Below are 72,089 nucleotides of genomic sequence, written 5' to 3'. Positions count from 1 at the left end.
ATATAGGAAAACATAGTCCCGAATCTGAAGCCTACCTATCTCTGTTCCAAAATAATAGTTTTAACTCGCTTATAAATGATAACACTAGAATAACTACAGAACATGCTTCATGTCTGGATCACATTTTCGTCAGGCACAAAAATCTAACAAACTTCAAAACAGGAATTTTTCACATTAACATTACCGACCACAGTTTAACAGCATTAACTCTAAATAACTTTAATGTACACAATTTGCAGCGCAACAAAGAAGTGGCAATTAAAAAAATTAACTTTGAGGGTGTTAAACATTATTTATTAGCTTCCTCCTGGGATGCAATCTATCATACGACAGACGTTGACCTGTCACTAGATATGTTTTATGATACATTACATGAAAGAATAATTTCAAATACCAATGAAAAAGTATTTCTGCCGAAATTCAGCAAAGCTAAATTCAAAAGTCCGTGGATAATTGAATCACTGTTAAAAAAAATAAATAAGAGGAACAAATTAGTAAAAATTTTGAAAAATAGACCGTATGACAAATCTTTTTGCAATTACTTTAATAAATTTAAAGACAATCTTCAAACCGAGATAAGTTGTACAAAGAAAAACTACTACCACAATTTAATTCATCGCAATGCAGGTAATTCAGCATATCAATGGAAAACAATCAACAGTCTAATTGATAGAACTGATAAAAAACTAACTACTAAGATAAGACTGGAGGACGGCACCATAATCGATAAGCCAGAATCAATAGCCGACATATTCAATGAATACTTTGTATCAGTCTCTCAACAGCTGATAGCCGGCCCCTCCCCCCCTCGCGAGGCAGCCCTCGCACACTGTCGCCGTCAACCGCATTCCATGTTCCTGAGTCCTGTCACTCCGCTAGAAATAGCAAATACCATTAAATCCATAAATAATAAAAGATCTACTGGAATTGACAATATATCAGTCCAATTAATAAAACATATTGAAACTGCTATATCTGAAGTATTATCATATATTGTCAACTTAAGTTTTGAAACAGGCAAATTTCCTTCTAAATTAAAACAAACTATAATTGTACCTATTTTTAAGAAAGGCAGCCCCGAAATGATACAAAACCACAGACCGATTGCTCTATTGCCTATTATATCTAAAATTCTAGAGAGGTGCATTAAATCTAGGCTACTTTCATTTTTAAATAACAACAACTTTTTTTCATCTAACCAATTTGGCTTTACTAAAGGTAAAAGTACAGAATCGGCTATTGCAACTTTTATGGAGGGAATTTTAAACAGCATAAATAATAGTCATAAATTTACAGGATTATTTATAGATTTTTCAAAGGCCTTCGACCTTGTTGACATTGAAATACTTTTAGACAAATTTTAGAACTCGCTGGAATAAGAGGACCTTTGCTAAACTGGTTTAGTAGTTTTCTAAAAGAAAGAACCCAGCAAGTAAAAATTCAAAACTGTCTCAGTCACGCAAAATCTATTGTGAAAGGTGTACCCCAGGGGTCGGTACTGTCTGCAACACTATTTTTAATTTTCATAAATGATTTAATGAATGTTCCATTCAAGGGTAAAATAATAGCATTTGCCGATGACGTTGCCATCCATTACTCCAAGAAAAGTTGGGAAAACATATGGGTCAACATTAATGATGATTTGCAGTCCTTGGGAACCTGGTGTATTAACAACAGAATGAAAATAAATGCTGACCTAAAACAATACTCTTTCCCTAATACTTTAAAATATCACGATTATTTAAATTGCTCAATCAATGATAACTGTCCCTGCCCGATTATTAGTCAAGTAACTCATATAAAATATCTGGGCGTAATTCTAGACGAAAACGCTTCATGGAAGCAACACATCTATCATCTACAGACCCAATTAAGAAAAAATATAAGAACGTTCTATTATTTAAGAAATCTTTTAACCGATGACCTTTTACGTATGCTATATTTTGCCTTAATCCACTCAAGACTGACTTATGGTATAGAAGTGTGGGGTGCAGCAAACAATACCACACTAAATCCATTAGAAATCATACAAAAACACTTTATAAGGATCATAACATTTAAATCCAAACACGAACCGTCCTTTCCTCTATTTCGCCTCCTAAAAATTCTGCCTCTGAAATACCTTTTTATTTTTAAAGTATTAAAAATGTTTTACATACGTAGTGGAAATAAATGTTCAAAACAATTTCGCTTCTATACCAGGACAGCTTCTAAAGTAACATACATTAGACCAAAAGTGAATAAAACTATATTCAGTAAAACATTTATATTTTTAGGCCCAAAAATTTTTAATATTTTACCGATAGACATAAAAAACAGTCAAAACATAAGGCTATTTCAGATTAAATTAAAATCATGGCTGTTTGATAAAGACAACATTAATGACCTGGTAGAAATATTACATTAGCTATAATTATGAAAATTAAAAACGAATTCCTATTGTAGATATATGGAATGGAGTTTATATGCGTTTGTGTAAATATTTTTAAGTATTCAATTGTTTGGCTTTATTTAATGTATTGGATGTTTTTAGTTCACCTACTGACGAGGTTACTTAGTGAAGTGAATAGTTTACTTAGTTTATTTTACTTACTCGTATTAATGTAAAGTGTACTTTGGTTCAGTTAAATAAATAAGTGCTGACACTGCAGCGGACCGCTAGGTTATAAGTAATATTTAGACTGTTTGATGTAAGAAGTTCTTGTTTATTTTCATTGTGCTAGTCACCTTTACTTGATGCGGTGACTAGTCATTCCAAGTTTTTTTACATATGTTTACCTTTGTTATTTGATGGTGGAATAAATACATTCTTATTCTTATTCTTATATCACCCTAAGTTTCAAATAGACATTGGTCCAGATCTGTGTCGGCGGCATTGTGAGGTAAGTGTCACATTCTCTACTATATTTAAATTTCCCAATTCCACACCTATTTATTTTCCAAATATAACTGAAGTATTAATTTTGTATATTTACTTACGATACGTAGATTTAATATTCTTGGTTTTTCTTTAACGTTTACTTAGATTTGAAAAAATAATGTTATTTCCACCAATAATTTACACAACTGCGTCATCGCCAAATGGTATTTCTAACGTGTGCAGACTACAAGAGAAAAGGAGCTGCGCACCTTTAATAAGTCACGAAATACATTTATGAATATGTAATAAACAAGGTAGGAATACACCACATAACGTGTCGCGCTACAGGCTCCGCTGAGGTTAGATACAAGTATAAAGACCGATATGTTAACATGTTTGGCTATGACACATATTATCATATTATCAAATGATGTTATCATATTCTTCAAAAGTTTACTCATCGGTTCACTCGTTATCAGCGTGGATGCTCAATATCAACAATGTAAAAATTTTCGCAAACTCGATGTGAAATCGCATGGATTGAAATTTACATTCTATGAACTCGATTTTGCTTATACATGAATTAAAATTTAGCTACAGTTTTACATTTTTACGTCAGTTCATTCCTGACATAACGCTAGGACATACAGACTGACAGTTGTCTACTGACAGAGACATGAAATTATTCCAGCCGATTTAATGACAGCCTTTGCTAATGTTCAGCCAAAAACTATTTATTCGTTACTTATTTCAAGTTGGTTATTGTCGAAGTAAATAGTGTGATGGAAACAGGGTTTTTGGCACATTTGACAATGTTCAATAATACAAGATATTACCGCGCGCGCGCGCGTGTGTTGTTGACTGTGGTTGTTATGGTGGGAATTAAAATGTTTTAACATAGCTGTGATTTATGTGTTTAGTAATTCACAAACACATACATCCAAAGAAACTAAAAATATATACAAACAAATAGGAAAGAGATGTGCAAGTCCCGCAAAATTTGAATTATGTAGAAGGAATATAAAATCTATTCTATTCTGAGATATCTTACAGATGTTTATATTACATGTGAAAATGCTACACGTTAAATTGTCATATAACATTTGTATACGATTCATTCGTTGCCCATTACATGATGCTCTTATAAAACTGTAAGAGTATTCAATGTCCTCACTAGGAAAAACCAATAATATACACTTTTAAATATACATACCACTGAATTCATAAAAGTTATAATGTTTACTTAATGAAAATGCAGTATCTTGTCATGATTAGCTGTATTTTCTTAAGCTGTAAGTAGATTCTGAAATTTCTCTAAAACATATCTAGAAAGCATTTGTTTTTTTTTTTTTTTGCAGTACCTAACAGTATTACAGTAAGCTACTTTAGAATAGATACATTTACATTACAGTATTTGTGAGCTATGTTTATTGTTACATATGTGAGTACTGAATGTTGAAATTGTTGTAATATGAACATATGGAGATACATTCTTTTTATGTTTACATAAATTGGCTGCATACCGTCTATTCTACATATACTGTAGTTTTTATGAGTAAAATTTGTACAGATATATAAGAGATATTTAAAAAAAAATGCAGTGAATGCTTTATTGCTCTGTCAATAGAACAAAATTCCTTGAATAATTCACTTGCAGACAGTACTAAATGATCCAAAATACTTATAAGTAACATAATATATCTTCGTATATTTAATAACATTACATCTCTTCAGAGTAGACATTATTTTATCAAATTATAGTCTTATCAAATATAAAGGCAAGTAAAACAATCATATCCAACGTCGGTATTTATAAAGCTACCTCTGCTCCTGGTGTTAACCACCGGACTTATATGATGGGCGATAAGACCATAATTAAAAGGCTTGGTAACTCCATACAATCCTCCAGATTCTCCAGTTGCATCACTCATTTCAGGGAAAAATTACTCACCTTTTCACTTTGTAACAATGGAAATTTGCAGGTTTTAAACGCAATATCAGATTATAATAAAAATAATACTAAGCTAGAATACATCTTGTACAATAACTTTCGATAATAAAAAAAATTTTTGACATAGCAAACAGTACATTTATTTGTTTTCTGGCAACAAGATTATTGCTCTGGAATTGAATCAGAAAATCTTTAAAGTATAAATGTTTTACTCAAAACGTAGTTCATAAATTTAAAATGTATTCTCCGTGAGCCAACTAGCTGATGACAATGATAGACACCTCTCGATGTTCGATAATGGGTCATTCCACTCTATGGAATTTTAGTTAGCATTAACAAATACACCTATACATTGGTATTGTGGAGATAAATCATGTCAAATAGCCCCTCCTTAGCTCACCAGAACTAGATTTAGATTATTTATAATTAATAATACAGTAGTTCATGTAGAAATTTTTACTATAAATGTTTTCTTTGATTGAATGAAACAAATATACATATTTTTAAATATAGAAGATTAAATCCTTATTATAGTCATTAAGTCAATTAAAGACTAAGAGTTAATATAATCTGTTTTTTATGTGATTTTATGCCCTAAAATTATGTATAGGCCTACATTAGAATTATTATTTATCAGAACTATATAAAACATTTATATTATATATTTATGTAGGTAAACTTATTTAACAGTATCTACTGCTCTTACTAGGAGGCGTTGTGATACATTACATGTGCGTCACTTGATATGGTAAACAGGATACTGCTTGGTACAGTCCGGCCTCCTACTGCAGTCCAATACAGTCTGTATCAGCATATTCTGTGATACTGTATATTAACTGAGTATGCTGTATGCAAACCTCTCACGCATGCTACAATTTGTTGCTTGACTGAAATCAATATGCAGGACATTAAATAAGTTAGAAATATTAAATAGTGTTGGAATAATAATTAATTATAACTAGTTTTGTAATAAAAAAAATGCATTTTTGTTTACTACAAACAGAAGATACTAGTAGTAGGAGTAATAATGTTTTTATCAATTTTATGACAGTTGATGTAAAAGAAAATTTCGGCATACCAATAAATCGAAGTAACAGGGTTTATATTCATGTTTACAATATCGAGCAATAAGATACTATTTTTGTCATCTAAGTTTTAGGGTTGGAAAAGTATGACTTTGCGAGACGGAATTTTAGTGTTTACGCCACTGCATTACGTGGGGTTATTGTTCAACAAATATAACCGACTGCAGACAGTCAAAACTTGTGCTTGATTACAAAAGTGTTTACGAAAATTAACTTCCAAATGTTTTGAAACGTAAATAATATTATGGAGTGCTGTAAAGATATTTTGAATAGATTTGTTGCAAAGACGTTTAAGGAACAACTCTTTATATTTCAATACAAGTTCTCTGTAACAATATTTTACACAATAATATTAGTACATAATAATAGTAGCCTAACAGTGACTTTTCTCAAAGTCTAAAATTAGAAACCAATAAAAAATTCAATAAATTAGCTGGATTTATAAAAAAATAAAAAGTAATTTAAATGGAGATGGATAACCCTACCCAGTGCATGTTAATAAAACAATTGTACATTAAACAAAAAACCTATCTTAATTAATTTACAAACATCCTTTTCCAATTTGAGGTCAGGAATTATGTTTTAATTCTATATTATTTTTTGTAAATTTATATTTTAATGTTATAAACTATATAATGTTAAACCATCACATTAAAAAAATCACTTATGGTCCAAAGTTTGACCTTTGAACATATAAAACTAGTATAATATATTTTATAATTCAGGAAAAAGACAGACGTAATCATTATAGATCCGGTTTTCGTAAATATCGTTCAAAGCATTCCGTATGAAACTAAAAACAAAATCAACATACCATCAAACTCTCCGCTCATAATTCTTCCATAACAAGATCAAGCACTTCCCTTGGCTGTCCGGCTTTGATATAATTATTTGATAATTTCAGTATCCGTATTTCAGAATGTCTTGTGTTTTGTGACTGTGGAAAATATAAATACATAATAAAACATAGTTTATGCAATTCATATTAAAAGAGCTACAGTATTTCCAATTGAATTTCGTGAGAATAAATAAATTTGTGAGTTTAACAAACAGTTTCAACTTACAGTTATAGGCAACGCTCTGATAAGAAAAAATATAATACAATTCTACACGGTTCTTTTTATCTACCAAAGCCAGGTATTTTAACGAAAGAAAACATAATTTGAAATAAATGTTTGTCTGAAGAGAATGGAGTGGAGTAAATTTTTATTTTACGCAATAAAAAATAAACATGAATTAAAAAATTAAGGAATGCAATATCATACTAAATAATTTATTTATGCATTAATGAAAATTAAGCACAGGATTTACAAGATTTTTTAAATATTACAATGGTATACAAATCGTATGTATTCAATGTAAGGTCAGGACGATCGTTTCAAAATTAAGAATATTGTTAATATGGCACTAAAATGCTTAGGGTCATCGAGGGGGAGTACGATGATACACAGAATGTAGAAGAATAAAAATCTGTTATTATTATTATTTACTATTACTATTATTTAACACCTCTTCTCCTGGGTGTTAACCACCGTACTTTTATGACAGGTGATTGGTTCGATATCTCAATCCACCGTTCTCTCATATCGAAGAACAGTTCAGGTGTATTCAATTTGTAATACCTTACGTTGTTTTGATAACCATCTAAAGCATCAGAAACATCTTCAAATTGTATTCAGGAATGTAGCAGTGAAATCAGCCTGGCATTCCTATACAGCGCATAAACAAAGAGTTAGCTGTTTCTACTTACTTACTGTTAAGAGAAGCTTATATATATAAATAAATATTTTTATCAAAAACATAATAGTTTATGCAAATTTTAGATCAGGATTCCTTTAGGTGCCTTTAAAAATAACAATTTAATGCAATTTGGAAATATGTGCGATGAGTGAAAACATTATTTGGTAGACCTAACTAAAATTACTAAATTTCTAGGGTTACATGACATTATTTAGTTTATAGTATTTCATCAATAAAACCACTTTTCCGTAATTATTTTATATATTATCAGATGGTCTGAGAGAAAGATAAATTTAACACATCCTTTAGATTTAGCTCTATTATTAAATTTAGGCAAAACCCTTTCTTCTTACATTTTATAATTAACTCTTAAAAACGAACACAATGTTTTTAAACATGTCATTAATTAGCTTTGTAAACTTGAAATTTTTATTTGTATTTAATGCAATTTACATTTTTTAATATTAATAACTGAGCAGAAATATATACCTTTTCAGTACAGGATTTAGAAGGTTGAAATAACAAAAACTTTGAAGATAACTATTGAATTCATGTAAAAACTAACTTTCATTACCACGTGACGTGAAGCGAGTATGTATTGCTGGCAAAAATCAGCAAGTAACCAATGAATATTGTGCAACTGGTGCTGAACGGCATAAGGTCAGAAGGCATGTCAAAAGTAATAATTAACGGGCTGATATGGTTGTAGCCAATGTTCCAAGTTAGAATCAGAGAAGAGTATATACAGGTACACAAATATATATTTAACATGTATAAGTACAAGAAATACAGAAGCACAAAGGCACCAAGTAAAACTCTAAATCAGAGATGGAATTATATTTGGTGATGTTTTGGTAATCTGGTTTTTCAACATTTCTATTAATTTATAAATGCATATTGTTCACAATAACTTATAATTTTTTATCTATTTCATCAATTTAATATATTATAAGCTAGTTATTTTACTTTCCCTCTAATTTGAAATGAAATGAAATGTTAAGAGGCTTAGGTAGTACATATTTGAACGGTAGCAAAGCTACGAGGAAGGACGGTTACTAATACACGTACTATGTACTTTGGCTTGCACGTCATACGTTAATTACATGTACATAAACCAGTTACATTATATAGTAAACAGCTACTGCTTTGTATGGTTCAGTCAGGCCGTAAACCAATCGTTATAATCATAGGCATCACATTAATTCATAACGACTATTGTATTGTATTGTGTAATAAAGATTACAAAATTCTGTTATGTCTTACAAAAATCTGGGTATACATTTATCACAATATGTAATATATTTAATACATTTCACCTGTCTATTTATTCGTTAATTTTTCTGTGTATGTGATAATACAGGAGGATCATAGAGGCTTGAAATTTTGGACACAGGTTCCTCTTGATGTAAGACAACCCCTATTATCTTAAGGTCAAAATCTAAAAGGACAGTTCGCCGCTACGCTTATGTACTATTAACTCTATGGTTACGCTTTGTTGAGCCCTTTGATACCCTACATGATAAACAGAAATAGTCGTTTCAGCTGTTTATCGGGGATTGGTCCCTATAGTTAAATGTGTAATTTTTTATTGCAACACAATAATTATGGAATGTTTGCAGTTCTTTCCAAATTGAGATTATATTTGTATATTTCATAATAAACTTCCTGTAACATACATCAATTTGCGATAAAGTATTTATTTTTTACAACAAAAGCATTTACATCTAGTTTACATGCATTTCCTTACTTGTAATACAATATACTACATTAAACTGATTAATACTTTACAAAATAATACTTCGAAATTAATTCAAATTTTTATTGACACAACTTTTCAATTCAAAATTTCGCAGAATTAAAACTATTATTTAAAACACACGCTAAATACACTAAAAAGTAATATTTTATTTACGTATAGCTGTATTTACAAAAGTTAGCGAAAAACTTCGATTTGTTATATACTACAGAATAATATTTTAAAATACGTTATTTTAAATACATAATATTAAGAGATTGATTAAGTAAAGAAGTTTAAAAGTTTAGATAGAGAAAATGTCTCTGAGGCTCTATACATAGGGAAATCTCTTAAAATATTTACTTAACTAAACATCTTGGTGGTGACGCGAAATCGTATTCTTTGCAGGTTTAAGTATTCGCAATCTTGTACTAATAATCTGTGGCTACGTTATTTTAATTCTAAACACATTTTTTCCTTTTGTTCTATCTATCTTGGAAATAATTGTTAAAACAAATACTTATGACTCTAACACATAATTTAAAATATAGCCTACTAATAAACATTTCTATTTACAAAGACATAATTGGGTAATGGAATTTACCCAATTATAAATGTAATTATAAAATATAAAGCGTATGCTCGAAAGTAACAAATATGGTACAAAGAAAACTAATAATTTCGTTCAGAATATAATTAAAAGTTTAAGTTATATTTGCACTCTCATTCAAAAAGATTTGAGCAGGTATTTTAAAGATTGCAGTTACATAAAAAGAATTTTTAAAGTTCTGTTTTTTTATGTTGGGCTGTACCGTACGATGGCCACATCTGGTGCTTTTGATTTATTGCGCCATTCCCTCGGGGTTTCAACAATACTAATCATCGTTAAAATTCTTCGTCGTAACTTTGTAATAATTATCTGAAAGTGTTAAAAGGTTCTATTTAGCATAATACACATTATTTAAGTTATATTTTTTTAAGTAAAACATAATAGTTTATGAAAATAGTCTCTTCTCAATCTCACTAGCTAAGTATACGTCTTTTATTAGCTGGAGGTCTGATACATTTTTCACACAGTTATATAAATACATTTTTTTACGGTATTAATTACTAAATCACGATATCTCTTTAAATTTTATAAGTATATTATAATGATTTGACATTATACAGGTTAGATACATAATAATGCTACTTATACGGGTGTTGTCATTTTGATACAGTAATACATACAAAATGTTAAAATTAAATTCGAAAATGATAAAAATATGTAAAATTTTACTTTATTTTAACACGAATATAAATGGAATTATAGTAGGATTATTGAGTACTTGGATCTATGTTAGCATTTTAGTACATTTAAACAATTTTATTTTTTCGATCTATATATTAAATTTGCTATTAGTGCTTGAAAATCTTTGAAATATATTATTACAATGAAAAATCTTTTTAGTTCATATATTATAAACATATAAGTTTAGAAGCCATTTAGAACATTTTATTCCTTCTACTAAAGTAACTGTTCCATATTAACCAAGGTTTTATTACGTAAGCTATTTCAATGGCGTGTTCTACGTCACATAAATCAGATAATCCCCAAGGATTGCAAGAGTAACCCTAGCTCTGACGTCACTGGATCCGTCCTACACACATTCCTCGCCTCAACAAAGGCACTAGTAAATTGGCCTTTGCTTACAAAATTATAATATGTAAACAGTATTAGATTTCATGTTGTATAGATAATTTTAAAGCACTATATGGGATTTATACTAATGTATTGAAGGAGTTCATTGTTTAAAGAATTGATTTCTATATAAACATCTTATTATGTAAATATTTGTTCATTTTCTTTATTTGCAATACACTGTTTTAATATTCTACTATTAATATTTGGATTAATTTACGTATAATGAATTTCTGATTTAAGCTCTCTCATGGGTTTGAAAATATTGTGAATATTCTGCAAGGATTCTTAAAGAAGTATATCGGCAATCAAAAGATCTTTGTTCAGCACTATCACGTTAAATCTGTTTCAACCCAAGACCTGACGTATATACAGATTGAATTAGTACGAATTTCCTATACAAATAGGTCTTAATCTTATTCATTATATGGAATATCTCATTAGAAGTAATATATGTGGCTTTGCGGTCTCAACAATCGAAATATGAGCGATGTGTTTCTCACTAGTGTCAAATTATACACTTAAAATATCGATGTAAAGCAGTTAATTCTTTTCATTTATGACACATCGGGTATTATTAGTATTATTAAACTGTTCATAATAAATGTGGACAGTGCTACAACGATAAACAAATTATTTGCTGTAATAAGCAATGAAGGTTATAAGAAATATATATGACAAGAAACACATTTGTGCAGTATTTTGCTTTTTTAGCTTGTTAAACCAGCAGTGACACAGTGAGCCGTGTGACATGCAAACGTAGTAAACCGTAGTACAGTTTGAGAAGTAATTGTTAGACAAAGGCAACGTTGAAAGCTAGCATTATGTTAACATGTAACTGCAGCACGAGTATCGGGTATGCTCTAACACAATTATGAGTTTTCTCTCTGTACTGTTCACTGATACAATCATTCCCAGTTTCATTTTACATGAGTTGTTAAGTCCGTCTAATCTATGTAATCTTCACTAAATTTTGCCTATGTTGTACCGATTTTACATTTATATTCAACACGTATTTTAAGCATAATAATGCGTTTCCTTTAAGAGTATCATATAGATTGACCAATTAATATTATAAATTAATAACTAATCACTAGATATTGTTCACTTTCAGAAAAATAAATTGTGTATATTGAAGAAGGCATGCTTAAAATTACAAAAAATATAATTTCATTCCATAATTATAGGCGCTGGCTCATTGGCGTAGCGATGAGATCTTCAAAAATCAAAGTTAGTAACACACATTTACAAAACATAAGGTTTTTTAGGCTAATATTCTTTCATGAAACTGTATGAGAACACAACGTAATATAAAATCACAAAATTCATGCTCCCAGTCTTATTATAGGCTCTATAATGAGCATGAAATTTATTTGCTTAATAATACTACTTAGTACAGAGTCCAAAAAATGCTCAAAATTTTTAAAAATTATAGAGTGAAAATATGCTTGTAACAACTCCTTAAACCAAGATATTACCAACCACGACTAAAGTTACCTTCTTATTGAATCCACTCCTTGATCCGAGTTGGCACACACCGAGCCCTTTGGAAGCGTTCCAGATCATGTTGATACAAACATAAACTGAATACGACAAAATGTAGACCAACCTCTTGTTGAGTTTCAATGAACATTTTTGTCTATTGAAAGTAGAAGTAATGTTACGGCTAAATAAAATTAGCAGATTTTTATAGTTTAGTGAGTAATTAGTTACATTTTTGGGGTTAAAATGATCTTTTTTTATTGATAAAATACTGAAAACTTTCAACAAGAATCATTATTACATTATATATATATATATATATATATATATATATATATAAATGTACATATGAATGTATGTATGTTCGAAGAATTTTTATGGTATCCTAAATTTTATTTACTGATATTGTTTATATGGTCCTAAACACAATATTCTTAATTTAATATGAATTCGGATATATATGGAGAATACATATCTCACAATCTCTGCCTATATGAACCATTAAAATTGTTATGCTTCAAACCATAAGTTTCATTTCTATTTCTTTAAATAATTTACACTCAAATAACTAACGCATTTAAACAGGTAAATACTAGGAATTACGGTTTCCCATATATTCAAAACAACGGTATATCGTGTTGTAAATAATAAATCATTGTGCTATGCTTTCATGGAAAGTTATATTTACAAAACCCACAATTAACTGATTTGTGGCGTAGAGAACACACACTCTGGCGGATTCTCACTGAATTACACTCCCTTGGTTTACCCTCAATACGGTTTAATTACTTAACCACAATTTCCTCCCTTACGTGTAGACTCAAGCGATTTAATTAAATCGAGAACGCATCGCTTAATCAATAAGAAAAAATTGCTTTCCGGTTTTCATCCAAACCGCAAAACGTGGCGATCCTTATATTGACATAATGAATCATTTATATATTCTAACTTGACATAATAAGTAAGGTAAAGTATCTTTATAATTATAAAGAAATTCCACTTTAAATTTGTCAAATACCTTCCATAATTTATTTTGACTCTTATCAAATCAAATTCTTTATTGTTCATTGACATGAGACACGCATGGAACATGGTCAGATATTATAGAACCGATTAATACTAGACAGAAGAATACAACATCACGCATTTAAATAACAGTTTAAAATATAAAAATAGTACAACTTAAACTACAAACAATCTTATCTATATCGTCCACTAGGCTGGAGCACAGCTCACCAGTTCGTTAATGGAGTAGAATGCTTGTCTTATTAGGTTTTTTTAAGTTGTTTTTAAAAGACGTCTCAGTCTCGCACGCTGTGATACTAGAAGGCAAAGCATTAAAGATTCTAGGGCCCATATATGACATTGATTTTTTAAATGTGTTATCATAATAAGAAGTTGGTATCATAGTGTTGCGGAATGATTAGAGCATCTCTGTTTCTTGTAGAATACACGTGGTTAAATGATGGGAAGGATTGAAGGTTCTTAAATGTAAATGTGGCAACCGAATATATATAAAGTGATGGCATTGTCATTAGGCTTTCCCTAGGGAAAACCCCCCGACAGCTCTCACGATGACCCAGACCACACATCAGTCGAACAGCCTTCTTCTGCAGTTTAAAAACCCTACCGATCAACCTACCTGAAGCCGTCCCCCAGAAAATCAATCCATATGTTAAAATGGGCAAAAAGTAACCAAGGTACACCAGCCTAACGGTAAACAGTTTTTATGAGTCTTATGGAAATTCTCAAAATATCTCAGAAACATTTCACAATATTCCTATACCTGTTACAATTTCAATAAAAACGATATATTCGATATTCCTAAAAATGATTTAATTTTTATATTCAAATTGTGAAGCATGTGTGTATGAAATGTATCTTAGTAAGAAATAGATAAATTTTAAATATAAATTTATTTTCTATTATGAATCCAAATTTAACCCTTTAATGTGATTGATTTTTTTTACTCTTTAATAAACATTCATGAAAATTCCAACTATGAGTCAAATACGTGTGCAAAATTCAATCTTTCTAGGACAACGGGATGTTGAAAATGTATTTAGTTTTTCTCTGCGTTCAACCCCACTTCAACCCCTATATGTAGTAAAGTTTTTTGAAGTAATATTTAGCTGAGCATTTAGCGGAGCCTCTCCCAAAAGTTGTGATGAATGAAATACGATTTATATGCCTATATCCACAATTATTGTCAATCGAGTCTACATATATTATTGAAGTTTAATGTGAAACTCTACATCTTCTAGCGGTACGGTACTATTTAAATGCTAAACGTCGGCCCATAGTGAATATTGATTGATCTCTGATAGAAAGATGATTTTATTACATTGTGCGACTTCTAATTTAACTTCTTTAACAAATCAAAGTGTTTATGTAATAAGGTGTTATGTGATTTGTGGATTGATTTTATTTCAATTGATTAAATAAAGCAGCTGTATGCTTAGTTATAAAGCGAAGCAATATGGTCTGATATACAGCAGCACAAAATAGATCTTTCAAGACAATTATAACAATATGCAATTATGCAATTCAAATATTTATGACATTTCAGTTCCAGATGAACCACTACCAAGTTGCACCATTATGTTAGAAGATAACATTATTGTATGTGTAATGCTGTTCCATATTATGAAGATTTAATTTAATTTATGAAGAATCATAATTTAATTACTGCCGGCGTACTTCATTAAGAATTCCTACAGAATATTCTCAATATTTTATAGATACCATTGAGAGAGAACTAAAGAAAAGAAACAATTAACGTAATAAGATTTTTAGATATAAATAATTTCGTTAAACCATGAACTCTAACAGTGATTTATTATAGATCGCAAATACGGTTTTACGCTTATCCATACAAAAAATATAATATTATTAATATATTATAATTTATGTGCAAAGGCAAACTTACTATTGCCTTTGGTGAGGGGAGGAATGTGTGTAGCACGGATCCAATGACGTCAGAGCTAATAAACTATTCAGTCTAGGCTTCAAATTTATGTTATTTATAAAAATTCTATTATACGTTACCTTATTATTAAATAATTTCATAAAACATTAAACTACTAATTTTCTGTATCAACTGAAATATTCTAATTCCTTACAAATTATTACTTATATGCAAGCTTGTCCATTACACTATTACACTGATTTAGTAATTTGGCCTTGTAATTCAATCAATCTAATGTAATAATGATTCTTGTTGAAAATTTTCAGTATTTTATCAATAAAAAAAGATCATGTTAACCCCAAAAATGTAACTAATTACTCACTAAACTATAAAAATCTGCTAATTTTATTTAGCCGTAACATTACTTCTACTTTCAATAGACAAAAATGTTCATTGAAACTCAACAAGAGGTTGGTCTACATTTTGTCGTATTCAGTTTATGTTTGTATCAACATGATCTGGAACGCTTCCAAAGGGCTCGGTGTGCCAACTCGGATCAAGGAGTGGATTCAATAAGAAGGTAACTTTAGTCGTGGTTGGTAATATCTTGGTTTAAGGAGTTGTTAAAAGCATATTCTCACCCTATAATTTATATATATTATACATATATGTGTGTGTGTGTAAAGAATTGTTATGGTATCCTAAATGTGATTTACTCAACATTGTAGCTGTAGTGGATCATGTCAACTTGTACTTTAAGTGACTTATATCCAACTTTATTTTACTGGCATAGAGTTTTTAAATCTGTAAAGTTGTTTTGTATTTTAGTTTGGTTTGCTAGGCAATATTATTCGGACGAAGTAGAATATATGTTACGAAAAAATAAAAACTTCAAATATTTGTTGATTGCACGGTTTAGACCAACTGACTGGACCAGACTATAAAACGAGTACAAACAATATATAAGGGCTAGAAGAGGAACGAATAGTTATAGGAGAATGATTGTGTAGTAAAATTAGTACTTAAATATGACTAAAGAATTCACTAGAAAACGGTTAGGGACAATTCCAAAAATAAAAGAAGAAAGGTTGCACGAAAAAACTGACATTGAACTGATTGAAACGAACACAATATTTAATGATGGAAATTATTTAAATACAAAATTATTTAAACTTGATAACTGACTTTGATGAGATGCTACTATACTAATCAAGGAAATTGCAGCATTTCCCAAGACGATCGACTTTTAGGTCACAGTCCTAGGTTATCGTCTTTTTTTAGCATCGAAGATGATTTGTGGTTCATTAACACATGCATTAATAGTATACTTATAATTCATTGAACCTGTTTATATCCGATGTCAAAGTTTAAATTATATTTCTACATGAAACGTTACAATGTGAGAAGCACGTTGTTATAATAAGTGTTCATGACGTAAGGCACAATATATTACTATATTTAAATACATCATTGAATAACAATAACAAAAGAAGTTTTAAATGGTATAACACATGTATTAATAGTATACTTATAGTTATATATTATTATATATATATTAGTTATATATTATAATATCCATTAAATATGTTTATACCTAATAAACATCTATATTTTTATCTATAAAGTTTAATCTATATTTCGTAAATGAAACCTAGGAGTGTGAGCAGCACGGTGTTATAATAAGAGTTCATGACATAAAGCACAATATATTTAAATATATAATTAAATAACAATAATAATAGTGGTTTTAAATATAAGTTAGGTAAAAAAATTCACTGAGTCTGACGGAATGAAATAGCTCCGAGATAAGACTGCACAAGGGCACGGTAAATGGGTTTATTAAGCCGTTTGGCTTTTCAAGCCACAAACAATGGCTGACAATACACCAGTAGAATGCATATTTTCATTGTTTTAGCAGTCAATGCCAAAAACTTTAAATTTAAATTGTGTGATAAGACTAGATTTAAATTTCAAGTGAGTATGAGAAATTATTATCCATAATAAATTCTTTGAAAAACAACAAGATTTACATATATTTCATAGATACTCCCTTCGTAGATTATGCCTAAACTAGCAAACATGAAAATCTTTATGTTTCGATCATAAACAGCCGTATACTAGAATTTTAGAGTCGTTGATATCTAAGGTAAATAGAGTTATTGAAAATGAATCAAATTGTGCGATGTTTTAGACCATTTGTGTCTGGATAGTTAACTATTTATGAAAAATAACCTCTGTTTGCATATTAGATAAGACTTTCTGTACTTTATCAATAATTTAATTTCCTTAAAACATTTTTGTCAACATCATTCAATACTTGCAATAATTACATTGACTTTCCAAATGTCCAAGCTCATTACTTAACTAATGTAATGAGATTGTTTAAGCAGAACGCCAACAGCAAAGTTCTTAAATATCCATAATTGCCTGATGTTAGTCAATTATAAACCACTCATGTAAGTCATTTTATGTAAAAACATATTTCCCCACACACTATCACTTGTGTATCATTGTAGAACTTACAGAGATTGTTTGTTACAAAAAGTATACCGAATAATAACAAAATGTTAAGTTATTCCTAAAGAAAATAAGTAAATTATTTTAATAGGTTTAAGCTTTCATTACAGTTATGTACGCCCCTAATCTTTTCAATTTACTTCATAGTTAAATATAAAAATATTTTGTAAATATTTAGTACCTTACATTATATTAAACCACCTTAAAACCAACATGAACAAATTACAAAACATTCCACGGGCGATGTGTTCTGATGTAATCATGCAGCAAGATAAGGTAAAATGATACGTAGTAGCACGCTGCAGTTAGATCTTATCTCCCTAAAATTACGACGGCTTACAGTGGCGCTAGTTATGTTTAGTACAATCATGTGACCTGCTGTTGTGTTGCATGACTACAACAAATTTTATTAATGATTTTATTTTTTATTAAGAATATTATGAAACTACAGCAGTAACATTTTCTGTTAAAAAGTTATTAAAAATCCCGTATAATAAATAACGTTTTAAAATTAATATAATGAAATCAATCAAGTTTAATATACTACTGTAGTAAAAAATTAAAGTAAAAATACTGTAACATTATTACGATAAGATAATGCTTTCATTTTGTCAGTAAACAAGACATAAATTAGCATAACAGAAAGTTATCGTTTACGAAACATGTTTATTGGTTAAAATACTTCAAAGAAATTATTTAAAGTGTACAATACACAATATCTTAGAACTTCATTTATGGTTGCTACTACCATTCAGTTTGGTATAATTTGTTTCTTTACATACAAATTCCTTTCAAACGATTTGAAGGTGACTTACTTTGATAGTACCTTCAATTCAAGTTTTAATAAGATATGCATTTGCATTTTTAATTTTATAATTAATATTACCTGATTTTCCAAAACCAAACGAATTTTTGGAGTTAACTTACGATGGAAGACTCGATTCTAAAAGGCCTCGTAAAATTACATTAATATTAGAAACCGTGTTTTATTTTACTAGTTGTATCAAATGAAAATGTTTCCAATTCTCTAAGAAATCTTCATTCAAGATGTAGAATGATGGTATTTACCTAAGCTCACATTTACTATTTTCGAAATTAGAACTGGAATTTCAACTTTAGATTTCAGACTTCGAACTACATGAAACACTAAATTGTGTTCCATATAAAGTATTTCAGGAAAACTCTGTAAAATTTAACAATAAACTAAATATATCATAGAACCAAAAGCTTATTTAGTTGCTTTGAAACTTATTGGGAGGTTTCAGCACAGGCCGTCCGCATTATATTAATAGTTGACGGGGTTCTAGGACGAAGTTCTGGAAATAGTCGATTTCAGCTTAGCTGTATTTAGTTAAGCCTATCTCTTGAAGAGATGAATTTCAATTTGTAAATTTTGGAATGTCACTCGGAATCTCGAGAACGAGCTAACATACAGTCTTGATATTTTCCATGATACTTCATTTCTATATTAGTACACTTGAGTTCGAGTTCATAGGACTTCATTGAGCTTTAGCACCATGTCTTACATTAATGCGATATGTAATCACTATGTCCAAAAGAAACTGATTAAAATTGTGTGCAATTTTCAAGAAACAAAATAAAAGATTTTGTCTAATAAAACTATATTACTTAATATTTTACATGCACGCTCAGCGAATTCTGTTACGCTACAGTGCCTTGGTGTACTCATGTCTTGTATGATATAATTATTCGTTTGTTATTGATTTGGTGACATTTATGAGAATAATTTACTCTATATTATATTATAATATTTAAGAAATTAAAATATCAGCTTATAAAATTTGTTATTTAAGAAATATTACAAGTTAAATTTTTCTATAGTTACAAACTAACTAACAATACAGTACCAAAATTTAACAGATGTAATTTTTAGAGTGCGCATAGAATTTTGTATAATTGTTTCCTTCATAGCAAAGCAACTGGTGTAGATCTCTCGTGGCTCCAGAAACATTACATCAGTCAGTCCGTCTGTATGCTATCTGTTCGACTGTCTGCCCGCACTAACTTGTCATGTCAAGCACTAACTGACTTGAAATTAATTTTTATATGGCTTCATTTTCATTTAAGCAACAATAAATTCGATTGTAGTGAATGCCACTCTAAATAATTCTGCTGTGCGTTAGCAAATATGTTTACATTGGCATTAAGGGTAACCATTACGAAAATGGAAGGTATCAGGGTACATAAATTTGTAAAATCCTTGCTTTTTGTACCCTCGCTACCTCACGAGAACTTTTATTATTTAATCTTTCTGTTTTGAATTTAATGAACCTCGTAAATGAATTTATTATGTAGCAACACATCTGTTGCATAATTTTAGCTGTAGACTTTATTATGAGTTATTTATGAAATAATATTGAGTTCTGTGATAGTACACACTCAAATAAATTCCTCATTATAGCCTATAAATTAGTAGCCTTATATAGTTTCTATTTTGTGTTTAGGTGATGAAAAATTTCTCTTCTGTATTATAGTCTGTCTTTGTGTGTATCGTCTGCTGGTTATATCGATAATGAAATATGGTATAGTTGTTTAGTGACTATGATAGTTTGAAGGCAGTCTTAACAAAATATTTTACGCTTTGCATTTAAATTTTTTACCGATGATTTTACCGGTAAATATTTACTGATGTAACTCCACGTTACTAATGTATTAAGACTTATATCGAGTACAATTATGTAAACTTCAAATCCACTTAGTAAATTTTAATAAAAATATTACTACAAAACATTTAATTTGTTATAATGTATTCGTCCTCTGAATATTTGTGCAAAAATGAAAACACCTTTGGGAATTATTTCCAAAATTAATTTCTTTTCCATTTATTACTAGAATAATTGGTAAATAAATAAGCCACTTATCTCACATTACAAAAAGCTATATACTTGGCTTTTAACTGTGAAGTATAAAGAGAATTTAGTCAAGGTGTATTGTTGAAGCTATTTTGCTGGATATGATTGTTAAAATGTGCCGTTTTACGTAACTAACTGAATAAAAATGTATATTATTTTGACTAGCATACATGCATCTTAAGAATTACATAAAATGTAAGCGGTGAGTTTTTTTGGACGTATTTTGATGAAAAAATTGAACATCACTACATAAATGCAATTTAATTTGTTCGAGCAAGGTTTCCTATAGACTGTTTTAATGTTTTTAAGCCAGAAATCTGAGACACAATCCTGACAAAAATTTCAGGAATACGTTTTCTAACTTATTTTCCTCTTATTAATATGGACGATATATTGTGCCCTGAAGCGTTACACCGGTTTCTGTCAAATTTTAGATTAAATCACGTTGCATACAAAAGTTATCCTTCCTTTTTACTTGCGGGTGGCAAAGTTTATTACTGAATTAAACGATTGTTGAATATCCAGATATCATTATATACACTGATTAACATACTTAAACCATAAATTAAAACTAGCGCACTTAATTATTAGAATGAATTCTGGACATTATTAAGGTGCAATTCCTATTATTTATACAATTTTACTGATAGAGAGTTAGTGAAACTTATTACTGGAGAGGTAGGACGAATTTAATTTAAATGCCTAGCCATCTGTCTGTCCACAATATGTCAATATTTATATTCAGACAACATGCGTTCAATAATGTTCCATGTTCCATGTTCTTTGGATTTCGGCTGAATATTATGGACCATATTTGCATTTTTCTTAATGACAACTACGGCGGCCTCGATAAATCTGATCCCCTAACCTCTAGTGTTTGTCAAATCCCATTAAAAAAAGGAATGATCGTGAGTTTACCATTTTACCAGGAAATAGATTTTGAATGTTTCAAATTCCCATAGCAATAGTCAGCTTTCTTTACGACAAATGTTTATTAGTCCTTAAAATAGCAATTTGGTAACTGTGATACACCCTGAAGGACCTCAGATGCACAATAGCCTGTTCAACGGTATTGCAATTCCTGTATGATAAACCTGGCTGTGATACTATATATGTACCAATTATAAGGGAGTGCAATTACCCAAGCTATCTGCTCAACGGATACTAGAGCCTGCTATAGAGAACCTATCTTATTACATTGGCTTCACTGTTGACTTATATCAGGTTAATGTTTGACGTTAGATTTCAGACTGTGTTCTTATAGCCACCTCTAAACACCCTCCTGGATATTAACTAACATGTTAGAGAAACTGTATACCTAACCAAATATAAAAAAACGAGAAATACAGATAAAAGTAGTTTAGATAAAATTTTATTCCTTATATTTTATCTACTTTTGTACTTAGTGTCATCAGATTAGTTTGTATATTAACTGATTACTTGACATCAATATACCGAGATTCCGAAATACATACTAATTACAGATTACAGTACCATTATCACACTTTAAACATTGTTCGCCCGGATAATCCTAATTGCATGAGGTACAAGTTTCAATACACCACGTGTCACGTTACAGGTTTCTATGAGGTGTTCACTTCATGTTTATTGTTACTATCATTAAATTACGTGTGGTGAAAAAGCTTTATACCAATAAAGTTTCGTGTAGAACTTTGGAAATATTGTGTTTTATAGAGTATATGAGACGTGTTATGTTTTCGAATAGTTGTATATATATATATATATATATATATATATATATATATATATATATATTTATTTATTTATTTATATATATATATTCAGAAATTCAGACACAATCGTAATTACCCATAAGCTTTTCGCTAAAGCTCGGCCAAATTGCATGACATATCCCAAACATAAAACTGGTTTCATGTACCATTCTATAATTCGATGTTGTGTATTATATAAGTTAAACATAATGTGAAATGTCATGTTGGGTGAGATATCGTAATTTCATACAGACAAACGGAAAGATAGAAATAAGAAGACAGATAGAAAGTCTCCTAACACTGTATATGACACACTTTGCCAAACCGTAGGCAACTCGTTTATACTCAGAAAATAATGAACAGGTTACAAAAGCATAAATTAAAAAAGTTTTAAAATTTTTACGGTAAATATGTTACTTTATATTTGAAAGATGTACACACCTCTCCTCTCAATTTCAAAGTTTCTACTGGTAAGGCACCTTATTACCAGAGATGTCGTAGGATATGGGCGTTTCCCGCCATTGAAAGGGGATGAAGGGGAGGCCTAACCATAGTCCGGACCTAGAGAGTAGAACAGACAGAATTGAAAGTGAACTCATCACAGAGGCAAACGTGGTCTTACAATTACAAATAAAAAAAAAAACTAACAAACTCACGGTTCTTTTACATTTTATAGATAATATCCAACCACATAACGTTTTATATTGTATTTCAAGCGGTCTCAATTTGACAAATATACTAATTATCTTATACATAACATAAAAAACTAAAATTAACTTTTAAATAGAATAAACGTTTTTATACATGATTGAAAAAAGCATTCAGACTATGCATTATTGTATAGCAATTTATTGGGAAAACAGCGTTTCCAGTGCATTGAGGGTTAAGTAAATACAACAAAAACAAAAAAAAAACATGAATATTTTGGTCTCTCTATTTCCTTATTAATACTTGAGATTTTTCTTCAATAAATTTATAGACACAATGTGTGAGTGTAACACCACCCAAAATAGTAGCTACCATAAGATTGACTAAAAAGAATTTAAAGCATAAAATTAATTGTAATTATGATACAACTTTACATCAATAATTAAATTTCTATTGCATCCTACATTTACAATTTTAATTAACTAACATACTCGTATTTTTTTCCATTTATACTGATTCCATTTAGTGTATAAAGTAAGGTTTAGTAACATCTGCTGAAGGAGAAACTCCTACGATTAATTTTCTTCCATAAAGGAAATTGAAAGTTTAGTCAAATATAATAGCACAACATGTGAAACTTACACAAAATAAAATTTAACTTATGATCATGTTTTAAATTAAAAATTTTATGTTATTTTTATCCAATAAAGTTTGGAAAATTTAAAAGTATAAAAACTTTGTATTTGATAGAAGTGTTACATCTTAATACATATATAATATATATATATGGTGAATCATGTAATCTATTACATAACACACAGTTTTGTTTAACACAATTTTTAGCCTTAAAGCGTCTTTAAGTTGTACATTTATATTATTCCGTTTGGTTTTGGCTTTATTTCTATCTACAGATCAGCAGGACATAACCACAAGACAGTTGAGGTGAACACAACAGTATAGGCGTTTGCGTGACTGAGATCTTATCTATTCTAATGGATGCATATCAACTGAGTTTAAGCCTAGTGCTACAAGCATGCAGGTCTAATTAAACTATATTTTGCATCGCCTTCTAAACCTTTGTAAAAAATATATTAATTAAAGTGAACTAAATGCTTTTCAAAACTCTGTTATCAACTCATTTATAATTAATTATTCAGTAATTTTAGGTTTGTATGACTTACAACCTTTGGTTACTTTCCTGTTGCCACTTCTGCATTGAAGAATTTTTAATGTTAGCCTTTGAAGCCTACAACCAACACCTGAATGCAAGCTCCTCACCATTAGTAAGTTACCTCGTAAAACTATCAATATAATCAATACCGTCCAAAATTCTGTTGTCACTTTCGTTGGATTTACATTGTTTATCATACATCTTTCACTGGCAATGATGGTACTGAAAGAGGGAGCACAGCTTTTAATCTTCAACTGAGTACGCCGTAAACCTTTGATATATTAAATCGTCTGCTTATCTTGTGAAACAAAAATATGTCACATTTAACTGTGTCACACCATACTAACTTGCAGATGAAGATCTTCGTTCCCTCTTCGAGCACAGTAAGGTTTTCACCTTATTTTCTATCTCGTAGTCGTTAGTTGTGTTATTATATAAAAACGGGCTCTTATTTTCATACTATTTTTTTGGCCTAGAGCTATGGAAACTGCTGTAACTTTATTCATACCTAGCCTGTAAGAAATTTTAATGTATACCATATCTCTCAAAATCAGAATAGTGTAACTTGTCTTTGGTTCGAGGGTATTAATATCAAGTAACTCCACGCTTTTTGGATGAGCTGTATTTCAGGGTTTTTTCTACAATTCATGAACGAAGTAACCTATCTAGGAGAGTAGCAGCACCCTTCCTCTTGGAACCGGTGGCAAGTCTACGTCCTGTAAGGAACATTTATGTACAAATTTTACTTCAATCACTCTCTCCTATCTCTACCATTATCATCTCCCAGCCATTGTTTATGATTTTTATTATAGTTTAGTCCAGTTAATCAGTCGAAACCGTGTATTTAACTAAATCTAACGTTTTTGTTTGGTCGTAAAATATCAATCTGCTTCGTCCGAGCCGTATTAAAACCAAACTAAACTACAAAACAACTTCAGTTATCATGTAACAGAAACCATCCTTTTTGATTAAAATGCTGAAGGTAGTCTCAGTGTCACAAAAAATAAAGTAAACCATGAAAATATAAAGGGAAATACAATTATTTATTTTAAAAAAGTTAAAAAGATACACTAGAATTACGATTACTCTAACATAAAGAATGTTTTTTATGTTTATGTTAAATTTTGAAAATTTGACTGGATGATATTGTTTTTATGTTTCTAAACCCAATATTCCTATATACTGGTAATGGAAGTACATGAAGGCAGTATGTTGTACATGAAATGTATATTCTTTAACCTAGATTTCTCTCCTAATTGCTTAAATATTTTACTGTACACCACAATAAATAAGGTTTTTACAGAGATTAAAATTAGTGTTTACGATTTTCCTTTCCTGTAAATTCAGCAGTGAATCTTGATTCTATGAATAAACAACTGTGGATTGATTTCCTGGAAAGTGATATTTACAATACCCACAACTAACTGATTTGTGGCGTAGAGAACACACTCTGGCGGAGACTCACTGAATTTCACTCCCTTGGTTTACCCTCAATACGGTTTAATTACTTAGCCACAATCTCCTCCCTTATGTGTAGACTCGAGCCATGTAATTAAATCAAGAACGCATAGCTTGATCAATAGTTAAATTATTTTTTTTCGGTTTATATTCAAATTCCGAAACGTTTTCATCCTTGTATTAATACAATCAATCAAGCATTTATTCGAAGTAGAAATAATAAGTGATTTTTACAAAGTATATTTTACATAATTTGTAATAGTAGCTTACATTTATTAACCCTATACCACTAACTGTACTAACATATTTTGTTTAAAACCATTAAATTTTAAATATTATGGTAAAGCCCATATGAAAATTTCGTCGTAAAGAATTGTTACAAGTCAAACTATCATTTATTGATTTGTATTGTAGCAAATTGATTGTAAATAGTGCTACATTTTATACATGTCAGCTCAAAAAATACAGCATTTTTAGATTTAATTTGAGATGTTACAAGGAAAATATATATATATATATATATATATATATATATATATATATATATATAATACATAATTATATATATATATAATATATAATTATATATATATATATATATATATATATATGTATATAATATATAATTCATATAATATATAATTCGGGTAAAACGCCCAAGAACATTAGGCCGTAATAAAAACGTATTTAATAAAAACCACCATTTATTTATTTGTAATTATAATTACAGACTGAATATAAATTACGCTGCTCTTGAGATATTTCAGCTATGTATTCAATTGATCTTAAATTAATTTTATTAACTGTAAATAAATAAATAAATAAAAATGCCTTTTTATTGGAGCGCTTCTCAGTTACATTACTGTTTTACAGAATTACTCAAGTTACTACACAAACATTCTAACGACTTAACTTAACAGAGCTAATCATATAATGGAATATTTACATTTAAAACACATCACTTATTATGCTAGTTCCTATGTAAAAAATCTTTCTTTAACCCTTTTCTTAAATTTAACAATATTTACAAGACCTTTTAGGCCATCAGGAAGGTCATTGTACACCTTTGGCCCGAAATAAGAGAAACTCTTCCTTCCGAGCTCTAAATTTACTCTTGGAAGATGAAGATTTCCTCCATGTCGAGAGGCCCTTTGTGAGACTTGATCCCGATACAGTAGTCTTTCCCTGAGGTACTGAGGTTCCTTAATGGTAAGGATCTTGTGGACCATACATGAGGACAGTACTCTACAAACTGTGTCCATAGGCATTATGTTCGCAGCTTCTCGTTGGAGTGATACGTGTTCGAATTTGCGGAGTGAGAACACGATGCGCACAGCCGAGTTTTGAACTCGTTGAATTCTGGCAATATCACCCTTTGAAATGCTGTTCCCGTACGCCGGATAGCAGTAGTAGAATACAGAGAGCACCAAGGACAACACGATCTGCAATTTAGCAGACTCGGGAAGCAATAATCTAAATCTGTAGAGACCCCTTAGTCGCCCTAAGGCGCTACTAGAGACAACTATTCTCTCTTCTAGCAAACCAAAACTAAAAGAAGGGATTAAGTTTTTGCTTCATTTCCTGCTTAAAACACATTTATACCCCAGTATCTCAACCCAAAACACAGCGTAACCAAGATATTACATAAATAGGTTAAAAAATGTTTTGTATATGTCTAGATTTTATCTACGTAAAATTGTCTTAGTTGTTTAAAATAATGTTTAAAACGATTATTTGCTATTAAAATGGCATTAAATATATTTTAAACTAAAATTTATATTCGACACTTTTTAATTTATATTATATAATTTTTTTTTTAAAGTAACGTTTTAATCTTACTTATTTAATTGTAAGATTATATTTATAGAATTTAGTGAGCCTGAACATTGTACATTCCTTTTAATTTATAGAGCCAATCAAGACTTTTTCATAATAAAAAAACTGACTAAAGCCACAGATTTTTGATTTTTAAAGTGCAGACCGGACATAAAATATAATATTCTTTCCGAATAATATCAGACTTTTAGCTTGAAATAAAATAATTATTTCGGCAAGCCAAAACGACATTTCTGCTTTCAAGGGACTTGTCGAGTAAATTGAAACTCGACTAGAGGTTGGTCTACATTTTGTGGTATTCAGTTTATGTTTGTAACAACATGATCTGGAACGCTTCCAAAGGGATCTGTGCGCCAAGTCAGAACAGGGAGTGGATTCAATAAGAAGGTAACTTTAGTCGTGATTGTTAAGGTCTTTGTTAAGAGTTTGTTAAGAGGGTATTCTCATTGAAAACTTAAGTATTATTGGTACTTTGGATAAAATTATCCAACGAATAAATAATGCGCATTCATGAGCTGATTATAGCAACATTCGAGAGTTGATTTTTTTAATTGCCTATTATAGTTTATTTAGTACATTTTATATATGTCCAATAAAACCTCAGGTACTTGAACTGAGTGTTCTTACTCATACCGTTTCCAGCTGTTCATGGAAAGGCATAATAGACTTCTAGGGCTTAACATACGTGTTGCATCTAAATATTAAATCAAATATAAGCAAAATTTGGAAACGATTACATAGATTAGATGACTCAAAAACCTATGTAATATTAAACTGGGAATGATTATCAGTGTATAGTACAGAGAGGAAAGCTATAAATGTGTTAGGGCATACCCGATACTCGTACTGCAGTTAGATGTTATCTGTTAACATTATTCCAGCTTTACTTTGCCTTTGTCTAACAATTACTTCTCAAATTGTACTACGTTTTACTATGTTTGCATGTCAAACGGCTCACTGTGTGACTGCTGATTTAACAAGCTAACAAGAACGCAATGCGTCATAAATGTATTTCTTGTCAAATATTTGTCAATGAATTCAATGTGTATTACAGCAATGAATAATGAATTACGTTCTCATTTTCAGATTTATTCTTCTAAATAGTTCACTTACCTGTGAAGACCTGGAGGACAACTCGTGGTTTCTCTGCTTAATAATCTAGCAAAACCGTAAACCTTACAAGACAGATAAAACCAAATTTAAATAGAGGAGAATCGAAAACCTCTCCCGCCACTCTCTTAAACTATCACAGTGCCCTCTTCGCCTAACAGTAGATTGTAAATACCATTGCATTATGCTATAACAGTACGAACACATGACGCCCAAGCCCAACGTCATGTGTCGGTACTAGTGTTACCATGCACAATGTTATACCAGTCCTGACACATCACTCCTAATCCCGACGAAATGTGTCACCTTTGTGTCATGATGCGTCTCTACCCATGTGAATAGTGATCAATAGTGTTAGTGAAAGTTCTATGCAACGATTATACGATCATATGATGTCATTAAACTGCTACCACAGGAATATACTAAGAAATATAATTTGGAGCAAAATACACGACTTTGTATCGCTTCAATTAATTTGTTTTACTACCAGCATTTTACCCCATTATAACACACTAATAAAGTTCAGATGAAATGCGCTCTTAATTTAAATTTGATTAATTATTTACTGGTAAATCGTAAAAAATATATATTACAAATTTTGTTATTTACACGAAGTACGTCACGGTGTGTAAACTTAGATGTTATTGGTGTTTTGTCATTTATACATTCTGGTAAAAAGGGTTTTCAAAAATTGTGGTGTGGAAACTTCTGACAACGGAGTAACAAAATCCTACCACAGTGAGACGAAAGTGGAGCTAGCTAGAATGGGAGCAAAGGCGGGGAAATGAGATCGCCTCTTTGCTTAGCATAGTATATAATCGTTTTTTTTTCTTGGAATTACCTTGATTATTTTCTGAATTACTATATTTAGCTTACAAAATGGTCTTCATTCTTAGATATAAAGGTTGTATATAAATAAATATCAGGGTTTTATCACTTTGGAGATTTTATCCCTTATAACTCAAAGTTGTAATTCATACATAAAACTACAGAGTAACACTTTTGCGACAATTCGATTATAATGTTTTCTCCGCTATCAATTAGAAAGCGCCATAAGGAAAAATGGTGATCCTTGAGCAGTACGCAAAATCAGAATTCGTAGTAATTATGCAGCGTGCGTTCCAGTTACTCTGTATACCTATTACCTAATAATACCTTATATCTAACAACTAAAAATCATGCGCTGTTCAACGGTACTGATTTGTTTCATTTTCCAAGACAATAGTGAGAATATCTATCACGTCTCGATTTTTGAAAAGGCAATGCGCATTAGCGAATTCTAATTTGTTGCACCATTAAGCGGACAAGTTCAGAACCTATTTTAATGGTAAATACTTATTAATTTCTTATTGTATATAAACCAGGTTATAATTATATATATATATATATATATATATATATATATATATATATATATATATATATATATATATATATAAGTAGATATGAATGTGAGGGTTCTAGCTCACTTTTGGGACAGTCAGAAAATCAACGTAAAATACTGTTTAAAGGACAATAAACTAATCTGTAACTCACGAATGAAAAATTAACCGAATCTATAGCTGTTTTACTGTTCATTGTAGGCTTCTAATTTCTTAAGCTGTTTTAATGAAAAAATCCAGAAATCTTCGAAATCTTTATTCCACGAAGTTAATTGTAACACAGTCTTTATCTTTAATAGTCTTCTTTCCAGTAACAACCAAGTGTAATTTTTCATTTTTGTTCAATTCTTTAATCTTTTTTTCATCCAAAACAGTCAAAAATCTGTTTGGCAAGTGTACTTTACAATCTTCCAACTCGGCAATTATTGTAAACCCGAATTTATCTTTCATTTTCTCCAAATTCACAATTTTGTATTTCTTATTTTCTTCTAATTCTATTAATTTCTTGTATTCTTTGAATGTTAAATCACCAACCTTATTCAACTCTTGTAACAGTGCCATTTACATAGAAAAAAATTAATACTTCTACACTTTTAAGGTGAAAAATCAACACTATACTTCCAAAATACACAAAAAACCGGGGTTTTGACCCTAAAAACGTGTTTTTAGGGTCAAAACCACAGCTCTTAAGGTGCATATATACTAGAGTTTTTTTGAAAAATCCTGAAAATCTACTGAATTTCTCTAATTATTGCGAATTTTTAGCTTTAAAGTTGATAATGTGAACGATATTTCTCGAAAAATCACTACAAAATTGAAATTTAAAAAATCTCTAAATAAAAATTTTTCTATATAAATAGAAGAATCAAAGGCTGTTTAACCATAAATTGTGCTGATTTGTATCAAATTTTAGTAAAAATCTGTACTTTTCAAAGTGTTAGTTAAACAAATTTTTCTTCTTTAAATAGAAGAATCAAAGGCTGTTCAACCATAAATTGTGCTGATTTTTATCAAATTTTGATAAAAATCCTTAGAAATCTACTGAATTATTGCTATTTTTCAGCTTAATAAAAAGATATTTTACTAAAAAGTAAAACTTGGCAGATTCAAATTTTCCCTATTTAAATGGAGAGGAAAAAGATATCCTGCCCGTACTGCAAAAAAGATGTTTTCGAACATCATTTTACCCGACATTATAAGTCGAAAAATCATTTGAAGAACAAAGAAATTTATAATAAAGAACTAAATTATTTGAGGACTTGGGCTAAAGAGAATCAAATCGATGGTCACGAGAAGATGTACAATATAGAAAAATTGCGTGAACTAAAGAAAAATTTTAAGGAAAGTAAAAAAGATCTCAATCTATTTAAAGATGAAAAAATTCAATCAATCGCTGAGAAATTGTCCATTGAAACAAACGATAAAACTAAGTCTGAAATGATCGAAGAAATTGACAAAACTCTTAATGAGAAACCTGAAAATATCATTGATGTAGAAGTTTTATCCTCAATACATGGTCTATTTAAGCAATACATTTTAACAAATTTGAACGACAATTTCATGTCAATTTACAAATATCTTTCTATTTTGCGCCCAGAAATTAAAAGTTTAATCGAAAAATTTCAAGAAACTGTGAAAAATAGTAAAGGATATCTCTCTTTAGAATGCGAATACGAACGAACTTTAGTGAACGGTGAAACACAAACTTGTCCAATGTACTTTACTATAAAAGCAGACGAGATCTTTGATGTAAACGACTTTATTACTAAGCAATTTAATAAATTAACACATCGAGAACAGACAAATCATCCAAATAAGGGTTCTGGATGGACATTTAAAAGCTGCAAACAACTAGTTTTGAGCCTTAATAAACACGAAATAATGAACGCAGGATCATATATCGATTTGCCAAAGAAAATCAAAGATAAGAAAGCTTGTGTAAATATCAAAAATAAAGATGATTTCTGTTTTGTTTATTCTATCCGATGCGCTATTGAAAAACCTGAAAAGAATGCTGACAGAGCAAAGCAATACGAGAAATTTGTAAATGACGAGATATTTTCAGGTTTCGAGTATCCAATGTCCTTAAAAGATATACAATTATTTGAAAAACGAAGCAGTAAAGCAAAGTATAATTATCCGAAAATGTCTGTAAATGTCTATAGTTTTGATGAAAAACTCAATATTGTTCCGTTACAAATTTCAGAAATTTATGATGCCGAGTTAGAAATCGATTTATTGTATGTTAAACAAGATGACAAATCTCATTATGTTTTGATAACAGATTTAAATAAGCTCGTTTTCTCTCAGTTATCTAAGTGTAAAAATAAAAAATTTCTATGCAGAAGATGTTTAAGCCATTTCTACAAATCTGGAGATTTAACAGACCATTTAGAAATTTGTAAAAATCACGAAGTTTGTAAGCCAATTATGCCGTTTCCAGGTCAAACAACAACATTTATTAATTATCAAAAGAAATTTTCTCATCCTTACGTTATTTATATGGATTTTGAAAGCATATTAGAGAAGATTCTCACATGCAAAAACAATCCGCAAAAGTCGACTACAACCAAGATTCAGAAGCACATTCCTTATGGTTTTACTCTATATTTAGTGTCAAATGTGACAAATCGCATGTACAAACCGATATGTTATCGAGCCAAAAATGAAGAAGATTTGCCGAATGTTCCAAAACAATTGTTTGAAGAGCTCAATAAATTATCGAAATACATAGCTAAAAAATATAATTCTAAGAACCAAAAACCCATGAAATTAACTGAAGAAGAAGAAATTTCGTATCAAAATTCCAGTCTTTGTCATATTTGTGAATGTGAGGGTTTTGATAATCAAACAAGAAAAAAAGTACGAGATCATTGTCATTTAACAGGTAAATTTCGAGGTGCTGCTCATTTATCTTGTAACTTGAATCTCAAATTTCCTCAAAATATTCCCGTTTTCTGCCACAATATGTCAAATTACGATGCTCATTTGTACATAAAAGAATTGGCTAAACAGTATGGTAATGTTGATTTGATCGCAAACACAGATGAGAAATATATAAATTATTCAGTAAATTCAGGATATGGGTATGAGTTTGAAGATGATAAACCAAGAAAGTTCATCAAGTTTTCTTTCGTAGATACGTTCAGATTTATGGCATCGTCTATAGAAAAGTTAGCTAAAAACCTCAAAAAAGATGATTTCAAACATACAAATCATTTTATACAAGATGGTCTGAACGCAATTCTAGATAGACAACCAAATGACGAAGAAGAAATCTTTAAAATTCTATCTGGAAAAGGCATATTTCCTTACGAATTTATCGACAGTATTGAAAAACTTGATTACACAGAAGAATTGAGAATTCAAGATTTCTATTCACTTTTGACAGACGAGAGCATATCTCAGAAAGATTTTCAACACTACTTAAATGTATGGAACAAATTAAAAGTAAAAAATCTAGGAAATTACTCCGATCTCTATAACATTCAAGATGTTCTATTGCTCGCTGATATCTTTGAAAATTTTAGGAATATTTGTTTGAATTGCTATAAACTTGATCCAGCACACTATCTAACAGCTCCCAGTCTTGCATGGGATGCTATGTTAAAATTAACGAAGATAGAATTACAATTAATTAGTGATTATAATATGTATTTGATGATCGAAAAAGGTATTCGCGGAGGCATTTCTCAGTGTATTAAACGATATGTGAAAGCAAATAACAAATATTTAAAAGATTTTGATAAGACAAAGCCCGAAAACTATTTGTTGTACGTCGATGCAAACAACCTTTATGGGTATGGACTTATGCAAAATTTACCATATAACGAAATCAAGTGGATGGATCCTAAAACGTATACAACAGCAGAATGGAAAGAAACAATTTTGGAACTCACTGGCGACGAAGATTATGGATATATTTTAGAAGTTGATCTTGAATATCCAACAAATTTGCATGAACATCACAAAGATTTACCTCTTGCTCCAGAACATTATAACAACAAACTTTGCACAACTCTACTGGATAAAACTGAATACGTTGTTCATTCGAGAAATTTGAAATTCTATCTGGAACAAGGAATGGTGTTAAAACATGTGAATAGAGTTATCGCATTCGATCAGAAGCCTTTTATGAAAGAATACATTGATTTTAACACAAACATGAGAACCAAAGCTACAAGCGACTTTGAAAAGGACTTTTACAAGTTAATGAACAACTCTGTTTTTGGAAAAAGTATGGAAAATGTGCGAAATAGATGTGATATTAGACTAGGAAATGAAGAATTTTCAATGAAACAAGCTAAGAAAACAAATTTCAAATGCTTTAACATCTTTGACGACAACTGTATAGCGAGTCACATGTACAAACAAAAGGTTAAATTTAACAAACCGATTTACATAGGATTTTCAGTTCTCGACCTCTCAAAATTGCTAATGTACGAGTTTTATTACAACAAATTAAAGAAGTTTGATCCAGATTTGAATCTGTGTTACATGGATACAGACAGTTATTTTCTAGAATTGAAACGAGATCCTTTTAAAATTATTAAAGAAAATATAGATGACTTTGATACAAGTGATTATCCAAAAGATCATGAATGTTTCACTACTAAAAATAAGAAAGTCATAGGAAAATTCAAAGACGAACTAAATAGCGAAGTTTTAGAAGAATTTTGTGGTTTAAGATCAAAGATGTACTCGTACAAATATCTAGACAAAAATCCAGTTAGGTGTAAAGGAATTAAGAGAAGCGTTGTAAATAAAACAATAAATATCGAAAACTTGAAGAGATGTTTGTTTGAAGATAAAGAAGAATTTAGGGAGATGACTGTAATAAAAAGCTATAAACATGAATTGTATACCATCACCATAAACAAACTGGCACTGAACGCTAAAGATGATAAGAGAATCGTTCTAGAAAATAAGATCGATACAGTACCTTATGGCTATAAAAATGAAGCAAAATCTGATATATTAGATGAGTTAAATAAACTTGGAAACTTTGACATGTAAATGGAAGATGATTTGATTCACTGCCACAAATGCAAGAAAAAAACGAAAAATATAGATTCTAAAATCGTTCAAACTCAAAACGGATTGTATAGAATTGCAGCAAAATGTTCAAAATGTAAGACAAATAAGAGTAAATTTATAAAGAATCCAAATGAAAAACAAGTAAAGAAAGAATTGAAGAATAAAGAAGAAATAGAGATTGAAGCTAGAGAAATTCATGCACCAGTACGAAAAAAGTTTAAAAAGAGAAAAATTATAACTTTAGGAATTGACGATTTATGGGCAGCAGATTTAGTTATAATGTCTAACTATTCGGATCAAAATGATGGATTCAAGTATATGTTAAATGTTATTGATACTTTCTCAAAATATGCTTGGTCAAGAGCTATCAAAAGAAAAAACGGTAAAGATGTTTCAAAAGCCTTCGAAGATATAGTAAAAGATGCCATAAGGATCAATCACAAACCTCCTAACCTACTTCATACAGATAAGGGTTTAGAGTTTAAAAATAAAGAATTTAACGATGTTTTGAGAAAATACAACATTAAGATTTATCATACTGAAAACGAAGAGAAATCAAGTATTGTAGAGAGATATAACAGAACTCAAAATGAGAGAATGAAAGTAATTTTTGAGATTAATAAAAACTTTAAATGGATCGATATTCTTCAAGAAATCGTAAAGAAATATAACGATACTGTTCATAGCACAATCAAAATGAAGCCTAAAGACGTAGATAAAGATGCAGAAAAAGAGTTATTAGAGTCGGTTTTTAAGTATGTTCCACCAGAAATTCACACGAAAACTAAATTTAAAGTCAATGATCATGTAAGAATTGTTAGTAAAAAACAAACATTTTCGAACAAATATAAGAACAATTGGTCAAGAGAAATCTTTGTGATTTATCAAATTAATAACACAGATCCTGTAACTTATAGTATAAAAGATTTAAATAATGAAGAAATAACCGGAAAGTTTTATGAATATGAATTGAGAAAGTCAAAGATTTTTTCTATATAAATGGAGGCTCAAAAGAAATGTTCAAGGTGCAAAGAATTAAAGGATGTTGAAGCTTTTCATAAAAATAAGAATACCAAAGATGGATTATACTATTATTGTAAGGATTGTCATAAAAAATATGCAAGAGAATTATACGATAAATTAGAAAAATTAACGTTAGAAGAGAAAAAATGTTGCGTTTGTAAAGAAATTAAGGATATTTCCAAATTTTACGATTGGCATTATAGTAAAGATAACAAGAAGGCTTTTTGTAGAGATTGTGCTAGAAGAATTAAACGAGAAAGTCAAAAGAAACCGACTCTTTGCGAGTGTGGACGAATCATTCAATGGTTACCTTATCTTCAAAAACATTTACAAACAAAATATCATAATTCGAGAGTTTAATAAAATTTATTAACATTTTAATCGTGTAATTTAGATATTCTATAAATCAGTCGAGATTCTGCCATATTTGTAGTAAAATGATTTCCGTTGTATAAAATATTCAAAGATTCTTTCATTTGGTTATACAGATTGATAGAATTTGGTTCGTCATCAATGAACAAAATCTCTAATTCAGGATAATTTATTTTTAGATGTTTTAATCGGTTTGGTATTTCTCGTTTCTGAGCTCTGATAACGTAATAAGGCCATTCCCACATGTGATTCTTCTTAATTAACACAAAAACATGGTGTTTTTTCTTATCAAAATCTTTACATACCATATCTCTCTTCATTAATTCCATTCGCAATTCTTGATTCTCTACTTTCTATGATTTCATTTCATCTTTAATTTGTAACTGTTTTATTTCATCTTTTAACTGCTTATTTTCGTTTTTGAGTTTGTACTCACCATATTTTTCTAATGGAAGGTAATACTTCTTTCGTAACCCAATTTTTAAACAATTTCGCTTCTGGTTTATGCGATCTCAAAATTAAAGAATAAAGTCCAGATTCATTAACGAAAACAGTGTTATTTTGGAAGTTTGAAGGTAAGCTATTTATAGCCCCCCTTATATTTAGATTAAAATAGAAGTTTTTATCATCTTCGTCAACGTTTATTCTGATCGTTTGCATAGTATTTTCATATTCTAGAATTTTTGCTACGTCTTTAGCCTTAAACCAGATCACATTGTTTTCGTCAACAATCGTAAAGATATGTTTGTTATTGAATTTTAGTTGATTATTGAGTAGGTCTACAACTGACTCCATTTAGATAGAAAAAAAAATTTAACTAGTAATTTTTATTTCAGTATAAAGTCCAGATTCATTGATAAAAACAGTGTCAGGATGAAGATTTTGAAAGGGTCTATGGCATAGACTCTTGTAATTTATACATTCAAAAGTTGTTTTCTTGAAAATTTGAAGGTAAGAACGATTCGTTCCCCCCTTGATTCATCATTCTTTCGACAATCTTAAATATATTGTTGTTTTACTCTCATTATTTAATAAATTTCCCTCAGAGTCTTGTATAGTTAGAACGATTTTTTGAATTCTTTTAATATTTTTTCTAATTGGAATATAATCGATTTCATTTGGTTTTTCACTGATTTTTGATCCATAAGCAACATTTGGGAAAAAAGTGTACAAAATTTCCGATTCTTTGTGTAAATGTTCGGTATGATTTTCAAAACTAGGTTCAACGAGATTACAATGTACTTCAATTACATCGAACGGTCTAAATTTTGGCGTTTTATTTCCTAAATATACCTGATTTGGCTCAATAGTTTCTTGAACAAACCCTAACAATTCTACAATAATTGCTGAAAACATTATTCTTACTGGTGATTTTATTTGAATTTTATTAGAGAGATATTTTTTTTGCATTTCAAACTTGTTTTCGTCAAAGTTTAAAGATTTATCTGATTGTTTGAATGTTTTCAGATAATTTTTAAGGGAATTTTTAATTTGATCGAAAGTATAATATCCTTTGTTTAAACCATAATATTTTGTTATGTTCTTCTCACTAAATCCTATACAATAAGGAGAACTTTCACTAATATTTATTACAAAATTGTCAGAATAAAAACCGCTTAAACCGATAAAATAATTTGATTCTTCCTCTAAGTGTATAGGATGTTCCAAGTTTAAAACTAATTTAGAGCTTTCTGAAGTCAACTTGAACAGCTTCATTTTCGCAAGCGTTGCTTCAAGATGAAAATCTTCTATTTAAATGGAGAAATTTTTAAAGCAAAAAGATCAGATAAAACTTCAAACGTTTGAAGAAAATAAGAAAGATCAACCAATCAGATTGTTAATTGTTGGTTCAAGTGGATGTGGAAAAACAAATTTATTATTGAATTTTATCTACAATAGGTTGATTCCTTATTCCAATTTGTATGTTTTTAGTAAATCTTTAGAACAAGACGCCTATAAAAAATTACAAGAAAGATTTGAAAATATTGAGAAAAACTTAAACAAAAAAATATCACATTTTTATAATGCTTCCGAGGACATAGTTCCATTAAGCGAATGTAAACCGAATTCTTTAATCGTTTTTGATGATTGTATTTTGGAAAATCAAGACGTTATCAAGGAATATTTCGTAATGTCTCGTCACAAAAATATCTCTTGTATCTATCTTTCCCAATGCTTTTCAAAGGTTGATAAACAAGTTATAAGAAATAACCTGAATATGTTGTGTATTTTTAAGCAAGATGATCACTATTCGAGAAAGATTTATAACAATTATGTGGGATCTGATATGAGTTTTAACCACTTTATTGAGTTATGTGATAAAATTTGGAAGGAAGACTACGGATTTTTAACTATTAATCTAACTTTGAAGCCTAAAAATGGTAAATATTTGAATAAATTTTCCAATATAAACGTGTGATAATCTAGTTGTTTTCATGTTTTTACGTTCACGTTCCACGTTCACGTTCCACGTTCACGTTCATGTTTCACGTTCACGTTTTACGTTCCACGTTTCGTGTTTACGTTTCGTGTTCACGTTTCCACGTTCCACGTTCACGTTTTACGTTCCGTGTTCACGTTTCGTGTTCTAGTTTCGTGTTCACGTTTCCACGTTCCACGTTTACGTTTCAAAATTTTCCTAAATAAATGGCGAACGTAACTTCAGAAGAAGCAAAAAAACTTGATCAAATAGAAAAGAAATTAATCAAAGAATTTAAAGAACAGATTCGAATTGATGAAAAAGAACAAGAATTTATTCAAAAAATTAATCAACCTGTAACATCTACAATAAAAAATGTTGAGGGCAAAATTGAAAATGTTTTAAGCGATAATCAAAATTTAATGAATTTGGTTCCAGTTGTACGACAATTTGCTGATATTTCGATACCAGAATCTGAGTTTGAATTGCCAAAATTACCATCTTCAACACCATTTAGACCTCGAATCATTGAAGACTCTACCATAGTTGAACCAATAAGTCCTGGAACAACGGATATAATAATTGGTGAAATTGGTAAAAAATTTCTTCCTAGAGCAAAGGATGATAAATTTGGTTTGTATTGGGACAGAAAAAAGAAAAGTTTTATGATTGGAAATTTGCCCGTGAATTTTGAGCATAATGATATCATTATTAATGAAAAAACATATGAAGGAACTCAAGGTTTATGGAGATTATTAACAGGCACTGATGTTCCAAAAGACGGTTTATATTCTGAAGAAGACTTGAAAAAGTATACAGAAATTTTATGGAAATCTGATTCAATTTACAAAAATAATGATCCATCAACTAAGAAACCAAAGTCAAGTAAAGGTAAAAAATATCTCAATTTGATTAAACCAATTTGGGAAAAAAGAATCGAAGGATCAGGTGTGAGAAAATACAGTGATAATAAGATTGAATACAGATATATCGACGATTTGACAAAACTCGATGGAATTATTAATTATATTTATGCTCAAGAAAAGGCTGGAAACAACAATTTTTTGAACGAAAAGAAAGCGATTAAGGATTTTATTTCGAACAAACTTGATGAAATGATTGAAAAACCTGATGGAATTAAATATTTAAAACGAGTTTTGCCGGCAATAAGTTCATCTATGATTGAGGGTAGTGGACTTTTGAATGATTTTATCAACAATTTACCTTTTGAATTACACGTACCAACTTATCAGTATCTGGGGCCTGGCACAAAACTCGAAAAAAGACTAAAAAGAGGAGATCCTGGTATAAATAAATTAGATCAAGCTGCTATGGAACACGATATTTTTTATACAAAACATAGAGACACAAATTCCAGACATATCGCAGATAAAGTTTTGCAAGATAAGGCAATGGATAGATTTTTATCAAAAGATGCTAGTTTAGGTGAAAGATTTGTTGCGCTTCCAACAGCTGGAGCAATGTTTTTGAAGAGAAAACTAGGAATGGGAATCGAAGAGAACTTGAAATTTTAACTATATAAATGGAGGTGAATGTAAATTTCAGCAAAAATCAGAAAGAAAAAATAAAATCCGCTTTTAAGAAGAAAATACCCGTTAGTATTCAATTTAAAATAGATCAACTAAAAAATGGCGAAGATAAGATATTTTTAACAAATAGACAATACAATAAACTCGAAAAACATAAGAAAAACAATAAAGGAACCAGAATAGAATTTTCTTATAATCAGTTGAAAGAACTCAAAAATGGTGGACTTTTGAAAGATTTATTAGATTTTGGAGAAAATATTCCAGTTGTTAAAAATGTTGTTCCTTATGTTCGTAAAGCTGCTCCAATCGTTAAAAAGGATGTGATTCCTATTGTTCGAAACATTTTAAATTGGTTAGATAAAGAGTTGGAAGATGTTACAGGATCTGGATTAGATGAAAAAACTTTGAATTACGTGAAATCAAACATCGGAAAAAAAATTTGAACCCTTAACATTCGGGGAATTGGAAGAAATCTGCAAAAATATTAAACATTTTAGAGGAATCTTCATGAGAGATACATTACCTGAAAAAGTTAAGAAATTTGAATGTGGAATTGTGAATTTAGACTCGATTATGGAAAGTGGAACGCATTGGATTTGTTATTATAAAAATGATAAGAATGCATGTTATTTTGATTCGTATGGAAGAATTGAGGACAAACCACCTATAGAATTGATTAAATATTTGAAAAAATCAAGCGTCTACTACAATGACTCTCAGATTCAAGACTATAACGATCCCCCAATTTGTGGACATTTGTGTATTTTTGTTTTGAATGAACTGAGTAATGGTAAAGATTTTAAAGAAGTTGTTAACAAATTATTGCTTAATAAATATGGATTCACAAAATATTTTTGACGTATTTGGAACACAAATTATTCAAAATGTAGATAATAGTTTGAATTTTGATAGTTTGAGAAATGAGTTTGATAACAAGTTAGAAAATTTATTACAAAACCTTCCAGATTCAGATATGTTTGCTGTCGAGATTGAAGATTTTAAAGCAGAATATGATAACAAACTTGCAAATTTCATGAGTTCAAATGAAGTTGCTGATAAAATAAAAACATTGGAAAAAGAAGTTGATGATGGTGTAAAAAAATTATTTACCAATTTAATGTCTCACATCGAAAAAGCTGATGAAATTACTGAAGCAATCAAAGTTGAAAAGAATTATGTTAGTTTGGCTAATAAGAAAAGAATTGTCGGTGTTCGACCTGGTATTGACAAACATGATGTTGTTGTTAAAGAACAAATTTTAAAACCTCTAAAATTATCAGAAAACATCGATATTGTTGATTTACATGATCCGAATGTTAAAAATGCCTTAGATTTTAAAGGAAAAAGAATTAGCAGTGTTAGTAAAGGAATTAATCCATTTGATGTTGTTGTAATGATTCAATTAGAAGATCATATTAAAATGTTTAATGAACTAAAACAAAATTATGAGAATCATAAACAGCATGTTAAAGATTTTACGACAGAAGTCTATGATAAGTTAGAAGCCAGAAATAGAAGATCAGTAGACGATGTTGGTGAAATTAATGAAAAACTTACTAAATTTAAAGAGTCTTTTGATAAGTTTAGTTTAGATGCTACGAAAACTTTTGAGAATATTGGTCATAAATTTGTTGAATACAATGATTCTTATGCTGTCAAATTTCAAAAATTACAAGAAAAACTTAATAATATGGAGGAAGATCTTACTGAAATAGGTATTCGTGTAGGGTTTTATGCATGATAAAATTTCCTTATATAAATGGCGCTCATATATTGTGTGAGATGTAAGGCAAAAACTGAAACAAATGATATAAAATACTATGCAAATATCAATGGAGTTAAGAGAATTTCTGGAAAATGTGCTGAATGTAACGCAAAAAAGAGTCAATTTATAAAAACTTGAAATTTTTTCTTAATAAATAGAGATGGCGGGACATTACAGTGCTTTCGATCTTTTTATAATGCAACACGAAAGAGATTTGAAAAAAGAACATTGGGATGATATTTCTCAAAAATATGAATTATCCGAAGATATGATGAGATTATACGTAAACAAATTGAATTGGTATAACATTGCTAAATATCAAAATCTGTCCCCAGAGTTCATTCAAGAAAATATACATTATCAATTAAAAGATCATATGTCTGTTCTTTGTCTCTATCAACACTTGAGTATAAAATTTTTGGATGAAAATAAAGATACAGTTGATTGGAACAATATTATAGATAGCGGTTACTATCCTGTGCAAATTTTATTGAAATATGTGGCCGAAATTGCTAAATTTAAGGAAGAGAATCCCGAATATGACGAAGTAGATCATTAAAAATTTATATCTTTTCTTATAAAAACGTACATTAGATCGATGAAAAAATGATATCTTTCTTATACATGATGTTTAAATTTTCTCTTATTAAATGGCGGACTACAGAAAATATGCTAGTGATATTGAAAGGGCGGAGTTTAAAAATTTCTATCCAATTAGTAAACAACATTTGAATGAACCGAATAAAAGAACTGAGTTTAATATTGATTTTGGAAATAACTTTTGCTCGTCTAACTTCCAGTTTTATATTTCTGGAACTTTAACAAAACAAGATGGTCAAGCATATCTTGGAACTGATAATGTTAGATTAATCGATAATTTTATACCGTTTTTATTTTCTAAGATTGAAGTAAGAAAACACAATAAATTGATAGAAGAAGTCGAAAACTGTGGCCAATTAAGCACAATTAAAGGAACTATTTCGTATTCAAAAAGTGATGTATTTTCAAACAGTTTTGAATCAACTTTTAAATTTGGACAATTTGAAGCGGTCGGTGATTTAGCACATTTCGGCTTAGGATTCTTTGAAAATGTAAATTTTCCAATCTATAAAGGTGGATTTTACATTAGTTTCATAAGAGCTGAAGACGATGATGTGATTATGAAGACTGCAACTGGAAATGTTATGCCTGTTGATGGCAAAATTACAATTAACGAGTTTTTCATTAGAGTTCCGATGATTGATTACAAAACCACGAGTAAAATTCAGTTGATTGATGAAATTATAAAATCTCAAAACATCACGTTTAATTTTCTAGATTGGCAATGTATTGAGCAAAAAGGTATTTCCGGAACAACTTATTCGTTCGATATCACAAATATTTATAGAAATATCTTCAATCCCAAGTTCGTTATCATTGGTTTTCAAACAGATAGACAGAATAATCAAGAAAAAAATCCTTCAAAGTTCGATAGTTTGAATGTGAAAAATATCAGAGTAAAATTGAATGGTTCTTATTATCCAGATGAATTACAAAATTTAAACATTTCCGGTGGTCTTTTCAGAATCATGTATCAGATGTATCAAGATTTTAAGAAAGTTTACTACAAAAATATGGAAATGTATTACAACCCCAAAGAATTTATAGCAAATAGACCCATTTACGTCATTAATACAACAAAGAGTTTGACAAATATTTCTAGTTCAAAGAACGATATAATTATCAATATGGATTTTCAAAATGCTGTTACAAACGCGATTTGTTATGTTGTTGTGGTTTCTGAGAAATTTTTAGCCTATGATGTGATTAAGAACGATATTAAAGAAATTCAGTAAAAATCGTCTTATTTTCTGTTGAGCGAATGTTATCAAATTTCATTATTTCCGTTTATAGATTTTTCATTGAGATTTCTGGATTTTTTCATTAAAACAGCTTAAGAAATTAGAAGCCTACAATGAACAGTAAAACAGCTATAGATTCGGTTAATTTTTCATTCGTGAGTTACAGATTAGTTTATTGTCCTTTAAACAGTATTTTACGTTGATTTTCTGACTGTCCCAAAAGTGAGCTAGAACCCTCACATTCATATCTACTTATATATATATATATATATATATATATATATATATATATATATATATATATATATATCACGTGGTAGTTCTGAATACAGGTATTTTGAATGCCGACATACTTCTCTAAGTATTCTTTGAAAATATTTTCTATACTATAGGCAGAGCTGAATCGTTATAAATACAAAATATTAAGGAATAGAGTGGACCCTAAGTTTTAAAAATGAAATGGCATTACATAAATCAATTTGAATTAAAAAACAATATTTGCACTGTTCCATTTAGAAGAATTATAAATATAACATTACTGTATAACATGTTCAAATATACAATTTATATAAAACAATAAGCGTGTTAATTTACAGATATTATAAACTGATTTGTGGTTCTCTTTAAAAAAATGTTTAAAATGTTCAATATTATACATTTTTGTGCAAAGTCCAATTTACCAGTGCCGTAGATCAGGCGAGGAATGTGTGTAGGACGATTCCAGTGACGTCAGAGCTAGGGTTACTCTTGTAATCCCCAAGGATTAACTGATTTATGTTTCGGAGAACACGCCGTTGAAAGAGCTTACTTAATTAAACCTCTGTTAAGATAGAACATCCACTTGAGTACATGGATTTTAATGTTTTAAATGGCTTCTAAACTGATACATTACTCTGATATATGTTAATTAAATAAGGACCAAACAATATTTTTTTCTTATTAATATATTCTTTAAATTGGTTTCCAAACCCCCAATACTTGAAATCTGATCATAAATTTTTATATTGTTTGCTAACTTTAACTTTACATTTTGACGTGACAACGTCTTAAATTAGGTTGCGGCTCGGAGTCACTCATGAAAAAGTGTAACGCCCGGTAACGTTACGATGCCCGTCCAGTGGGTCCGCCGCACGGGATCCGCACGGGATAAAGCAGTTAACTGTGGGTCCGCCGCACGGGATAAAGCAGATAACTATGTTTATTCGTGAAAATGTGGAGTGCTTAGATTCGTCATTTACAACAACTACAACAATAAAGGTAAATAATTGTACACTGATATTTCATTATCGTAAACTATGATTGATTGATTAATTGTTAGATTGACACAAATTTGAGAAACTGAGTTTATAAGTTATGTCATACTATTGACAAATGTTGATAGTGTTAAGTAAATTATTAGTTTAAATCACTCTGCAATCAATCGTAATTCAGTAGATTGAGAAGAAACAGCGCGTATTGCTAGTCAAACATTTAAAATAACAAATTATAACCTCTAACCTGTCATAACAGTGCGACCAAACAAACGAACTAAACCGACCAATCACCACGCGCGAAGTTAGAATTTAACTGTGTTTAGCAAGAATTTCAAATTCCAATTTTAGTAAATGTTTTATTCAACTTTACCATTTACAATAACAAATTTTAATTAATTTCAAATCATGTACAATGTTTTAGTAAACAAAATATATTTCTATAGTTAAAATTTGTGCAATTCATATTTTCATTCAATTCCTTGTTACTATTGTGCAATTTAATAATATTCATATCAATAAATATTCTACCGAGAAAAAGACGTTGTCACGTAAAATCTTCGCCCGTAAAACCGACTTTACAGGCAACCATAATTTTTTATATACGTCTAAAGTGTGTACATTACCCCAAAAATACTACTAAGCTGCTAACCTTGATCAAAGTACTCGATGTACCATGTATTATAAGTTTTAAGGCAATAAGAAAAACGCCAAAGTACCCTAAGTATTCATACTTATTCAATCTAAAATACACCTTACCACTTTTTCCCATTTGTTTAAGAAAAAAATGTTTTTATTTCCATTTTGGTCATTAAAAAAACAGTCCGTCTGGTCAGTATCTGTTGATTTACAGAAATAACAATATTAATACGTATATTTCGTGTAATTCTAGAGGGTTGATATTCAATTTGCCAAATTTTAGTACAAAGACAGGCTTACGCTGTGCTATGGCCTATAACTTGTAAGATATAACTTATATATACGGCGGTCAAACAGGCCATAGTTTTCATTTATTCTGGGTTCATTATTAAGTTTTAAGATAATAATTGAAGTTTGGTCATGTTACTATAAAGAAACTCATTACTTTAACTCTTCAACTTAGACTCCATAAAATAGGAAAAATAATTATTACACTATGTACGAAAAAATACACACTTATAATTAAAATAAATGTTTATATTTTGCCAAAACCTTCATATAAATAGGGTTACTGTTTCTACATTTTCTAACACGATTACAACGTCCAAATATTTAAATGAAATTAGTAACGTGTGGTGCTAAGCCGTGTAATTAAAAAAGTTAGCTATTGGATCACTTTAAAAAAACTCACCAGGGTACACATACACATTTGTGTGTGTCTAAATTTGAACCTAACACGTCATTCCAATAACAATAATATTTTAATGATAATAATATAATATTATTATATTTTTATAATTACATTTTTAGGATGACGTGATGTTCATATTAAGAGGGCCTTAGGGTTTTATAAACCACAATACATACATTTATAAGCACGTGTTATCTAGATACCAAGTAATCCCTATGCAAGTCTTCAGTCAGAATTAGGTATAGAATTAGAAGACATAAGCCAATTTATAGAGCTACATACGGACACTAATCCATCTTATTGCACAAAGCTAAACAGTATTAACAGTAGATAGCATATTGCATTGTAGGTCTCCAGCACTATATGTCATGTATCAAATGACAGTTTCAAATTTAGCACAATGACCTATTTAAAGAACACCCAAATTTTGAAAACTATCACACACGTTAAACATAAACTTTTCTTGTTTCAATAATATATGGATCCATCTAAAAATATTCAATTTTGAGAATAAAACTACAAGAAAAGTATCTATATTTACGGTAATGTCTACCTATACTTTAGACTCTCAAAAGTGAAACACTTTCATTGTCAGACACATGATTGAATAAAATGTTGTACGAACATACAATAAATGGTTTTGATATATTGTATTGATATACCAAAATAACGATTTGGCGCCACGTCTTATATAAATTTACAGAAATAGTAATATTTGAATATATTACATGAACAACTTAGAACTAAATTACACCACGTGTCGTGGGACACAAGTCACCTATGTTGGATGCAAACCTTGTAACGATATCCTACGGGAAAATACAGAGAAAACATTTATACACGACACATAATATATAAATTCTGCCATCCCACTGAGTGAAGTGCTTGGTAAATGGCCTTATTGATCTTATTATGTTCTAATACAATTTTACGTCTACAGATAAAATACTTATTGAGATACTCTACGTTACATAGATATTGTATGTATCTTGTGTTACTATGTGGTACTATAACGTATTTTAAAATTCTCATATGACTTTAATCAGTTTTTCAAAAAACTTTAATTTGTTTAATCCTTTCACTGTGAACATGATTAACCATGAGATAAATGCAAAAGCGTTCTGTAACGTTCACCTAAATTACATTGATTAACCATTCATTATTATAGAACTCAATGTTCATTATATATAATAGATAATAGTAAAATAATTTAAATTTTATAGAAATAAACAATCTTAAAATAAACATATGTGCACTGTGGCATAGAAATTTAGATTCACTGATTATAATTAATAAAAACCGATATCTGAGGATTGGTCTAAAGGTTCAACTGTCATTTAGAGTATTGCCTTCGAAACTTAGCCAATAGAAAAACACTACAGTATAATTATATACAATAGTAAACCTTTTTAACACTTTCAATATATTTTTTATTTACAAATTAAGTGTTTAAATTCTAAGAATTCATCACCTGTATATGAATTCTTAGAATTTGTAATGTAAATTAACATTCTTGATTTAATCTTTCCAAACAATCGGCCCTCGAGTCTATACTTACAAATGGCCAAACTATTCTTTCAATGTTTGCTCTGATGTACTTGAGTTGTTTGCTCTGGTTACTTAATTTTCCTTAAATCATTATATTTCAGGATTAATTGTAAAATAAATTGATCCTACAACGATAATATTACAAGTTAGACAGAATAATTTCTTTTTACAAGACTAACTTCTCGCACAAAATAATCTTATTACACCCGTTGGTAGCTTGAAAGAATCTTTCATGTTCGTTCTTCACGGGGTACATCATGTAATCAATCATTTATTCCATAGATTTGTGGTTACTTATCATATCAATGTAAACTCTTAAAATGCTATTATTATTGATTAAAAATTAGTTTTTGTGGGGTGTGGTGAATGCTTTACACCAACCTAGTTCTGAGATACAAAATAATTTAATTTAAAAACTAAAAATAAATTTGATGAAAGGGAACATGCCAGTTGCGTCAAAATTTCGTTATTAAAACATTTCCCATAGCTGCTTACATTTCTAATACACAATTTTTATCAATGATTTGTAAATACCTAAACTTTTATTTCAACCCCTAATTGCACCCAGAAAAAGAAACAATTTTTAAAATTAACAATACACATTTATTCTTTATATGGTTACTGATAAAATACGGGTCACACTTTCTTGAAACGATAGGTATGAATCTTTTACTGACTTCGAGAATTTATTTACAAGTTTTCAATAATTACAATCTATTGGGAATAATCCTGTCCATATGTTTCCCATCACTAAACATACATCCATTGCCTCGCATTCATTGTTGCAGAACAACCAATGTGTAATGATGGACCAAACTGTAGTGTTTTGCTCATTTCCTGAAGTGCCATTAATAACGTGCAATGTCTGATTCATCTCACCATTAGGGACTTCATTAAACTTCCCACCAGCCACACATTTGATAACGTTTTTGTTATATTTGGAAGCTCTGTACACTAGTTACTGTCTGCAATTTGTCTATAAAATTATTGTTCACTTTAATCAAAGAATTAAATAGAATTTGTTCTAATGTAAGTAAAAAATGACAAATGTATGTTTATATAAAGAGCTTCCTTGTTTTATTTCATAATATTATTGTAAAACGTGTACATAAAGGAAGTATTAACGTGCGATAAAAGTACATTCTATACCAAGGTTCTACTTTTTGAAACGACAATGACATTGGCTCGATTTAATTTTATATCCAGTTTTTTAAGACATAACAGAGATGCCTCAGTATTAAGCTTATAGGCTGATCCTTATGGAAGCTTTCACTGGAGTGCCTAGAAAATTCAAATTTCAATATTTTGGTTTAACTTTTTATTTGATATTACGTGAAAAAACTATTTACGAGCTATTATTCATATATACTTGTAATTATTCATAAAACCTAAATTCAACATAGCCATCATCTATGTCGATAATGCAAGTCCTTTATATTGAATATTACTAAGCGATAGGAGATAGTTTTATAAAGGCTCTGTAAATAACCATTGTTATATCGCAGTATAAAATATTATTGGTTACCTTTCCTCAGATTGAAGGGTCTGATGCAAGAATTACTCAGCTCCATTTTAAAAAACCTTTCAGTAGAGAAAACGATAGGTTTTCTTCATGGTTTATTACTGTATGTATCTTTAATATAAAATAAAAAGGCCTGCCATGATAATTTGTTACCTACGTATACCTAAATCATTGTTTCATCAACAATAAAAATTGCTTAATTTTCTTCCTAGTGCAAAATAAAATTTTTTACAAGAACAGTTTTTTTAATACGAGTAATGTACCCTACGTACATGCATTTCAATTTAGTTTTGCTTAATTTTACTTTATGAAGGTCTTCAAAATTATTGTAACATAAATTTCTACCGTGCTATAAATCAGTGACACTTGTTTATCATCATCTTGATTATTATGCATTTTATTACTTTAGAATATATGGCTGGTATTATATAAAACTCTCCATTATACATAATGATAGATGGCTACATATTATAAGGGAGTAAGACTTTCAATATATTATAGTTTAAACAACCTTATTAATGAAATATTTTTATTTTTTCTTACCTCTAGACTTTACTACAATGTGTGCTATGATATATATGTTCCCTAAAATTAGTCCAGCAACCATAACGTATGTTGAGTTGCATAAATTATTTTGGCATATATATATATATATATATAATATATATATATATATATATATATATATATATATATATATATATATATGGTGTGATAGGTTCGTTGGCCGATTGAACTATACTCCACAGAAACCTGCTACGGAAAATAGTACATCATATTTTTAAAGTTGCCATTTTCACGAGAGAAAACAGATAATGAACTAAATTATAGTTAATTTAGAACTGAACACAGTTATCTTGAAATATAAGAGGTATATACCTAGAACAGACAATCAATTTCAATATTCTTAGCTGAAGGAACACAAAACCTAAATTATTATAACTTTTTCTAAAATTCACCTCATGAACATATTTTTAGCATTTAACTATTTTTTTTATTTTGTATTTCTTCAGGTCATATAATAAAAAATTTTGATACGGCCTACAAAAGAGTCACACAATACACACGTCCTGTTCCGGGGATATTTGAAGGTGAATTGAAAGTTGGACTTTAGGTATTGAAAATAATAGTGTTATATTATTAGATAGTTAAAGATTTCTATTTTGTGACAATACCAGTACATTGGCGTACAGTATATTTTCATAAATAAGTTGAAACTTTATACTAGTTTAATGCTATGTAAAGTATAACAAGTATTTAGGGGAAAAACCCACTTAATTATGCCCATTTCTAAACTCTTCACTAATAATGTACGATCACAGAATCATCTCACCATTAGGGAATTCATTAAACGTCCACCAACCATGCGTTTTGTCACGTTTTGTTGTCATTGATCTGTAGGCGCATATCGTATTGCTTGATGATTTCAGTATCAATCTACTGTTCTTGTTTTAAAAGAGTTTTTTTAAATTAAAATAATGGGTTCAAATGTAACATACTCCTTTTATATAAATAACAGGTTATGCTTTAAACTGAATCAAATAACTAAGAGAATTTGAGAGTATTTTACAAAAGATTCTAAAGTTTGTTATTCTCAAAGCTAGTTTTTTTCTCTCATTTTACTGTTACTAAAATGTTGACGTAATTTACTTTCTTAATTAAATTTTATTGGATTTTATTCTAAGAGTTAAACGTTTAACATAAATCAAGATGATACATGATCATCGTTTGATAGTAGCTCTGCCATTTCTTATGAAAAAACAACTATTTCCATAGAATTTGCAAATACTTTCTACATTTACATTTATGCAACTCTATTTACAGTGTCTAAAATATTTGTACAGCCATGAAAATCAAAATTTATTTTATTTAATGCAAACTTTGAAACGGACTAAAAGTTTATTTTATTTAAAATCTTGCATTAGAAACTCAAAATTTACACAAGTAAAAAATTTAATTTTGAAATAAAAATATCACTTATATCAAAATAAAATATTGAGTTACTCTATATTATCTTTTCTGCTACTCTTATCAAATATCTAATTATATAAAGTATACTCTACAATATAACGATTCAAATGTTCGCACTTTCATTAGTAATATTTCCAAATATATTTAAACCCATTTACTTTAAAAGTAGAATGTTCACGAATAAAATATTTATAATTTTAATTTATAGATTTTTAAAATAACTTGTCATTTGCGACATAAAACAATGAATTTAGTCCTGCAAGTTTCTTCAAAATCTTATTAATTGAAATCTGGTTTAAATATAAAAATTATTAACCACCCTACCTCAAATTTCAAATAATATTTAAATATTATTATATATACCCTGATTATCAAATCAATACCCCTGTAAAACGATAAATGGAATAAGCATAATAAACTTAATCTTAAATACGCCTAATATCTACTTATACAAACTCCTACATAGTCCTCGGTTTTTAAAACTTACTCCAACTTGCCACACTTGAACATCTCGTACAGATGACAGAGACGATTCTACTGCTGAAACAGAAAACCTCTACTTCCAATTACCTTCCATAATACATTAAAACAGAGCTCTGATTGCTCCAGCACCCAATACATCACGGAAGGTTCATAAACTAAAAGGTCTAAACGAAATTTACAATCTGGTTCAAGGTCGTGGAAGCCGTTTTGGCCTAAGTCAACAGTCTTTGTTTAAGCATCGCTCCTGATCTGAACTCAGATCCTTGCTGTAGGATTTATATGGACAAGTTTTGTACCCGTTCATACAATTGTAACTTACTACGGTAAAAAACTAACACAAACATTTTCAAGGTTCAGATGTTATTTTTATAAAGTGTACTTATTATTACACAAAATATACAAAATATTAAATGATCTCATTTTAATAAAATTTTAGCAGATTGTATTTGATGAACTAAGAATATAGTTCAGTTAAAGTGTGACAGGGATGTCACAAAACCATTTTTTTATTTTTTATTTTGCTAAATAAAATTTTCCTTCTAATCTTCTTGTATTTAAATTATACCAAATACTCTAAGTACATTTTCTAGAAAAAAACAAGATTATTTTAATTTAACATTGTGTAGAAAAATTTTACTTTTAAAACTTTCGTTGCATTTCTACAAAAGAACACAAGCTCAGGCGTACATTGTAGTTATGTGTTAGACTAGCTTTACAATTTAGGACATGATCGCCGTACTACATCCATGACGTTCTGTAATTTATGCGTTTTTGAACTTCCTAAAGGATAAACGGTGTGTCGCCAATTGATGAAGACATTGTGCAAGTGTCTTTGCGAAGTTGCTTACAGATACGACTTCCATAATTTTTATTATGCCATTAACAACAAAAACCGAAAAGTTAAAAAAAAGTTTATTTAGCTCAAAACTTTATATAATCTTCCAAACCGGTATATGTTATACAGGTCAATATAATACAAATTTTTGTGTAATTGATCATTAAAATGATTTACTTAAGATGTGACAAGATTATGTTTTTATAGATGGATTGCATGGGTGATACGTGCAAGGAAACTAAGGTGAAGATGGCGACCAATCACAGACGTGTTTACTGTCCGTCATAAACTTTCCCAGTTTAATTCTGCTAGGAGCTTCTAAGTGCATAGCTCTTTATGTCGTATTTACTTCCTTGTTGTTGAGTGACCAATACATTACTGGACATGTAAATTTTATCAAAAACAAGCTCTACTTCCATTGAGTGTTATAAAGGAAGCAATATTACAGATTGGAAATTTTAGTAAAATTATAAACATTGAAGCATAATTTCATGATGTAAATGAAGATTATCCGCATTATGTGTCGTTTTTAAACCCAAGAGACTTTTGAGAAATTCTTTGAATAAATTTGACATATTAAAAGATACAATTCTATGTGAATCATCTTTACAAAGGTTGTACTTGAGATGACTTTCAGAATTCGACGCTTCTTCAACTTCTTGGTGACGAAGATAGGAATTTCTCTTCATCCAACCAATTACGTAATCAGGTTTAATGTACAGAAGTTCAGCTTGGATACTTTTGCTACGCCACTCTCTGTTCAGTACAAAAGATTACGAACACAAAAAAATGAAAAAATAAATCAATAACCAAACGTGTTACATTATTTTTAATTTTATCATTAATTAGTTTATTTCATTGTAATATAATGACATATAGCAAGACAGAGAATCATACGTAAAAAAAATATATACATATATTTATAATAAATACTAACTATTGGCATCATAGCTCAACAGTTTCTCGTACCAAAAAAATCTATGAATCAAGATAAGAAGAAGGGAGAAAACAGTGCTTGAATTCAGTCGCCTAAAGCTAAAATTGAGACGGCATAGCGATTTATCGAGACAACTGAAAACCACATCAACGTGTCTCATCAGAAGGACATCAACATAAATAACTTTTGTCCATTCAAATCTGATCATCAAGAGTACTTTAATTTATTATTTAAAAATTTTGCCTTTTAACGCACTTAAATTAGATGTTATGCATGATAGGGACCATTTTTGATGACATATACATTTAAGTTATTTTAATATTTATACAAAATAGTAAAAAGATATTTTATAAATAGTTTCGTAGTATTCGTTTATTTTGTAATGAATGTATTCATTGGTTGCATTTTTTAGTTCATTAGTTGAAAGAAACTGGCATATATACCAATTAAATACTTACATATAGCAAATATAATTAATATCCAACTTTTTACATACTAATTCCATACGTAAGAATAATCATAATAAGCATTTATTTCAGGACTCGTTACTTTGAAAGCCCTACTTAACTGTACATGATATTGTGTTGTTTTATTAATATATATATATATATATATATATATATATATATATATATATATATATATAATATAGTAATATATTTAAAACACAAGTATTATAAGACTCATGATGAAGCGTAACAAACGTTCCAAGTGAAAGAAAGGAAAGCTTTAAAAAGTTGTACATACTATAAACCTACATATTATCTCACTCTTCAATCTTTGTTCATTATTAAATTATAGATGAAATTCAATATGCACTGTATATACATACAAAATTTTGTCTTGAAATCAAACCGACATATTTTTTCAAAAACACTACAAAAGTGTTCATCATCCGACAATATTTAGGTAAAGATTTATAAGGAACGGTTTGATAAGTACAATAAACTTAATAAGTATTCTTGGATATTTTATAGTTTGGAACATTTAAAACCAACCGCTTAAGCAGCAACTTAACCAACGTCAGTTTTAACCTGAAAAGGATTCTCAGCTTCAGCTTCTCTATCTAGGATTCTCACGATTATACTACCCTTATATATGTATCTTAAGTTCAGGTTTAGTTTCAGTTTAACAAGGTTATCAAACTTATTGTAACAAAATATTTTTAGCAGTAGTCGTCTTGGAAATCGGTGACTCATCTTCATCTTCATATTGATTACTTAGGCAATTTAAGGTTTTCATAATAAGGTCTTCATTTAAATTAAGTCACATGGAGTCTTTTAATTATTCGGGTAGAAATCTTTGTATATACATGACATTCCTCTGATATATGACATATAAAAAACCTAAGACCTGCTACAAAAAATAAAAACTAAATATTGCATTATATTTTCAAAGATGCCTGTATTCATGAGGCAGAACGGGGTGGATCCGCTTACTGGAAAAAGGAAATTATTATATCATTTGTTGCATCTAAACATGTTTCATTAATTTTACTCAACTATTATTACTTTTTATGATAAATACTCGTATAATTTAGTAGCGATCTATAAGTTGCCATTGTATACTGCTGATAGTAAAGTACTGTCAATTATTAACTACGAAGTATACTTGAAAAATATTTTTTATATGCCAGTGAAATTCAAAGCCTATTTTGAAACCTTCTTGGTGAAGAAGTGATGAATTAACATCTGATTAAAACTATTAAACAGGGTCAAATCTAGGTTAAGCTGAGGTCTATGACATGCACACATTTTCGAAATATAATTTCACTCCATCATCAATGTGCTAATATATTAATTAAGTTTTCTAGGTCAACAAGTAGATTGGTTTATTAACACGGTCTGGTATAGCAACCGCTATTGATGACATAAGGGTAACATAAACCATATGCCAACGATGTAATCACATTTGGTTACAGACTGTTCCATTACTATGTATCTCGTGTCTGCCACTTTGGTGTTTCAGTAATACTCCGTGTTATAACCAGCAACTCGACAAAGTGATCTATAATTATCGATATATTAGACTGTTTGAGCTGCTCAAAGACGGCAGCTATGTATAAACGCATTTTAAGAGAAGATATAATATATAGAATTATTTGTTTTCTAATTCTGAAATAAATAAGCACATTTATTTAATCTAAACTTATAAATCGACAACTACTTTTTCGGTGGTACAGAAACGAGATTTATAATTCCTAGTGGTCAAAAACATGTTTAAAGAAACAGAATACACAATATGAGACGCTAAAATAGTACCAAACCAATCAAATATATGGGTATTTCATTTCTATATTGTTACAATCTTTATTTTAATGAAGCAATAATAATTGTTTTAGTACTAATTCTTTTTTTTATATCCCTACCATTACCTATATCTTCATACTCTTTATCTCTTATCACTTTCACTTATTACTTTATTGTTTTAACTTTAGTGTCTAAACCCAAAATTTATATCAAACTAAACGTTTAAGGATTCTATATTAATTCAGATAGTAGGAAAATATATTTATATATATATATATATTGATTTTTTTCTACTTATTGGATATTAGTCCTTTCTCTTTAAATACAAAAACATTTTATATAATGGATAAAACGAAATTTATAATTTATTGATGGAACATGAGCAGTATTATTATACAGTAACAGTAAATTATTAAAGAAAATATTTCAATGTCTGTCAAATTTACTGTATGGGAAGCTTTACGAAGTGCACCGCAACAGATGCGGTTGGACTATAGTTGTTAGTAGTGGAATGCAAAGAGCCTATTAAAAATTTACAAAAGGCAGAATTTCCTCTACAAACTTTCTGTTACTGAAGCAGGGAACTTATATCTATTTGCCAATAATTTACGTATTATGTTTTCCGTTCATTTTTAAAATTAAAAATTTGTGAATCTTCAGTAAAATTGAGAATGAAGTTAGATTTTTTATTATTTGTAAGGTTTTGAAAGAAATATCTCCAGCTATCGAAAGAGATGTTTTGCAAGAATTTTTGTGTGTTGAAAAGCTCTCTTGTACATGTTGTTCTATAACTTTGTTCTGGTCAACAGTAGCTGAGATAATTTTATACCTTCATCCATGTATGACGAGAGAATAGATAAATAATGAAGAAAGAAAACAGTGCCAACACATTCAGGGGGTTTCAAACTGTCAAAAAATAGCAGCCTTTGAGAACGAAGCCAACTAAATGTGAATTAAGAGGTTACCTTTATTCATTGGAAAGTAAGATTATTTTGATATTAAAGGATTAAAGCCATTTCTATTTTGTAAAATTCTTTTATAGTACATTCATATTGTTGTGGTCAGAGTTCATGCATTAGTTTTATGTTTAGGTCAGGAGAAAGACAATACAATTTTCTGCCTCCTCTGTTGTATTGAGATACACATCGAGGAAAACTAAAAAAATAATGTTGAACTTGCTCAACAATGGCAGCAAGAACACGGTTAGGACTAGGTTTCGTGCTTCCCCCTTTTGTCATTAGATACACTGAGATACTGTTATTTTTATTGAAATCTGCTGCAACATTTTGAACTCTACGGGATGCTTTATAAATAAATGAAAGATGTTTTTTTTCACAGTATTCGTACAGTTGTTGCAATTTTCGATTTGCGAACAATGCAACTGTATCAATATTTAAAACGTTTGTTGGTTTCCCGTTTGGTTACTTGATTATAATTTTAATAGCTATGGACATTGTTTACTTATGTTTATCACCAAAGCCATTAAACCTTATCAATATTGCTTTCTATTCTTTTCATTAATGTATTAAAAACATTTACAGACTTGCCCTCCACTATTGGTCCTACTTCCCTACCTCTCTTGCACTATATCTTTTCGTAAAACTCTTTTCCCATTTATTTTAACTTTTCTTCTCTTTTTTTTTAAAAAACATTGTTGGGACAGATAACTGTTTATAATAATTAGAGGAACCATAACTTAAATCAAGAAATCTTGCCCTCTCTCTGAGCTGATGCTACGAAAGGAATTTCAAAGTTATACAATTTTATTATGACGTTCACAGAATTGACAGGTAGATATAATACAATCAATCACAAACTAGACACATTGCTTATAGCAGATTGTAACTGCCATCCCATTACGTCACTGACGAAATGTCCCTACTCCCCTCATAACAGTATGGATCCAGGTCCAGGAGATAAATTCTTATTGCTTTAACCACCTAAAACGTTTTGATCGTAAAACTATTATCTTAAGCTTATTTCTCAATGGATGTGAACCCTTTTTGTACAAACTTATAGCAGAATTTTTCTTCACCAGTCTGATGTAATTAATAAACAAAAAAACAATTCCTATGAATCTATGTTGCTAGGCCTGCCTATATTAGTATTTGAATCATCACCATGTACAATTTAACTTTGATGTCACGGCAGCTATGAACAAGCGTTCTAGTAATATACTAACGTCTTATATTTAAATCTAAATAATATTTATCTCTCAGTGGGGCCATAAGAAGTATCACTAAAATTTTTCATTTGTCAAAATGTAAAAAAGGTAAAATTTAATTAAAAGTTACTCAAAACTCATTGGGTACCTAGCAAGAGTGTTATGAGATTTGGCCGTATTATTTAGCACGCCTAACCAGGTTTCAGTGAACATCATTTAAATGAAGTGTTCTTCTTTTAAAGCCTCATTATATTTTGTTATGTAGAGAAAAATCTCAGTTTTTGGAGAACTACTACTAAAATAATTCTTATGTATTACTATTTTCTGGAATTATTGGACTATTTTTATAATATATTTGGTATATTTGTACACATGTTATAATTAACAATTATATTTGTATTCAGTTTATTTGCTGTATTACTACCTTGTTGTCTTGTAAGCTGTACTGTAATAGTTTTCCTTTATAATCATCGTCAAACCGTAGGTAAATAAAAGCCACCATCCTATCAGTTAAAAACATATGACGTAGGTTATATGCTAGGGACAAATCACAAGAGACACATGTGATTCAACAAATTGAACCCGATCTTATAAAATCGTTCATTTTAAATCTCTCACTTATTTCACTGCGTTGCCGTGATCAATCACATGGCTGCTTCTTTCAAGATTATATTGCTGTAAATTCAAACGGATGATTTTCTTCTATTCAGTGCAAGTCGTGATTGGTATAACTCATGTTATTAAATTAAAATCTGTAACACTTAATTATGTTAAACATTTTGAAAAATTAATAATTTTATATTTCCTAACTTGATACTGGATATATTATATGGATTCAATGGTTAAGGCCTACCATGTGCATTAAGAAAAACATTTAATGTAATCTGAAGAAATAAAGAATGAGTGGAAGTATTATCGTCCAATATATAAGGTGAAGGAAATTTACTTTCCTTCAACACGTTGCAAAATCCTAACCATAGACAACGTCTACTCAACAAGTCGATGGTCGTAGATTTATTTTGTTGTATTAAGTGTCAATATAATGATATACGGTGTTTTCAAAAGGGTGTTACAGACTCCTGTGAATGATAATACTAATGATTTTAAAATATAAAATGCACAATAAACATAGATCGAGAAATCTGTCATTTAAAAAGTAGACGCCGTTTTGTATAAAAAAATATTTACTGTAGAACTAGTAAAGCTAATATACCAAACTTTGCATCGGTTGCGGCAAATCGGAGAGCAGGAATAATAAAGTTACCTAAAGCAAAGGAAAATAAATCAGGAAGAATAAAAAACAAATTATGCAGGGTCAGTATTTAGTGTCCCGCCCATCCCACTTTTGTCGACATTTATTCAGATATAGACCACTACTGAGTTTTGAGCATCAAGTTCATTTATTTAGCTGAAATCCATTTCGTATCGTATGTAGTGAAAATAATAAGTAGTCTCACATCAACTTGACATTAAAAAACTAATCGATTCCAATATTGTGGCCTAAATAGTTATCACTCAACAATAATGAATAATGGCGAAATACAAAACCAAATGACTAAGTTCTATCAAGGTATATTACGATTAAATCAAGTACATCATGACATTGAAGTTCCCCAACTAATAATTGTTTTTCAATTAATATTAAATGTGTTACAGTTGTTTACGAATTGTGTTTTTAAGTTATAATGTAGATATAGTGGAACACAATAGACATAATTATATATTATTATTTCTATAGCGAAAGAATTATATAAAATTCTAAATATTGTTTTGTTGGTTAAAAACTACACACACACACACACACACACACACACACACACACACACACACACACATATTATTTTTAGGAAGTAGGTCACCCATAAATGGAAACAAAAATTACCGAGTTAATTTATTATTATAGGAAAATTTTTATTTATCTTGCCATTTGCAGGTTGTTCCATTTTCCAAGTCCTTTACACTAATAGAAGACACAGTAATAACCTCACTTTAATAGACAATTGTACTCAAAGTTCAAAGCCAATAAATAGATTGCATTACTACCAACGTTTGTTTAACAGGGATATAACCGATATCAATGAAATAAGGGTACCAGCAACCATACGCTAACGCCGTAATAACATTTGCTTATAGATTGTTCCATTACCGTATGTATGACACTTGAGCGTTATCTGCCATATTACATTATATAACCATATATTTCACAATGTGATTCATAAACATATTCATTCGAAACTGAATATTTAAATTGATTAATGCATTTTATATAACATTTATTTTACTAACAACAGGTAACTGTTTCAGGAATATTATCAAATATACAGTTAGACAGTTTAAAATCTATTCCACCACATGTCACATAATGTTTTCTCAAATGTTGGATGCAAATTTAAAGAGTATATTTAGTTCTTGGGATAACCTACGGACATGCATGTGGTAGAAAAATACATTTTAAAACACCAGCCAAAAAGATGTTCTGTAATTGTGTAAAGTGATGTACGTTCAGTAAAATCCTACTGACAGACGTACACCTCAATCGAACTCATTCTTATCTATCTTTAAAATAATTTCCAAGATATTTTAAGCATGCAGAGTTATCATAATATTGTGGATTGCACATAATGCCGAACGACGGTCTTGTCTTAGTTATGGGGGCTATGAATACAGGCTTACTGTAGAAGAACTATAACTAATACTGCAAATAACTTACTTCAATGTGAATCATGCAATATGACGATACTTCCACCAAATCCAACGCACTACACTACTAAATCCCACATTGTACTAGACCTTATAGTTGTAAGTGATGGGAAAACATCGTCCAGAAAAGGCAGCTTCTAATTCCGTCAATATCAACGCATGACTTAATATTTTGTTATTTATCGTGCAAGAACCTAAGCCAATAGAAAGATCCATTAGCTACAGGGACTTTTAACGAATGAATTAAATATATTTTTTAACCGACGTTTTTCAAACGACATGGCATTTAATCGCAAATTGTCAAACTTCTGTGAATCATAAGTAGACAAATTAAAACTACTTAATTTTTGAATTTTGTAATAGAGATGCTACTTTGGTAAAGAAACAAATAAATAAAAGGACGACTCACGATATCTTTAACCTTACAGCTCAATGAGACTTGGAATAACGGAAAGCAAAAATGACTGGTGATGTGGTAAACAAAGACCATTATCGCCGACTTAGGAACAGAGTAGAGCAGAGTGTATTCAACTGCAGACTTAGATACATAAACACATTATTGGGCGAAATATAAGTGTATTGGGTATCGGTAAGCAGCATTCACCCCCCCCCCCCCCCAAATCAGTATCGCTTTAAATTACCTTTGTGGTTATTTCCTGAGCCATCATTCCCAAAATAAAAGCGAAGCAATGCAAAATTATCCATCCCACCTCACAGAAACGTCTTGTGCAGAGAACATTCACAATATCTGTTTAAGCCAGTATTACAGATATACATGTTTTAAAGCGGTTAAAATGTTACAGGAGCAGAGTATATTTCAATTATTCTGATAAAACCACAGTCTCTTAGTTTTTATTCTTGCAGACATTTGTAATCTTGGATATATATATATATATATGTATATATATATTTCATATATATTAATATTCAATATATACATATTTAATCTTTTGGATAAACACTTTCCCCAAAAAATGCAATTGCATAGCTATTTTTATTATATACTTATATATATAATATTTATATAAATATTAATATATATATATAACGTGTGTATATATATATATATATATCTTCAATAAGAATAGAAAAAAATAGAAGAAAAGAACATAAAAATTCTCTATATTTCGTCTTAACACATTTTAAAGAGATATACGTAAATAAGTAAATATATCAACAAAAAATAATAAACAAAAGAAACATCATATGTTAATGAAACTAATTTCGAATTACGTACAAAGAGTAAATAATCTTTATTAATACAAGGAGTATCATCATCATCATCATCATCGTCAGACGTTTCCGTTCTCACGGGTCGTCGTACACAGCCTCCTCCACTTTAGTCTATCGTTCCAGGTCTCCTCTTCATCCACCTGTATTTTCTGTAGTCCCCTAAAGATATAAATTAAATTTGTTGTGAAATATGTAATGTTATAAATTAAAATTGTAAAGTGTAATTTATACATACTGCTACTGCTATCCATACCTTAAATTTAGACCGGATCGGGATGTTTAGTTTGTAGCACCCTCTGATGACCTATTTCTAAATAATTCATTTTAAGTTTATGGGGGTTCTGAATTTTGTTAATACTTTTTAGAAAAAAAGCATCCATCGAATTTTTTTTATTCTCCATTGCATGGGCCGAAATATAATTGGATTTAATTTTAAGGTTTGTATCGCTGCGATTTTTGTTCATTCTAATGTGCAATGGAGTTATGGTCTGACCAATGTAGTCTTTCGGACAGTCTTTACATGAGAATTGGTAAATGGCATTGCTGGATTCACAAGGCATTTTACCAATTATCGGATAATTTCTTTTCGTTGTGCTGCTACAGAAATATTTTGAATTTATTATTAAATTACATGTTTTGCAGCGAGGCTTAAAACAGGGTTCACAGCCAAAAAGGTTTGTTTAAATTTTGAGTTACCTCATCAGAGGGTATTTTTGGTCTTATTAATATGTTTTTTCAAATTTTGAGCCTTTTAAAATTACTTTAGGTGGATTAGAAGATAAATTTTTTGTTACAGGTGAAGCTTGTAGAATATTGTGTGCAGTTTTATTATACCATTAATTTTGTATAGCCCTGGATAATAGGTGGTAATACATTTTCCTTGGTTTTTATAGTTCGTAGGAGTGGTGGTTTTTTGATTTTTGCATGTTATCATTTACAATTTTGTTAGGATATCCACTATTTCTAAAAACATTTTTTAATTTTTCAGTGTGACAATCATAATCGTGTTTATTAGAGTAAAGTCTATTTGCTCTAATAGTTAGGCTTTTCGGAATAGAATTTTTAACGTAACCAGGAAAGTCTATATCAAAGCGTTCGTATTTAATTAACGTACCTCTTATATAACGAGGGACCCCGTAAAATTCTAAATGCTAATAGACACTATTACAAGATAAAAGTAATATAATCAGCTTGTTGGTAGAAATTGTAATTGTTTAATTTTTACCATTATCACTCTTTTCTTGTTTCTTATATTTTACCTTGAACTGAGACGTCTAGATTACTTAGTTATGGTTAGTTGGTCGACTAGCCATAACTCTTACATTGGAAAACTTTTACTTAAGGCTTCTTTGTGCACATTGAGGAATAATGTATCCCTTCTTCGACATGAAAACCCCATTGACTATAAGCTATATATCAGCGGTTTTATTCAAATATCGTTGCAAAAGAGTCACGATTTGTTGATTTAATAAATGGAACTATAAAACAATTTGTTTTTACAATGACCTTGTTTGTATTGACTAAATAACATCTCTGTGATACTCTACGTGTACCAAATTACATATCAGTGCAATTATCTAGTCAATCAGATCAAAGTTTAGTAGAACATGCAATATAGTACCAATCTCCTTACTTAGATCTTACTGTTGACTGATATCAAGTTAAAGTTTGATATTACATGTCAGACTGTGCTTTGAGGACCGTATCTGTACAGCTTATCGGGCACGGTTGTAGGTATTATGCACTGTGTAGACTTTATATACACCCCTTAACAAATAAAACTAAACTTAATATAAATTATCCAATGCTTAATTGGCAGTAACCAATAATTTTTAATACACTCCTGAATACAATTCATTTTCATGTAACTCAAGCAGCTTTTTAGTGTTGATTGCGATCAATATTGTGACTAATATAGTATAGAATGCCTAAAAGTCAAATACTATTCTATTATTATTCCACACAATTTAAAAATATTTTAAAATGGTAGTGTCATTAATAAGTACAGTATCTCTACTTCATTTGCAATTAAGACTTTTTATTACAAAGGATAGTGACATATTTATCCTTTGGAATATGCATTGAACTATAACGTTCTTTACTTATTATCAGTTATGTATTACCATTTATACTATAAATATATATTTTTAATAACCGCATTTCAGGTTCACTTAAAGAGACATTTTAAAACTATATCGATACATTCATAGATGTGCACAATCTAATAGATGAGCTAAATATTTATTTTATTAATAAGAAAAAATAAATTTTCGTAAATGAGTAGGTTTATTAGGAAAATTATTTATTGTAACATTTTAAATATTTTGTACGTGTTTTTTTTGGATTTTTATATTTATTTTATTTTTATTTTATTTTACATTTCAACGGTCTCATCTCCTTTTTTACAGTTTTGAACAATAACTAAACAATGAAAGTAAACAACTACAGTGACAAATAGAGCAATAACGAATAATAAACTATTTAAGTGACGAAACGGATATAAACTATGAATGACAATAACGTAATTAATTATTAGTGTACCGTGATTTGAACTATGGAAAACAACGAACAATAACAGCAATAAATTAGCACGAATCAATGAGAATAAAAACCATGAATAAACAAGAATAGACAAGAATTAACAAGACACAATATATAAATAACAGCAATGAGAGACGTACAGGTAAAGTATAAGAACGAGTGTCTTCCCTCATTGTGCAACTACTAGGCAGATAACTCACGCAGACCGGCGATCCTCCTCTTGAGCACTGTATACTGTCCACAAAAAAGTCAACGATGTCGGCGACGCTATTACCAGAACTGTGAAGTCGGTACATCGTATTGTTTGCTGCGTGGTTGGTGCGATGTTGCTGCCTAGCGAACAGGTCTCTGGAGCGAGTGGCTGAAGGGGTCCTGAAGAGGATCTGGCTCAGCATATCCGGACAGTCGATCTTGCCGTTAGGATCTTTGACAGCAGTACAGCAGAATCTGCGATCCGCAAGAGTCAGGAGTCCCAAATCACGAGACACTTCCCCGATGGGAACCTGAGGATAGAGAAGACCACTCCTGACACCCACCATTCGAATAGATCTTCTTTGAATAGTCTCTACTTCATCTATGAGAAACTTCTGGTGGGGGTTCCACACTGGAGAGCCATATTCAAGGATTTGGCGTACCAAAGCACAATACAAACTTTTTATTATAATAATGTTTTATGATAATCGAAAATTTATTGAATAGCTGTTAATAACAAGATTTTTGCTATCACGATCTTTTTTATCAGTACCATCGATCTCGTACTCCTCTCCTTACTGTGTTTGATAAGGTCCTGGCACATGCAACTGGCCATGAGGATAAGCAGAATAAGGTTTAAATAGAAGTTGGCCCATCTGCTTTAAAATTCGGTAGCACATAGTTTAAAAAACCATCATCTCTTGTAGTATGTTATAGCTTTCTTTAAAAACTCCACAATGATTATTTAAAATTGTTGTCCAACTGGAGTATACTTGTAACTAATAGTATTGAAATTTAAAGCCCCAAAACATTGAATATAACATGTTTTATGTAGGTCTACTAGTGTAGATATTGCAATAGTAGGATTTATGATATACACGATAGTTTATTAGTTTGATACTTTTTAACATAAAAGAATTCTCAAAGCGATCGTCATGTAAATTTGGAGAACGTTCAAAAAGACTTTGCAGTGTTTGCAGTAAGAGAAAAATCTTCCGAATACTAGAAAAATATATTAATAACTTTAATTTTAATTTTTTTTCATTTAACTAAGAATAAAATTAACAATTATGTTCACAATTATACTTTATAGCTTTCATAAACAGACTTTGAATGAACAAGTTAACTAACAAAGTAATAGTGAGTAATACAGTGAACTGTTTGTTCTGGTTAAACTCGGATTGTTCTCATGGCAGCAAGATTTTAATTCACTCGGCTGCCATCAGAGAGTGTTTTCTGCACCGTAAATCCGGTAATCTCTGGGAATCCTGCTGTGTCATTCTTCTGCCTGTTTTACAGTGATTACTTTAGCTACTGCTGAACAGGATAGTTACATTATCGTGTTAGGAATGATAAATTATTATATAAAGTAACTCAGTATTTGTTATCATGTTATTAATGAGAATAACTTGCTAAATCGAACAACTAGATGGTAAGTAATGTCACTTTAGCTTTAAAACTATATATCGTAAAAATATGTAGCAGTAAATTGAACTATCAATACAATTTCGTATTTATCTAAATTCAGAATTGCATAATGCACTTTAAAAATATATTGAGAGTGAAAATACGATTCGTAAGATTTAATAAACTCTTTGGTAGGTAATATGACTTAAGGTGAAAAACAAACTGCAAAATAAATATGCAAACATTTATGTTACAGGTTTTAGGTTCATAAGAATCCAACGTGCATTTATATAAACAGTATATTATATATTTGCTTCAATTTTACGGCTATATGTAGTTTATTTTAAGAGGCATAGCCCAGCTATGGTAATGCTGTCCAATGCAAATGTTGAGTGATATAGATCCAAGTTTCAATTTCATGTTTATTATGAACGAAAGAAACCATTCCAATAATTTTTTTGATACAAAAATGGCCAGGTGTTTGTAGACAAATACATAATTTGCGTTCTTAAAGTATTTCTTAATAGTTATGCTATTTGTATTATTATAGTACACCTTTACAACAATAATAAATTCTACGTAACATAAATACTAGTTGTGTATCTAAATGTTATGTTCTGACCGTGAAGCATTTTCATATATAGCAAGGTAGTTAGGAGAAATAGTAAATACAGCTTTATAAATCTCTCCAGTTTATCACTATGTATTAAAGGAAGGTTTTAAAACTAACATTAGACTAGGATTATGAAACAAACATTAAAGTCAATTTGCATGTAATAGAGAATGAAAACTTTGCTGCTCATGTTACAGGTGTAACATAATGTACACTATGAGTTAAATTATGTAAAACAACGAATCCAAAAAAGGTTTACTACCAACGGAGGTATGCTTCATCACCGGGATAACAATTCAACTGACTGTTACTAAACAGCTCATCAACGGGTCAGGATTCTGCACGTATGAAGTAGAACTGGAGCTAAATTAAACATTCGCATTGTATGGACCCTTCCCACCATAGCTGCGGTTTTTTTAGGAACTAGCTTTTGATCTTGTTAGTAACATCGTAGTGCATTCAATTGTGCACCTTATAAGACAGTAAGAGTGCCTTTTCGCCTGGTTTGGGGTAAAATGCTTATATTTTACAAACAAACTGAAATGAAGTACTACCAAGTCCTAAGCTTTGTTCCAGATTGTTTTATCTTTTTAGTGTATAACTGTGGTTGGAGAATAATAAGATCATACGGTCATATACTCATCATGTGGCACATTCACTGTAACGGTTTATCACTATTAAAATGGATATAGACTCATCACGACACAAAGGTCACTTTGGGCTTGGGAGTATTGAGTCGGTACAGGTATACCGTAGTGCAATGGTATTGCTACTGCAGTCCCAGGCGAAGAGGACCACGTAATAGGTTTTTGTGAGTGGTCGGAGAGGAAGTTTTTGGTTCTTCTGAGTGTAGATTTGTGTTATCTATGCCATCAGGTTTTTAGGGCTTTGCTGCCTTATTACGGACATACCACCACTCACTAGATATTCAGGAAAAGGTAAACTGTTAACAATAATACATGTGGATTGTGCTACTACAAAAAATAATTTATTTGCTGTAATAAGCAATGAAGGTTTTAATAAATATATATGACAAAAAACACATTTGTGCAGTATTTGGTTTTTTTTGTTTGCTTATTAAATGAGCAGTCACACAGTGAGCCGTGTGACATGCAAACGTAGTAAACCGTAGTACAGTTTGAGAAGTAATTGTTAGAGAGAGGCAAGGTTGAAAGCTAGCATTATGTTAACATGTAACTGCAGCACGACTATCGGGTATGCTTTAGAGAAAAGTTATAAAAAAACTCATAATTGTGTTAGCACAATTATGAGTTTTCTCTCTGTACTGTTCACTGATACAATCATTCCCAGTTTCATTTTACATGAGTTGTTAAGTCCGTCTAATCTATGTAATCTCCACTAAATTTTACTCGCGTTGTACCGATGTTACATTTATATTCAACACATTTTTTAAACATAGTAATGCTTTTCCTTTAAGAGTATCATATAGATTGACCAATTAATATAATAAATTAATGACTAATCACTAGATATTGTTCACTTTCAGAAAAATAAATTGTGTATATTGAAGAAGGCATGCTTAAAATTACAAAAAATATAATGTAATTCCATAATTATAGGCGCTGGCTCATTGGTGTAGCGATGAGATCTTCAAAAATCACAGTTAGTAACACACAGTTACAAAACATAAAGGGTTTTTTAGGCTAATATTCTTTCATGAAACTGTATGAGAACACAACGTAATATAAAATCAAAAAATTCATGCTCCCAGTCTTATTATAGCCTCCATAATGAGCATGAATTTTATTTGCTTAATAATACTACTTAATACAGAGTCCAAAAAATGCTCAAAAATTTATAAGCCTTTTATAAAAATTATAGAGTGAGAATATGCTTCTAACAACTCCTTAAACCAAGATCTTACTAACCACGACTAAAATTACCTTCTTATTGAATCAACTCCTTGTTCCGACTTGGCACACCCAGCCCGAGCCCTTTGGAAGCGTTCCAGATCATGTTGATACAAACATAAACTGAATACGACAAAATGTAGACCAACCTCTTGTTGAGTTTCTATTAAAATTTTGTCTCTTTAAAGTAGAATTAATGTTCCGGCAAGATAAAATTAGTATATTGTTATAGTTTAATGAGTAATTAGTTACATTTTTTGAGGCCAACACGATCTTTTTTTATTGATAAAATACCGAAAACTTTCAACAAGAATAATTATTACATTAGATTGATTGAGTTACAAGGCCAAATTACTAGATCAGTGTAATAGTATAATGGACAAGCTTGAATATAAGTAATCATTTGCAAGGCATTAGAATATTTTCAGTTGATACAGAAAATTATGAGTATAATATTTTTTGAAAGTATTGAATATTAAGGTAACGTATGATAGAATACTTTATAAATAACATAAATTTAAAGCCTAGGCTGAATATTTTATTAATTTACATACGTTTTAGCAAAGTAAAGAATCATTGGAAAGCTAATATAGTAATGAGTTGAAAAGAATCCATAACCTATAAATACAAAATATAAACAATAAAAAAAATACAAAACTGGTAGGCTGATTCTTCATAAACTAAATCTTCATATGGAACAGTATTACAGATATAATATTTTTATCTTCTAACAAAATGGTTCAATTTGGTAGTGCTTCAACTGGAACTGAAATTTCATAATTATTAAAAATATTAGAAATGCATGATTCAGTTATAAATGTCTTGATCTATTTTCTGTTGCTGTTTATCAGACTATATACTGCTTCTCTTTATAACTAAGCATACAGCTGATGTATTTAATCAATTGAAATAAATTCAATCCATAAATCACATAACACCTTATTACATAAACACTTCGATTTCTTAAAAAAGTTAAATTAGAAGTCGTACAATGTAATAAAATCATCTTTCTATCAGAAACGAATCAATATTCCCTATAGACCTATGTTTAGCATTTAAATAGTACCGTACCACAAGAAGAGGTAGAGTTTCACATTAAACTTCAACAATGTAGGTAGACTCGATTGACAATAATTGTGGATATAGGCATATAAATCGTATTTTATTCATTCACAACTCATAGGAGAGGCTCCGCTAAATGCTCAGCTAAATATTACTTCAATAAACTTTACTACATATAGGGGTTGAAATGGGGTTGAACTCTAATCTTTTTTCAACATCCCGATGTCCTAGAAAGATTAAAATTGGCATACGTATTTGACTCATAGTTGGAATTTTCATGAATGTTATGTTAAAGACTTTTTAAAAAAGCTCAATCACCTTCTAGGGTTGAATTTGGATTGCTATTCATAACAGAATGTAATTTTATATTTTAAATTTCTCCATTTCTTACCAAGATAAATTTTATACACAGGTAACTCACAATTTGAATATAAAAATGTAAGCATTTTCAGGAATATCAAAACCTAAAAAAAAACAGTTATAAATAATATAGACCATAAATAGATCTACTAACGAATAAAGATCATCACATGACACATCATATTTCATTATTATCAAATGACTTTATTTTTTGCAAATACATAATATATTAGAAGGCAAATTTAGGATCATAAGGCCCTCTCTTCCAATTAAACTGTTGTAAAATTATTTAGTATTTATTTAAATTGTAACAGTTATAGGGATATTGTGAAATGTTTCTGATATATTTTGAGAATTTCCAGAAGACTCATAAAAACTGTTTCATTGATTTTAGGAAGTGAAATTTATTGTACTGCTTAAAACCCAATTATTGTTAAAGGCTTCTCAAGATTTTAACATCTTAAATTCACCATCACTTTATTACAAGTGCATATGATGTTTTTTTCATAGGATATCGCTATGATGTCTCTGATAATGGATAAGAAAACAAGGGTACCCCGCTAGTATCAATATAAGAGTCAAAATAAATTATGGAAGGTATTTTGACAAATTTAAAGTGGAATTAATTTATAATTATAAAGATACTTTACCTTACTTATTATGTCAAGTTAGAATATATAAATGATTCATTATGTCAATAAACGGATCGCCACGTTTTGCGGTTTGGATGAAAAACTGAAAATCAATTATTACTTATTGATTAAGCTTTGCGTTCTCGATTTAATTAAATCGCTTGAGTCTACACATAAGGGAGGAGATTGTGGCTAAGTAATTAAACCGTATTGAGGGTAAACCAAGGGAGTGTAATTCAGTGAGAATCCGCCAGAGTGTGTGTTCTCTATGCCACAAGTCAGTTAATTGTGGGTTTTGTAAATATCACTTTCCATGAAAGCATAGCACAATGATTTATTATTATCAACACGATATACCGTTGTTTTGAATATACGGCAAACCGTAATTCCTAGTATTTACCTGTTTAAAACGCGTTAGTTATTTGAGTGTAAATTATTTAAGCAAATAGAAATTAAATTTATGGTTTGAAGCATAACAATTTTAAAGGTTCATATAGGCAGAGATTATGAGATATGTATTCTCCATATATATCCGAATTCATATTAAATTAAGAATATTGTGTTTAGGACCATATAAACAATATCAGTAAATAAAATTTAGGATACCATAAAAATTCTTCGTACATACATACATTCATACATACAAATATATATATGTATATATATATATATATATATATATATATATATATATAAGTAGATAATAATATGGGGTTCCTGGCGCACTTTCGGAGCCGACCGAAAAGCAATGTAAAATACTGTTCAATGTACCATAAAGGAAGCTGAGAAATAACACAGCAAATCTCAATGAAAAATTAAACCGAATCTACAGTCGTTCGTCTCCAAAAGCGATCGGTACATTACTATCTACTCTGTGGAATGAAAAATTAACCAAATCTACAGCTGTTTGCTTCTACTTTCTTAAGCTGTGCTTTGTAAAATGTTGTCAAATCTGCTACGAATAAAGGAAAAATCTTCAATGACAGTCGAGGTGTGCTACTACAGACCGACC

This window comes from Homalodisca vitripennis, chromosome 6 (assembly GCF_021130785.1).
Source record: "Homalodisca vitripennis isolate AUS2020 chromosome 6, UT_GWSS_2.1, whole genome shotgun sequence".
Taxonomy (NCBI): domain Eukaryota; kingdom Metazoa; phylum Arthropoda; class Insecta; order Hemiptera; family Cicadellidae; genus Homalodisca; species Homalodisca vitripennis.
The sequence above is the reverse complement of the archived record's forward strand: the minus strand, read 5'-3'. Positions refer to the sequence as shown.